This window comes from Giraffa tippelskirchi, chromosome 2 (genome assembly GCF_054371585.1).
Source record: "Giraffa tippelskirchi isolate mGirTip1 chromosome 2, T2T-mGirTip1v1.2.pri, whole genome shotgun sequence".
Classification (NCBI taxonomy): Eukaryota; Metazoa; Chordata; class Mammalia; order Artiodactyla; family Giraffidae; genus Giraffa; species Giraffa tippelskirchi.
Window position 1 is genome coordinate 180404094 of NC_137276.1, and position 60948 is coordinate 180465041.

At 37.9% G+C, this 60948-nt stretch overlaps 1 protein-coding gene and 1 long non-coding RNA gene across 2 annotated transcripts; both read right to left on the reverse strand.

Annotated features, from left to right (window-relative positions):
• Positions 1-3458: 3458 nt before the first annotated feature.
• Positions 3459-45219, reverse strand: TRAT1 (T cell receptor associated transmembrane adaptor 1). The gene is made up of 6 exons (XM_081572247.1): positions 45068-45219; positions 26808-26918; positions 19521-19557; positions 12520-12581; positions 10350-10435; positions 3459-6015 (listed from the first exon to the last, which is right to left on the reverse strand). Exons 1-6 carry the CDS (start codon positions 45072-45074, stop codon positions 5737-5739), a joined length of 582 nt encoding a protein of 193 aa, XP_081428373.1. The 5' UTR covers positions 45075-45219; the 3' UTR covers positions 3459-5736.
• Positions 45220-54223: 9004 nt separating this feature from the next.
• On the reverse strand, positions 54224-60520 carry LOC145539018 (uncharacterized). Its single transcript, XR_014077508.1, has 3 exons — positions 60345-60520; positions 58149-58219; positions 54224-54900 (listed from the first exon to the last, which is right to left on the reverse strand). It is a non-coding gene; the product is annotated as an uncharacterized LOC145539018 (long non-coding RNA).
• Between the last annotated feature and the right edge of the window lie 428 nt (positions 60521-60948).

Consider the following 60948-nt stretch of genomic DNA (forward strand, 5'->3'; position numbering starts at 1 on the left):
ATAGATGTTTCTTATTTCACTTTAAAGAAACTAAAACTGGGGCTATAGACATTATTTTATGGATAGTGAGATTTATATAAGAAAGATAGCATGAAACTCCCATCATAGACTTTCTTAAGAAATGGCCTTGGGCCTACATCAAAGGTTTAATAAAAGATGTTTATACATTTTAAGTTAAAATGCTAATGGTACATCTTTATTACTCAATACTTGGACCAGTTTTTTAAATTGATTTACTGTCTCAATCAGTTTAGATGAAAACCAAACCAAATGTCTAACTCTCAAGTTTAGTGATAGATACTGACTTGTTAAGAGAGTTAATTATATCAGAAGTGGCCAAAGATAGTACTGACTGAAACACTTATTCCATTCTTTCCATTTTGGTTTAAATAAAAATTTCTAAATGAGATGGCTTTCCACACCCATGTTCAATATTTGACAAAACTGGGCACAAAACCAGGTGCTACCTGTAACACTGAAAATTTTTTTGCAAGTTTGTTTTGGGTTTTGTCTTTTATAGGTGTGAACATGACTTTAGCATCCCAAGTCACTGAGTGATGACCTCTCTTTCCCCTAAAATTGGGACAGAAGACTGGTAAAGGCAAGGCATTTAAAAGCAAGTGGCATTAATAAAATACTTGCCTGTGAAAACACTTTAATATGAACCTGTTGTGGCAGATGTCTTGGTGTTTATTGAAAGAAAGCTGCAAACTCTCATTTACACGGATTTATATTTAGATTCATCCTAAATTAGAGACGTTCTTAGTATGTGAAAACTACAATAAATTTTTATTATTTTTCAACATTTCTAATACTTCTTCTTCAATTTGTCTTAGTTAACCTTTTTTATTTTTAAATATGAGAAACCCAGTATATTTAAAGTAGAGATGATTATGATTAAATAGGTAGGATGTAGGGACAATCCAAAACTTGGGCCTAAGGTGCTTTTAACCAGCTGAAGAGGTCAGCTTCTCAACTTATCCAGCTCTGCACTTGGACTGCTATTTAAACTTTGAATCTATAATATATTCATGAAATATTGGGCAAGTTAATCTTTATCAGCCTTGGTTTTCTCATATGTAAGATTATAATTATAATAGCCTCCATCTTTTAGGGTGTTACAAGATTAAATTAGGTGTGCAGGTAAGTACTTAGCCCAGTGTCTTGCACTTAGTAAGTTCTTAGCCCAGTGTCTTGCACTTAGTAAGTTCTTAATAAATAAGAGTTGTTATCATTTTCTGATTGATCAGAGTCTTGAATTCCATTCTCTAGCAATAATCTTCTTGTGTTTACTCTTAGTTTCTGCCCCCTTGCAATTGTGCCTTGTCTGCTGCTGCTAAGTTGCTTCAGTCGTGTCCAACTCTGTGCAACCCCATAGACGGCAGCCCACCAGGCTCCGCCATCCCTAGGATTCTCCATACAAGAATACTGGAGTAGTGAGTTGCCATTTCCTCCTTCTCCAGTGCATGAAAGGGAAAAGTGAAAGTGAAGTCTCTCAGTCATGTCTGACTCTTAGCAACCCCATGAACTGTATAGCCTACCAGGCTCCTGTGTCCATGGGATTTTCCAAGCAAGAGTACTGGAGTGGGGTGCCATTGCCTTCTCCATGTGCCTTGTTTACCAAGCACCATATTCTATTTAATAGCATCCTGTTGGCTTTGCCCGCACTGATAGTGCATCTTCTACACCAATCTATAGATTAAACAGCTATCTTGATTCAGGTACCCACTTCAGATACAGTCAGCCATAACTTAGTAGAAGCTATGAGTAGGCAGGGTGGCCTCTTGGAAGAGGTTAAAGGAACACAAGCATCATTACTAGTGCATCTGTTAAATTTGTCTTATTATCTTCTGTAAATTTTAATGTTCTTGTTTTTCACTGTCTTAATATAAATAATCAATTCTTTTCATCAAATGAAGGCAAAACCTCAGATTTAAGTATATGTCAAAACTAATCATACTGCCTTTAATCTGCTAGAAATAAGTCCTTTAATACCAAAGGAAAGTGAGTTACTGCTCCTACTCTTGAGATTTGAGTTGAACTTTTTGGAACCTTAAGACATTTTCAGTGAAAATCTTAAGACTGTGGAATTCATCTGTTTTTTTAATCAAAATGTTCTCTATTTTCTTTACATTTTTTTTAGCTGAAATGTGAAAGTTATAATGATACGTAATACTAAAATAACAGATTTATAACTAATAATCCAGCCATGAAAATAAAATGGAATCATAAAATGCTGATATAATCTAGAAGATATAACAATAAGAAAACAAAGAACAGATGGGACAAATAAACATATCAAAAGTGTTGTGTTGAACCCAACAATATCAATAACTGTACTAAACGAAAATAAACGCCCCAATTAAATGATAGATTTTCAGACTGGAGTTTTTAAAAAAGCAAAACTGTATGTGGCCCACAAAAAGTGCACTGTAAGTATAAAAGATAACTAGGTTGAAAAGATATATCATGCTAACAGTAATCAAAAGAGCTAGAATAACAATATTAATATTAGACACAGTAGATTGCAGAGAAAACAATACTACCAAGGATGAGGATGGTTATTTCATAATGATAAAGATTAAATTCATCTCAAAATAATGCTCTGAACATGTATGCCCTAATAATAATAGAGCTTTAAAAACCATGAAGTGATAACTGACAGAATGGTACAGAGGTAGAGACAAATGTACAAATACAGTCAGATTTCAACAATCTCCTCTCAATAATTGATAGAACACATCGGCAAAATCAGTGAGGATATGCATGTGTGTGCATGCTCATTCACTTCAGGTGTGTCCAGCTCTTTGCCACCCCACAGTCTGTAGCCCACCAGGCTCCTCTGTCCATGAGATTCTCCCAGCAAGTGTACTAGAGTGGGATGCCATGGCCTCCTCCAGGGGATCTTCCTGACCCAGGGATTGAACCCATGTCTCTTATGTCTTCTGCATTGGGAGGGGGATTCTTTACCACTAGTGCCACCTGGAAGACTTGAAAAACTCTATCAACCAAATTGACCTAATTGACACTTACAGAACACTCTATCAACAATAGAGTATGTATTTTTCAAGTGCACACCATCATCCACCAAGATAGACTATATTCTGACAGTAAAGCCTCAATAAATATAAAAAGATTCAAGTCATATATTCTATGACCACAATAGAATTAATTTAGGAGTCAACAACAGAAATATCTGGAAAATCCTCAAATATTAGGAAACAATAAAATACATTTATAAGTAACCCATTGGTTAAAGAAGAAATCAAAAGGGAAATTGAAAGTATTTGAAATGAATGAGTATGAAGACATATCAAAATTTGTGGGATATAGCAAAACAATATTTTAGAAAGGGGAAATTTATGAGACTGCCTACTTTAGATAAGAAAAGTTTTATATTAATGACCTCAGTTTCCACTTTAAAATGTTTTTTTAAAAAAGAAAAATGAAACACAAAATAGGCAGAAGAAAGGATATAATATAGATCAGAGTCGATGAAACAGAAAATGTAAAAATAATACAAAATTGAACAATAGCTTTTTCAGGGAATCAAAATTAACAAACCTCTAGATGGGTAAAAATAAGCAAATTATCAGTATAAAAGAAAAGTCACTACAAATTCTACAGATATTAGAAGAATAAGAGTATTTGAACAACTTAATGCTGATAAATCTTTCAAAAGACACATTCACCAAGATCACACAGTAAGAAATAGGTAACATAACCTTATATTTACTAAAGAATTTAAATTTTTAGCTTAAAATATTCCTAATGGGCATCAGATATATCTGGTACACAAAACTTGAAACTATTTTGGCATTCAAATGATATAAACCAGAGGCAAAAAATTGAAATATTTCCAGATGCCAGGTAAATAATACAAGTGAATCCTGTGAAATAGTTACAGGAAAAAATAGCTGCCGTAAACACAATCTAACTTTATTTTTATTGAACCATGGTAATATATAAACATGTAACAACATAAACATGATAGCAAAAATTTTATTTTAAATTAACATTAAACACAAAGTCAATGTGTATTATTAACTTTATTTTGGTTCTTTGGAATCAGAAACCTGACTGTTTCTAACCTTAGATATTAATATTTTTTTCCTTTTCTATGGCATTGTGGACAACTTGAAATATTTTGTAATCAGCATTTAATTTTCTACAGATTCTTAATGGAAAATAATTATTGATAGAAGTAGGCACTTCCAAATAGGGATAGAAGTTTTACACAAAATGTGTTCTTCCTTTCTCTCTTTATGTAGGTAGTTCCTTCTCATTGTTCAGTTCTCAGAATTAAGATTTCCTTCAGAGATGCCCTCTTGCTGTTATCATCTCTCATTCTCTTTTCTTAATAGTATTTTTTTTTTTTACTAGTAGCTACACTTTTCTTTAACCTATACTCATCTTCTATCCTAGCCTAGTTCAATGGGTGCAGAGCCTGTTTCCATCATCATTGTATAACTTACGACATCAACTGCCACAGGAGCTCCACAGATAATTGAAGAGTCACTAAAATCTTCTAAGCTCTGGTCAGAGGGCAGGAGGAATAGCTGTCATGTATAATATTTTTGTTCAGTGATTTCGACCCAATTGTCTACTCCAAATGGAGTGAGATAGAAAGCATTTTAGAAAAAAAAATTTTGGAGAGCAATTTAAGAGCACTTTTCAGCGTTTAAACAGGGCACACACTTTGACCTAACTCTTAACTTTTCAGAAATGTAATCTATAGAGACTTACACAATGTACACCTTTTAAAGCAGCAATTCTTTTCCTAGACATTTAGCCACAAGAAGTCAGATAAGTACCAAACATGTGCAAAGATGGTTTCTCATTAAAATGTTGTTTGTAAAAGCGAAAAACCAGAGATTGGAAATGAGCTAAATGTAATTCAAAATTATTTAAGTTTTGGTACAATCATCAATGAAATACTAGGTAGTCATTAAATTAAAATTATTAACTATATTTAGTTATAGTTAAAAATAACAGTGGAAAGAAATTTATGATACATTAAGTGAAAAAAGTTTAATATGTGTACAATCATTATTCCCCCTTTTTCTTTTTTTGGTTAAAAAAGAAAATTAGTGGGCCTATATATGGGTACGTGTATGGTCATGCCGAGAAAAATATCTAAAAGAATATGTAGAAAGTTGATCATGGCAATTATCTCTGGCTAGTGGAATGTCTAAATTATTTTTGATACTATTTATTGTTATAAGGAGTATGCATTAATTTTATAATTTCTAGAACTAAAATTTCCATTTGTGGAAAATATTAAGAAGCTTATCCCTCTACTCTTAGAAATAAGTTTAAATGCCTCCCATGCCTTTCAATCAGAAATTTCCTCCAATTATGGGGCATTTCACTTTCAGAAAGGAGAACTTTAAAAAAAAAAAATCGACTTCTTTCAACATGATCAAGAATACATGCTTAAAACCATTTTGGGGGGAGGTTTATGTCACTGAGCGTTGTTCTGAAGTTATGGCTTCTATCAGGATCAATCTGCAAACTTGATTTTATTTACATTTGACTACATAGGTATTTTTTAAGTGAATCCAAATAACTAAATAGCTAATTTGTATGGTATTCCATTTGGCGTGCATAACATAACCTCTGGATAAAAGGTAAGCGACCATCCCACCAACAGACCATCAGATCATCACCCTGACAAGTCATGCTGTGTCAAATGGGTCTTCATTTCTTTGACAAACATGTCCAGTAAGAGCCAGTTCACTGAGCTAGATCATAGTCCAGTGAGTGTAAACTTTCTTTCTGTGCACGGATCAATCCAAACAGCCTGATGGGATCATCATGAATGTTTTCCTCTATTGCCTCGCTTTCTGGTGGGAAACTGTCTACCAAAGTGGTCTTAGAAAGGCTGATATGCATTGCATGCATCTGCCCCTCTTCGTGCTTGTCTGACAAATGAGTTTTCTGTTTCTTGGGCTTTCTTCGCTTCCCCTCATTGTTGTGATCTAATGAGGCATAGCACTTCCTTACTTCAGTTTCCTAAAAGAGAAAGGCATGGTACATTTTCACTGTTAGCCATTCTTTAACTTTGACCTCTGGGAAACTCTAAAGCCTACCAAAAACACACAAGTTTGTTTTCTGGTCTTCACAGCCTTATTTGCCATATTTGTCAATTAGAGTGATAACTACAAATAGCAAATTCAAGATTTTGGAGTGGAAATGCTTAAAAGAAAACAGTTTTCTTTCTTATATTCAGAATACACATGAACTTTTTAGATGGATTTTTTTAACCAGTTTCTCCCCCTGCATTCACCTCAGGGAGTGCCTGCCCTGTATGTCACCTACCAAGTGACAATACTCTGATTTGTTAAACTGGGAACAAAGCATGACAGGAAGGAATATAACCAATCAAATATGCTTTACATATGCTCAATAATTGGTTTTTTGATACCCACAAATGTCTCTACTTTCTCTACATTTGAGACTCAGAAGTATAAGGTTAACAGGGTTTATTTGTATGACTGGGGCTTCCCTGATGGTTCAGTCAGTAAAGAAGATACTTGCAATGCAGGAGACCCAAGTTTGATCCCTGGGTTGGGAAGATCCCCTGGAGAAGGGAATGACAACCCACTCCAGTATTCTTGCCCGGGAAATCCCATAGACAGAGGAACCTGGCAGACCTACAGTACATGGGCTTGCAGTGGTTGGACATGGCTTGGCAACTAAACAACCACCAACAACCATGTATATGACCAGCATTTGGCAAGAGTTGCATTTCCCATTTTCCCCTATTACTTCCTTCCTGCCTACCTGTCCCAAGATCCTCTTTGAGCTCATTTAGGTTGGTCTTGGATTCATTTACATCCAAGAAAGCCTGGTGGTCCTCTGTGGCCTAAAGCTGGGTCAGTACTAGATTAAGAAGGTCAGGAGACTAGAGAAACTTGCAGAAAGCAATAAGCCTGAAGACAAGATCTTGAATTTGGTGTTTGAAAGTTTTAGGATTGAATTCCAGCTGTGACATTCTGATCATGGGACCTGGACAGTTTTTTTCTTTTTAAACTACCAATATTTTTAACCTCTTGCTATCAGATGAGGGTACCTATCTTAGAATGTTGGGTGGGAAGATCCCCTGGAGGAGGACAAGCAACCCATTCCAGTATTCTTGCCAGGAGAATTCCATGGATAGAGGAGCCTGGCGGGCTACAGTCCATAGGATTCCAATGAGTTGGACATGACTGCAGTGACTTAACACGCGTCTTACAATGTTATTAGCGAATGGAGGTAATTTACAGTTACCCTTGAACAATGTGGGAGTGAGGGATGCCAACCTCTTGAGCAGGTAAATATACATATAACTTATATGTAATTTAATATTACATATAATTTTATACTCTGCCCTCCATATCCACAGTTCTGCACCCACAAATTCAACTAACCCCTTGCTGTATAGCTCTGTAGTATGCATCTAGTGAAAAAACCCAATGTTTAAGTAGACTGCACAGTTCAAACCTAGTTTTTGAACCAAGATAAGGTCCAAGGTATGGTGGTATTATAATTATCAGAGCTGTAGGCTAAAACTTTAGAACAGCCATTGAATAAACAAAAATAAGGATTTACCATTCAGAGTAAGCCAAAGTTATATCAGTTTGTGGGGTTTGGGGTAAAGAAGCAACATTTGGATTAACAACCCCCCTGATGCATGGATTAGCTTCTCCCTGTTGGCACTTGTTTTCATGCTAAAAGTTAAAAGTCTTATCTCCTCTACCAGGCAGGGGAATGGTTCTATTTACAACCTCTCTGGTATCTTTGGTCTGACTTTATTTCTAAAATAATTTCTGGATAACTGTAGATAGGTGACTGGTATCATTGCCATCGCATCTCTATACTCTGCCAGTTAGCCCATATACTATTTTCAAATTATCTTCCTAAGGCATAACTTTTATATTTTACCATCCTGGCCCCGAAACTTTAGCCTAGAGTCTGAATTTTATAGCATAACATGCAAGGTTTCCTATGCTCATAATTCACACCTTCTATTTGATTCCCAGTACTCCCCTACATAAACTCTGTATTTCAAGCAAATTGGACATTTCACTGCTTTCTTAATACACTTCATGCTTTTAAGACCTGCTTTGCCTTTGCCTAGATAGATAATATGTCAGTGAAGTTAGCAAAATTCCCAAAAGGCATTCAGTAGTATAAAGGGTAACTTTTTTGACTGTCTAGCACTTTGTTCTATTCTTTTTCTTTAATAAATTCTCCACTTTGTTTTAGGAAATTTCTTTCCTCTAGCTGGTCCTGGAGAGCCTATCAATTGCAATGCTGTATCCTATCTCAGCACAGGAATAAGCATTTGACCCATGCTGGAACCAATTACACTACCCATCCTCCTGCCAACAGAAGCTGGGCCAAGAGTAGGCATATGACTTCAGCAGAGCCAGTTACATGGCCTTTTTGGGACTGAGGTACAGGTGCAGAAATAGAAAAGATATCTTTCCCTGGATTTGGGAGAAAGAAAATCTGGGTCTCCTGTGGCTTTCCCAGCCTCAATGGAAGAGCCTGTTGGTAATAGAAGAGAATAAAGTCAGTAACAAAGAAGTAGGGAGAAGAAATGGAGGAGCACTCATTTTCAGTCATTTCAAAAACAAAAGACACCCTCATATCTCAGTTATATGAGCCAATGATTTCCCTTTTATGATATAGCTTGAATTGGGTTTTTGTATTTATTACTGAAAGCATTCCAAATGTTTGTCTGGTCAACAACTGGTCAACGTTTATCAAGTCCTGCAGAGTTCAACGAATGTGAATCTTAAGAAAGGACCGCAAATTGTACATGTAATGGTCATTTGTGATTTACCAAGTATTGTTTCAGTTGAATAGATGGGTGGAAAATATACGTGCATTGTATGTCCATTTGTGTCTGACTCTTTGCAACCCCATGGACTGTAGTCCACCAGGCTCCCCTGTGCATGGAATTTTCCAGGCAAGAATACTGGAGTGAATTACCATTTCGTCCTCCAGGGGATCTTCCTGACCCAGGGATCAAAACTGTGTCTCCTGTCTCCTGCATTGGCAGACAAATTCTTTACCACTGAGTCACCTGGGAGGCCCAGAAAATATATAGACAGGGATAAAAAATATGTGTATCTATGAATATAAATGGAAACTGGAGAAAAGTAAAAACCAGTTTAGGAATTAGAGACAAAAACAGGTTGAAGTAAAAGTTTTGTTGTTTTGTGTTTTTAAATATTGCAGAGATTTGGGTATATTTGTAAGTCAATAGTACTTCATTCATTTAAAGAAATGGAGACAAATAATTGAAGGTGCAAGGTCTTGAAAGAAGTAGAAGAAATAGTCAAGAGCCCAAGTAGGACTATTGGCTTTGGAAAGGGGAGAGGATGCTTCTCACACGGAAGGAAAGGAGGGATGGGTGAGGTTTTGATGTGAGGATAACGGAAAAATAAGTTCACATTCGTACCCCTCAAATTTTTTAGGAAACTCTCATGAACCCATTTTGTCATGCTGCCTCCCTCATAGAAATCTAAAATGCTAACGCCTATAAAGCACGTAAGACAAGTCTGACGCATAACGACTACATAGGAAATGCTGGCCCTATGCCTGTTTCTAGGAAATGAGAGCACATAACAAAGGGGATGGGATAGGGAAGGAGAAGAAAGAACCATTATAACTGAAATTTATAACACTTCAACCACACATATACTAAGAATTGTGAGCAGTAGTGCTATGTCTGAGGAGGCTGAACTGATGTGGGTAGGAAAAGTATAAACTACCCATTTCTTCTTGTATTTTTCTATTTCTGCTTATGCTTTAGTCCTGCCTATCCCCCACAAGCCGCATGTAAATCTTGCCATAAGACAATAGCCATAGAGCTTGTATTAAATTTACACTCATTTTCCTTATAAAACAGAAGTATGTTCTTTTATAGTTAATTTCTTTTCACTAAGGTCTTTGTCTCCCATCCACCTTCCATTCCTGGCATCTAGGTCTTCTGAGCATTCTGTATGTGTCACTTTTCATAATTATTTCTATGATACATGTAACTTTTTTTTTTGCTCTGAAGGAAAAAAAGCTTAATTATTTAGGAAGAGAATCCACTTTTCCCTTGAAATCTACTGCCTTTGTAGTTGTACACAATTTTGACTCTCTAAGTGTAGCTCTGAAAACTATTTATTTGCCTTCTGAGTTTTTCATTAGAGCTTAGGCTCTAGAATTTGTCAGTGGTTCAGAATGCAAAATTTCTAACAGGCTGCTTCTGATGTTTATCAGAATGTGCTGCCTTTATGCTCTTGAAACTGGCAGCTGTGCTGTGACCTAGGCTGAATCTGGCCCTTGATACAGAAAACAAAACTTACCTGTGAAGGTGGGGCATCTTGCAGTTTGTTCACAGATCTGTCTGGTCGTGCTTTCATCTGTTCATAGCAGTTTTCATCCACTGGTTCTGGGGAGTTGAAAAGAGATTTACAATAGAAAAATAAAAAAATGCTGGCACAAATCATAATACATGACCCAAACAACACTTAGCTATAAATGTGAAACCCTCGGGGATCATTTGATTAGTCTATTTTTGTGGTGATGCAGAGGTAAGGAGGTACAAACTGCTCTCTGCAGATCAGACTGTGGAGAAGCCTGTTGCCCCACAGTATTAACAATTAGATCAAAGAAGTTCACTTGGATAAAGACGAGATCATATTACTCTTTTTATACCATCGCAGGACATGACAGTCTCAGCTCAAACTACCTTTTATATGTTACAGGGATCCCATGAGTTAAAGGCTTACCTGTGCCCTTCTATTTAAGTATGATTACAAATGGTGCAGGTGGTATAAAGCACAGAGCACATATACTGATGATCAAAATTTGGTAATTTTTTCCATAAGAAAGATATTTTACTCAGAGGCCTTTTTAACCCTATTTAATTTTTGAAAAAGAAGGTTTAGATTATGTTTGTTGTCCCACATTATCAGTGACAGGGCAGTTCATCCAGGCTGTTTTGAGGGGTATACAGTCGGGTATATAATGCTGATACTAAGTTGTCGGGGGATTTTGGCCATGTCCACCAGCCAGCAAGCATGAACCTATTTCCTTCTGTAGGGGATGCATGCTGAGTCATCCATACCTTTCTTTCCCCAGATATTCTATTTAAAAGGGAGAGGAAGGAGAGCTAATGACTTATAGGATAGAGAGTAACCTTGCAGAAACGTTGATTGCACCAATTTGACCCCATAGATGAAAAGATGTGTTTATAATACAAGGTACTTTGTAATCCTCCAACCCTCTCTGAAAAGCAATGTAGAGAACTGGCCCATAATGTTTCTCAAAGCATAAACCATGGGAAACATGCATTAGAATCACCCGGGAGGCTTGTTAAATAGGAGGTTCCTAAGCCCTACTGTGGAATTACTAAACCAGAACCTGTAAGAGAGGCACCGGTGCTCACTGCTAATGAAGACTGCAGATATGGTGGGCTTTGAGCTACCAGGATACAAAAGAAATTAAGTCCTCATATAGTATAAGTGGGCACCACAATTCTGCAAAGGGAAACAGGAAGGAAAATTCTTTAATAGTCTATTCCTGAAAAATAGTTTTGATTTCTCAGAGCACATTAAATGGTTGGAGGGGGAGACAAAGATTATTTAAATTCTTACTCCTATAAAATTCTCATGTGTATAACTTTAGGAGATTTCATACTGTCTTGATATATAGAGATTCAGATAAATTTAATTCATTGCTGGGAATCTGTGTTTGAGATGCCAATCAACAGGAGTTAACCCCACCTACCCACCCTCCACCAATCATGAATTAAGTGCTTACAGGGCAAGGATAGAGATAATTGGTAGCCCTTGTCTGACAGCTTCTCTCATCAGAGGGCTGAGATCAGATCATAGCTATTTGTTTTGAGACATTTAGGGGCTTTTTAGTTGTGGGGGAGTGGGACGTTTCAAGGAATAAAGGATGCTGGGAATTGAAGAGTACTTGTTACAAAAGAACAAAAAGTGTGTAACCCATCACTCAGTGATGGTTTGGCTCTTCTCTTTCCCTGCTTGTCATCAGTGTAACCCTAGATTCCCTACTTTAAAAGAACTAGCTAAAACAAAGGAAACCAGAGAATCTGTTCTTTGTTCCAAATTTTTCACTGTAGATATGCTTTTGTATACAGAGCATAAAGCACTGTTTCCCTGGGCAATCTTCTGTTCTAGAAATAGCTTTATTTCATAGAAATCTGTGTGTGTCAGAATTCATGGTAATTGAGTCTTCCGGTATTCTTACTACAAACTAGAGTGAAATAAAGAGAATATAGAAAAACAGGATGTTGATTCACACTGAATGTTGCAATACAACTTACAATATGCAGCTTTGAAAATACATAATAAATGGTATGCTAAATATACTCAAATGTATGTTACCATTGGAATATTTAAATATGATTGTGACAAAAAATAAGCTACCTCAAATTCTTTGTGGAATTATGTGGGGGTAATTGATTTATAGGTAAATTTAATTTTTGGAAAAAATAAAACTTACCTAAGGCCACATTATCTACGTTACCATAAATTGGTGTGTCTTCGAGATCATACTCATCTTCCCTATAAGAAGAAAATAATTTGCCTTGTTAGAATCTACATAGTTCATGTCTAATTTCTCAGCTATATTCAGTATTGGGTAAATTATTGCACATTCTTATCCAGCCTTGACCACCCAAAGTAGATACAAGTGAGTCAGTAAATACAAGTATGCATGCATGTGTGTGTATGAATTTGAAAAGTGTGTTCTGTATCTTCTTTTAGTGAATAATAGCAAATACTTATTTGGCATTTACTGTGTGTCAGGAGTTACTTGAAGTGCATTATATATATTCATTCCTTTTATATTTCTCACAATAGTTTAACCAGACAGGCACTATGGCATTCCCATCTTATAGATAAGGAACCTGAGACACAGATTGGTTATATAATTTGCTGAAGGTCACAGAAACAGGAAATGGCAGAGCTGGGATTAGAACCTCGATTATCTATGCATTAAACTATACACTGTACTTCCTGTTTGCTTGCCAAGAATATCACTCTGAACAGACCCCTAACACTGTTTATTAAATATTAGTTGACAGTGATTAAAAAATAAGAGGCCAAAGAAATATTGTAGACTCAGCTTGGTATATGCAATAAAATGATTGATTACCTATTACATCCAAATACTGTACTGTTTTACACACATTATATAAAAAACCCAGGGAAATTCTACAGAAATATTATTTCCCACTTTTCAGATAGATTAACATATTTTCTCTAACCTTATATGTAATATCAGCAATAAATAGCAAACATGAAAGCTTTTCTTTATATCAGTGCTCATTTGACCCTCAGGACAACCCTACAAGATTCGTTTTTCAAAAGTCCCCATTTGTGCACATAAGGAATTTGCAAGCTATAGAGGCAAATTGTCAAAAGACACATAGTAACTGACAGTGCTAGGATTGTAATGCATGTCTGGTCCTAAAGCTCTAAATATTGTTTGCTCTTGGTGTTTGATTAAATTTCCTTATTGCTTCATCTGAATAATCCTATTAGGATTACAGTAGACAACTACTATTGTCACAGGCAGTGACAATGGCCCTGGTGACCAGCTTTCGCAATAGCAGGCTGGGAACAGAAGAACATTTTAGGCAGTGAGTGGCATTTCATAAAATAGCAGCAGCTGCTTTGAATTTGAGATTATATATCACCAAGAGCTGGTGGGAATTGCATCAAAAGGAAAAACTCTTATCACAAGTCATAACACCTATATTAGTCCCATGCTTCTGAAAGAAGACAGTACACTTAAATATCAAGAATGTATCCTTAAAAAAAGATCAAATGATACCTGTATGAAATTATTTGAAAAGTCCAGTTGCTGGTATGTATTTGCCTTATTTGATAACAAAGAAACTCGTCCATACCCTTTCTGTCAATTGGTAATTCACTGCAGCTTAGTATTGGGATACAAAGTTAAGTCCCTGCTAATGGTTTTTCTCCGGCTATGCAGAGAATAGAATAGCAAGAGGTGAGGAATTTTTAATAAGACAATCCATCCATTTTCCCAGCACACATGAATAGCAGATACAACCTGCAAATGATAAATCATGTCCAAAAAATGAACATCATTTCATTCCCTATGAAGAAAATAGGACATGATTTATAATGCAGTGGCCTGTGTCTGCAGGGAGGTCTCAAATGATTAATCATCACAAATAATCTATGATAAAGAAGCAGTCTAACCAACAAATTAATAAGTATATTTTTACTTGGCAATGCCAAATAGCTCCAGCCTATTGCAAATATCTAATAAACTTCAAGCACAAATGTTTGGCAGTGTTTTATATTGAAGACATTACTATTTAGAGTAAATTAATAAATATGCCCAGAGGCTAGTGCACCTCTGAGTTTTGGGCCAGATCAGGTTCTCTATTGTTCTCAACATGTCTGAAATGATCCTCTAACCAATTAGCACATTTACTGACACTCCGAAATTTAAAATAATATTGTGATTGTGTTGTTCAGTCACTGAGTCATGCCCAGCTCTTTGTAACCCCATGGACTACAGCACGCCAGGCTTTCCTCTCCTTCACCGTCTCCCGGAGTTTGCTCAAACTCATGTCCATTGAGTCAGTGATGCCATCCAACCATCTCATCCTCTGCTGCCCTCTTCTTTTGCCTTCAATCTACATCTTTATGGTTCAGATTTTCCACTTTCACATAAATTTTCTCTAGTCTCTATTTTTAAAGTTCTTATTCATATTTTATCATTTTTATTGTGAAGTCCTTTTAAAGAAAATGCCTCATACTTTATTATTTAATCTTAAATAAGTGAATTCAATATTTAAAAAATCATTACTTTTGCCTGGGTGACTTTGAACATAAATTCCTGAAGCTTAAATTTCCTGATTTAAAAAACAGAAATACTAAATTATTCCCTATGTTGTTCTTTTCAGCTTCCAAATTCTAAGACATAAATGCGGGTTTTAACATCCAAATAAAAATGAAAAACATTACTGGAAAACTACATAAAACTATTTTAAGGGTCTGGAAAGTTGAAAGATTGAGGAAAGAGTAAGCTTAGGGGTCTGTCAGACATTGGTTTTAATTAACTTTATTTGTTTAATACATATTTGTTTGAAAGATTTCCCTGGTGGCTCAGATGGCGTCTGCCTACAATGCGGGAGACCAGGGTTCAATCCCTGGGTCAGAAAGATCCCCTGGAGAAGTAAATGGCAACCCACTCCAGTACTCTTGCCTGGAAAATCCCATGGATGGAGGATCCTGCTAGCCTACAGTCCATGGGGTCACAAAGAGTCAGACATGACTGAGCAACTTCATTTTCTCTGAATAGGCAGATAAAAGTTTGGGCTTTCCCCAGTGTATAAATATTACTTAAAGCCATTAGAGAGGATGAAATTACTAATGACATGAGTGTAGGTAGAGAAGAGGTTCACTAGATGAGCCCTGGGCACTCTGTCATCTATGGTTCAGGAGCCAGCAAAGAAGAAGGAGCTGCAGGTGACTGAGAAGGAAAGCTAAAATGGAGGTGGCCTCAGAGCCTGGATAAGCAAGTGTCTCAAAATTGGCACTGGTGGTAAACCCGTCTGTCAGTGCAGGAGACCTAAGAGACACAGGTTCAATCCCTGGGTCAGGAAGATCTCCTAGAGGAGGGCATGGCAACTCACTCCAGTTTTCTTGCCTGGAGAATCCCATGGACAGAGGAGCCTGGTGGGCTACAGTCCATAGAGTTGCAAAGAGTCAGACATGACTAAAGCAACTTAGCACACACACAAGAAGTAGAGAATGACAATGTGTCATGCTACAGATGGACCACATGTGAGACTAAGATTTGCCACACATATTTCACTGGTGACTCTGACAAGAGCTGAGTCAGTGGATTATTGAGGACAGAGAATTGAATAGAAGTAGTTTCAAGAAAGAAGAGGAAGAGAAGCCAGCAAATATGGACAGAATGTACATGGAACTTCCAAGTTTTCCTGTAAAAAGTGCAGAACAATGGAGAGGTGACTACCGGCAACCTGATATCAAGAGAGTTTTTCTTTTCTTAGAGCTGTAAAGTGTTACTGTCTGTTTATATACTAATGGGAATCAGACCAAAGAGACCAAAAAAAAGCAATAATGCAGGAGAGAAAAGGGGAAGTTGCTGCAGCAATGTGTTCCTGTGTATATGCTCAATAAATTTTTACTTTGATAGGGACTGCACCGTGAGTGTAGGTTTCCTGAACTTGGCGGGGAAGTGAAGCGGGGTCCTCAACCTGCAGAGCTCTAGAAATCCAAGAGATCATTTTTAGGTAGAAGAATAACTGAGATGAGATACGTTTTGTGATAAAAGCACCTTTCAGTGCCATGCAGGAGGAGACCATGCAAAAGTTGCTGGAAATTTGTCCTAAGTCCTTAAGAGAGACTGTGAAAACTGAGGAGCTATAATAAGCTTAATGTAAATCTGAACTGCTTTCCTGATTATCTGAACTGCTTTCCTTAATTAAGGGGTAAATATAATCCACATGGGTGGGTATTTGCTTAGACCTTAATTTATATCTATAAAGTAGTCAGCTTTTTTTTTTTTATCAGCTACTCTCTGTAAGTGTAGTGTTATGTTATAATTCAACTTCAGAAATGCTCATTTCCCCAAGATTACAAACCTAGTAATTGCAAGAGTTTGATTAAAATCTAGAACTATATGGATCTCAAACCCATGTTGTTCTTACTGCATTATCCTCTTAACACAGATCATAAGACAAGAATTGTGCAGAATTACGTTTAAAGAAAAAATAAAGTACCCTGAGATAAATACCAGGAAGCGGGTATTTAACTTTCTATTAGATGTAGACACTTTTGCTGTCCTTTAAGTGATCATGTTCCTGACTTACTAAGCAGGAAGAGCAGGGATTTGGGGAAAGCAGGAAGAGAAGATCAGAGAGGCAAATTTCTTTCCCCTCCAGCATAGCTTCCCACCTAAACCAGTGCTGAGAAGGAGCAGGGAGATAGGGCAGCTGGGAACCCGGGGTGGGGGAAGCTTGCCTCTCTTCTACTGGCCTTACTATGTAAGGAACTGTGGAAGCATCCACAATTCTAGCCCTACCTAAGAAAGATACCTACCTAAGTCTTACCTAAGAAAAGTCAGTACTACCTAGGAAAAGTCAGTCCTACCTAAGAGCCTCTTGATGAAAATCAAAGAGGAGAGTGAAAAAGTGGGCTTAAAATTCAACATTCAGAAAACTAGGATCATGGCATCCAGTCCCATCACCTCATGGAAAATAGATGGGGAAACAATGGGAATAGTGAGAGACTTGATTTTCTCGGGCTCCAAAATCACTGCAGATGGTGACTACAGCCATGAAATTAAGACACTTGCTCCTTGGAAGAAAAGCTATGACCGACCTAGACAGCATATTAAAAAGCAGAGACATTACTTTGCCAACAAAGGTCCGTCTAGTCAAAGCTATGGTTTTTCCAGTAGTCATGTATGGATGTCAGAGTTGGACTATAAAGAGAGCTGAGCACCGAAGAATTGATGCTTTTAACTGTGGTGTTGGAGAAGACTCTTGAGAGTCCCTTGGACTGCAAGGAGATCCAACCAGTCCATCCTAAAGGAAATCAGTCCTGAATATTCACTGGAAGGACTGATGCTGAAACTGAAACTCCAATCCTTTGGCCACCTGATGCGAAGAACTGACTCATTGGAGAAGACCCTGATGCTGGGAAAGATTGAAGGTGGGAGGAGAAGGGGATGACAGAGGATGAGGTGGTTGGATGGCATCACCAACTCAATGGACATGAGTTTGAACAAGCTCTGGGTATTGGTGATGGACAGGGAACCCTGGCGTGCTATAGTCCATGGGGTCACAAAGAGTCGGACACGACTGAGCTACTGAACTGAAAAAAAGATAGCCCTTATTTCCACTTGCTGTTTTAATATTAATGTCTTAATGGCAGAAGATAGTTCATTTGTTTTTTTGTTTTTTCCCTGAAGCCTCCATGCTCTCCTATAAAGGTGACTTTGGCTTCCAAACTACATAATCAGAGAAACAGACAAGCTGTGAAGTACATACATAAACTTGTGAATTAATAAGATAGCCTCTTTATAGATACAGTCTGCATTGTATATTCAAATTCTGCCTAAATAGAGATTTATTACAGTTGATAACAGATTATTAAATCCTTGAGGGAAGGATCCGCATCTTTTCATCTTTTTATCTCTATTGTCTAACAAATGCTTATTTGTTAAATGAATATTTATTGAAGGAATGAATGCTATAAAAGAACCAGCCTTTTTTTCTGAGTTTTCCCTGCAGCCAAGAACTTGCTTGCTTTGAGATGGGTATTTTACCAATTTTCCTTTCTGATTTCTTATCATCCTAATTCAAAACCCACCAGTCCCGTCTTTGGTAGAATGATTGTATCACATGACTTTCTATAACAATGCACCTTAACTACTTTTCAAGTGAAGAATATCAAATCAATTGTCAGATTAAGTTCTGCATGGCTATGTAGGATTCTTTTTGTCACATTTTTTTTGTTGTAACTGAATCAGCAAATCACTCTTGATATGAACTAATGGCTTAAATTATCTCATGTTGTAAAATATAATGTTAAAAATAATCATAAAATATAGATTTTCTTTATTGTGTGGGTCTGCCTGTAGCCCAGATCTGAATCTTCCAGAGACATTTCCACATTGGAGAAGAATTTTTTAAAGGGCGTTTTAGAGGACAATAAAAAGCTACCCTATACCAATGAGAAAGCTCTATGTTTTTGAAAGGCACTTTCAACCTTTCAGTTTACCATTTCAAAAAGGTCTTAAAGAATCCTCGAGAAAACTTTCTATATTTAGATTTTTTTTTTTTGTCCCAAAAGAGAAATTTCCAATTTAATGACACACTTGGGTCAGAATATACTGTCTACGAAAGTGAAACTTCTTTACTACGACATCATAAACCTTCTCTTAAAAAAGTATTTTACAAATTTATCTGCAACTTGCTTAATAAATATAAGAGATTCAGTTATGTTATATATATAACTGCATATTATTTAGAGTTATTTATTGGCAATACCCTTAAAATGGCACAGCACAAAGCATTCTTGTGTATGTGCATACATACCTTAAATTGTATTAGGTATTGCCAGATTTCCTTCCACCTTGAATTCTTAAGAGCCACACAATTCTATATTTAATTATACTACATTCTTACAGTCTGAACTGAATCATAATCTAGGATATCTTCTTCCAAAATTAACGAAGATTCTGTAGATACCAGATTACTTTCATTTTGTCCTTCATACAGCTCTCTCATTGACTCAGGGAGAGTAAATAACTAGGGTAGATAATGTTATAACTATTAATGTTCAGATGGAAGTAAAAGTAATTAAAACTCATTTTTTATTTTAACCCAAGTAAAACATTCCTAAGTCTAACCTATAAAGCAATATAACATTAATTACTTTCCATACTATTTGGGAATCATAATCCATGACTTATTTTCTACGTACCTGGGAAAGTAGTCGTCAGAGTATGTGCATATTTTTTCTGAAAGATATTCAAAACAGACAAATTAGGAGAAAATTTGACATGTGTTAAACCTTTTAGAGCATGTTCTGAGAGGAGCTTAGTCTCACTGTCAGTTAACATCTTTAATCAAGCCACTTAACTATCACTTAGGGGTAAAGATATTCTCTGATTTGGGGAATGCAAACATAGTACAGCTTGGAAATGACGCAGAGCCCAGGTGAGTGGCCACTTTATGCAGGGAATCACCAAGCTGAGACCAGGGGAACCCTGTGCCTGCCTTTTCTGTGATTCCAGTCTGCTGTGGGGCACAGCTGTACTTTTCTGCCTTCAGATTCCATGAAACACCTCTGCTTCTTACTGACAAATTGCCCTTTTTGCCCTTGCAGATTTGAATAGGCTTTTCTTCCTTATCAAAAAAAAAAAAAAAAAAAAAAGTCCCTAGAAGACACTTCTACTTATCTAATTTGGGGGTGCTTGTTAACTTTTCTTGGTGTGTTACAATCACATAAAAATGGTGTTCAGGAACTTCCTCTGGTTATGATTCCATTTCATCCACATGGTACAAATAGAGAGGTAAAAAGATAAAAGGGTTCTAGGAGAGGAAATTCAGAAAAGGTTGACAATGCAGTCTCTAAAATTAATCAAAACAGTAGAATAGCTTTTAAACAAAACAGTATGCTGGTCTGAAAAACCAAGATAAACCAGAGATTTGACGTAAGATTATAAATTCAAGAAAAAATTATGTGTGACATCTCAAGGTATCCACTGTTGAAAATCAGATGTGGTGGTTCAAAGGCAAATAAAAAGCAGTATTTTTAATTTAAATTAGATACATTCAAAAATGGTAAAAGTTTCAAGGAATTTTTAGAAAGGCAATAACTGGAAGAAATTAAGAGAAATTCAGAGTTCAATTTTAATAATTAAGATAAAAATAAGTCTGTATTATCTGATCATCAATAAAATTTCTTTGAACTGGACAGATATATATAGTGTGATATTTATTATATGTTGCTTGCATGTTAATAATCTGGCATTAAATCAAAACCAAAATCTTGCAAAGGCTATCATATGAAAGTGAAGCCCAGTATTATCTATCTGACAGTGACTCAGAGACAACTGTGTGTTGGTAATAAACTAACAAACACTTCCAAATAACTGAATAAGTCACCAAACAACTACAAAAATTATTTTTAGTTAGATTTATATATGACAGTTATTATCCAGAGAAGTCATTAAATGTTAGAGAAATATTATTCAATAATGTTTCAAATTATTAAAATCACCATATTGGAGGGTAAAATAGACATGCCACATGTCAATGTATTTGGAAGAATTCTGTTAAGGACCAAACGTGGGAATTTTTTGCAAATCACAAACATCAAGCAGCTATGGGATCACAAGTGGAAGTTCAATAAGCATAGGAATAAAAATTAGTTAATATAGACTAGAAAATTGTTAACTGGAAAATATAAAGTCTGTATTGATTTCTTTTTATATGAAGTACATGTTTATACTCAGGTCATTGTTATTCAAATTTTCCTGAAATTAAAGTGCATATACAAGAATTTAGTCAAACTGTAGCTTGATGTATCATGGAACAGATTCGGGGTTAGGAATCAGAACTGAATTTTGGTACCAGCTCTTCAATGTATTTCATTGCATATGAACAAGCAAATCATCGTAGAACTCATTCTTGGTGTATCAGTAGGGTTAATAATGCCTATATCATGGAGTAGGTGTGGGAGACAAATGAAGTAATTTATATAAAAACATTTTAGAAAATAACAAATTTGGTTACCAATATTATACATTCTAAGTCCACATCCTGTAACAAGCCACATTTAATCGTGCTAACTTGAATTTGGGAAGTTTTCAGATTAAATGGATTAGCTGAAAAGTAGCTGGTAGAATATAATTTAAATGCTATTTTGAAGACTTATAAATAAATCTTGATTTGAGATGAAATCTTCTTTTGGGAAGAAGATTGTCATCAACTGAGTAGTAAATTCAAAGAAAAGATTAAAACTAAACAAAAATAGTGACAGTACTTAAATAGAATAACAAAAAGAAATAGGTGGGAGTAACAATGTTTCTCCAAACTGACTAATACTTCTTAAAAGATGATGTGGGTTTTCCAACTGGAGGTGCTTAGAGTATAAATGATGGTGCCTGGAAAATACACTGCTGTAATATGTAGAAGGATAGGTCTCTAGAAGGAAAATGTAGTTCAATGTATTAGCAGCAGAGAAAAGCAAAACAAAGATTTAGACCAAAAAGTTTTGTGTGGAAAAGGAAAGAGAAAGGGAACTAAAACAATGTGAAGAAGAAAATAACTAACGGGTAAAGAACTTGTGCATCAGAACGAATCATACTGAAGAAGCACCCTGAAAGGAAACATTAAAATTCAAGGTCACCATATCATACTACTCTTAAAAGTTAAATGTATAATCGGAAGCGAGACCATCAGTACTTATGTCCTTTTAGTCTTACAATGCTTATCATAAGAAGTGTGACACAATATGATCTCTTTAAATAGGAATACTACAATCAAAGGTTTAGAGGTTACAGCAAAGGAAAAAGATCAGTAAGTTCAGACTCCTGAAAAGAGCTTGCCCTGTCATGAGTGCTTATAGGTTTATTTAAAAATAAATGACATGATTTAAAAGCTACTTAAACATTTCAGTTATATTTAATAAAACACAGTTTTTATTTTATTATAAAGCAGGTATGTTTGCAAGACTCAGTTTGAGAAAAGCTGGGTGAGTTTTCATAATCCTCTCCTGTGATTCAGATATAAACGCTGTGGTCAGGTTCATGGTTGAAAGGGTGCAAGCTGACATTTGCTTTTGTTTTCCCCTTTATGGTGTTCACCCTTCCACATGAAATACAGAACAATAAGAAACAAGTGTACGTGGCTTAACTTCCATAATACAAATTTTATGATACGTCTTTAGTGTGAAATATGTGCCATAATTTTCTAGCAAATAGGAGATACACTGATAGGACTTTGATGTATGAGCAAACCATACAGTTGTTTATCCTTCTCAAAACAGAGAAAAAAGGTTAAAGAATATATTTTAGGCTTAAAGGAAGAAAAAGTGGATGCATTCCTATTAGAAAGAGAGATAAATGTGATCCTCCTAAAGAACATATTTGGACAAAGAATCATATAAAAATGAAAGATATATTTGGGGGGAAGGGAGAACTCCATTTCAAAGCTTCTACCGAGCCCTGCCTGCTACAGAAAACATCAAGGAGAGGCTTATCTTGTCTATCTGATTGAATGTGTAGATACTGCATTGTTGCTGGAATAGAGATTTTCTCTTGCAAGCTGTTTAATACAACCAGCAAAACTATTCACTGACTGTTCGCCAAGGTGGAGTCATATCTTGCAAGTTTCTTAGCCACAAAGAATGGCACAAGGATGTAGAAACAAAAGTTACATAAGGACAGATGTAGGAGCATTGTGTACACAGACCAAGGGACAGAAAAGCTGGCTAAATAGTATAGACTCTCTGGTAGTCTGTCTGTCCAGGAGAAACAAGGCAGGAAGGAGTCCTCAGCATGACTGCCAAGGAATCAAACAGTGTGAAGAACTAATCCCAAATCCACTTGGAATCTCTGGATAAGAACGAAAGACAGTGTTCTTTGCTCATGTGAAGTAGAAAGGATGGTGATCATTAGTAATACTGCAGTGGTTGGGAATGGGTTACAGAGAGAAAAGGTGGAGATGGGATGAGAACATCCACAAACACTGTTCCAAGGTTAATGTTAGATTTGCCCACTAGTAAAGTGCAAGACCCAGGGTAATGTACTCCTCCTAAAGAGTGAAGATCGAGTAAAGTCAAAACAAAAAGAGTCTTTTGTTTTTCCTGGATTCATGAGCTCAGGGATGAGCCCATCCATGACTCAACCTAAGCCCTGGTGGAAGAGGGTGGTACCATAATTTCTAACAGATTGCAGGTCTAAGGGATTGTGGAGCGGGTGTGGGAGCAAGAGGGTATCTAAGAATGGGAAGGTGCACATGATGGTGTGAGGTAACACCCATGTGTAAACTTGACCCTGTGCTGAAACTTGGGATTCCCCTCCCCTCCTGAACATCTCATCCTGCCTGGAGTAGTCAGACAGTCTGGACCTGGCTCAGACCTCGGGAGGGTGCAGAGTCCTTGGCTGGACACGATGGGGCTCTGCTGCATTGAGGAGCCCGAGCGTCAGGGGCCTGGGGCAGGATTGGGGTACTCTGGCCACTCCCCTCCCTCTAGGTGTCTGTTTCTCCCCATCCCCAGGGTCTCTCTTTCTCACCATCCTTAGAAAGGAAGATACAGGGTCTGCAGTGGGGCAGCCCACTGGGCTCATACACCTGCAAGGCATAAAATCACCATGAAGGAATTGGTGTGGATACAGAAGAGGGACACATTCCAGAAGTCTTTAGCTCTTTTCTGCTAAAGTAAATTAATTTGAGGCAGGTTGATATTTAGAAGCAATTCTAAGAAGCCTACAGAAAATTCTCTAAAATGAACCTGTATGTGATTTGAACAAACTGTTATCACTAAAACTCAGGTTATTGTACAGACATGTTAAATAAGAGACAGGGAAGGAATTGGGATGAGAGCTGGAGAGTTTGGGGACGGTGGGAGGGGTGACAAAGCCAGAGAAACTAATGTTCACGGAACAGAGGAGTGGATAAAGGAGATGTGGTACATATATGCAATGGAATATTACTCAGTCATAAAAAGGAATGAAATTAAGTCATTTGTAGAGATGTAGATGGACCTAGTCTGTCATACAGAATGAAGTAAGTCAGAAAGAGAAAAATATCATATTAACATGTAATGTGGAAACTACAAAAATGGTACAGAAGAACCTATTTATAGGGCAGGAATAGATATGCAGATAGAATGGATTTGTGAGCACAGGAGGGGAAACTGAGGGTAGGAAGAACTGACAGAGTAGCATTGACATATATGCACTACCGTGTGTAAAACAGATAGCTAGTGGGAAGCTGCTTATAGCACAGGGAGCTCAGCTCAGCGCTCTGTGTTGAACTTGAGGGATGGAAGGTCCAAGAGGGAGGGGATATATATACACAGATAAATGATTCTCATTCAGCTGGTAAAGAATCCGTCTGCAATGAGGGAGACCTGGCTTTGATCCCTGGGTTGGGAAGATCCCCTGGAGGAGGGCATGGCAACCCACTCCAGTATTCTTGCCTGGGGAATCCTTATGGACAGAGGAGCCTGGCGGGCTATAATCCATGAGGTTGCAGAGTCAGACACGATTGAGCGACTAAGCACAGCACAGCACATAGCCAATTCACTTCATTGCACAGTAGAAACCAACACAACTTTGTAAAGCAACTATACCCAAATAAAACATGGGGTAACATGAAGCCATAGTAAAACTTTAGCAAACATTTGTGGAAGGAAGGACCAGAGCTACAGAACGGTAGCGTGGGCTGTGCCTTGTCCAGAACCCACCTACTAAATCCCCAGCACTGTGCTAAGGTGACTACATACTTCTCACAGAACCCCATGGTCTAGATAGTATTTCCTACACTTTGGAGATAAAAAATCTGAAACTCAGAAGTTACATTACTCCAATAAGATCTCTCAGGTAAACAGTAGCAGCGTTCTAATACAGGTCACCTTGATTTTAAAAGTCATGATTTCAAAAACAATTGAGGGAACCAAAATTGATTTTTTTAAGTACATTAATGTAATTTACAATTCTGTTTTTTTTTTGAGTGTTCTTTCCCACTCTGCTGATTTTAGGCAAGAGTCATTTATAGCATGCCTGAAGTGGTAAGGGATTGTGCAATTGTAAGGGGGGAAAAGTCTGTCTTTTAAAAAACCTGCTGTTTTTTTTTTTTAAGTTTAGGCAACTGTCTTTTAACCGTGGCCAACTAATCATCATAAACAACTCCTGAAAAAAAGTTTGTATGGTAGGAAAATGGTATGAATATGGATTAACAAATTTCAACGCACAATCAAAAATGAGAACTGGAAAGCCTATTCACATCGTGTTGTAAAAGACTAGCACAGCCAAATACTTTTGGGGCAGCAGGAATAGGTCAGTAAAATTAGACCAGTCCTGATCTTATCATGTTGATGAAAAGTGATTCTACACACTAATATTCACCACAATTCAGTGAAGTCATAGGGCTGAAATAAGGGACTACAAACAAGGGTTGAAAGTGGGCTTCCCAGGTAGCTCTAGTGGTAGAGAACCTGCCTGCCAATGCAGGAGACTCCCTGGAAACTGACCATGGTTCCAAACTAGCTTCATGTACTTTTTCTTGAACACATGTGTCTAACTCAATTTTGTCAACTTTGCTTTATTTATTTTCATCTATTTAAAGAATCTGTATTTACATTTTCTGTTTATCACTTAAATGCCCCACTTCCAAGAGTTTTTTTGGTTCTAGAATATTAAGAGCACTTAGAAATAGCTGAACTTTCATTCCTCTCTCCACCCATCCTTGTTTTCAACATATATACATATGTTGAGTGCCTACTGTGTGCAAATACTGTGCCACTTACTGGGCATCACCCTAATTCAATCATGGCACAAGAGGGTGAAAGCCACACCGTTAAAACTTCTGCCCCTTTTATTGAAAAGAGAAGCTGTCAGCGGCTGACCCTAGGAGTGTTTGATAACAAACCTGTGGTTCAATCTACTGCTTTTCCATTCCTTTCTGATCCTCCAGCCAAGCCTGCTGCACTTTAGAGGCCCTAAATAATACTGAGAAGCTTAAGTAGACTTGAGTGGAAACTGAAAGAGCTAAAACTGGGACTCTGTTTACGTTTTTGGGAGAAGGCAATGGCACCCCACTCCAGTACTCTTGCCTAGAAAATCCCATGGACAGAGGAGCCTGGTAGGCTGCAGCCCATGGGGTCGAGAAGAGTCGGACACGACTGAGCGACTTCACTTTCACTTTTCACTTTCGTGCATTGGAGAAGGAAATGGCAACCCACTCCAGTATTCTTGCCTGGAGAATCCCAAGGACAGAGGAGCCTGGTGGGCTGCCATCTATGGGGTCGCACAGAGTCGGACACGACTGAAGCGACTTAGCAGTAGCAGTTTACATTTCTAACATGAATATATGCTTAAGCAAACCCTCAGGGTGAAAAAAAATGTATCAAATAGATTTTCTATAGATAAAAACGTATTATGAATAAGATTTCATAAAGTTATCTTATTCTACAGGTTTTCCAGTGACTCCATCTCCATTTAAGCAGGTATCATATGGCTATTTCTCAATGTCTTACCTTGTCGCTGCTTTTCCACATAGTGGAAAATGTTGAAGATCAGCGATATAGTCAGAGCTAAGCCCAAGAAGGCTAGAATTGCCCAGACAGAAAAGTGGCATTCAGGGTTTCCTGCAAACAAAAGCAAACACATGCTTAGTAATACTTGCTTACTCATTTTTTTGGAACTAGGTATTCCCAAAATCAAAATCACTATATTTATTCAGAACGAAGGACAAATCCGTCAAGAAATAAGCTAGCATTTGTTAGTCTAGCTACTAAAGATTTGGTTCTGAATCAAGAACTTCAAATTATGTAGAATCATAATTGGCTACACTTATCCCCTTTTTAAAATCCTCTGTGTGTAGTCATACATGCTTTCATTACTGTGGAGAATCACTTATTACCTTCTATTAATCCCAGTACTACAGGACGCTGTGTGTTGAGATATAATACTGGAATCTGAGTAACGAGTTTTGTCAAGACTAGTCATAAGGAGTTTTCTCACACTATTTGGAGCCCCAAGAAGAGAAAATGATGTGCTGATTATGGTTCTCCTTCAGCTCTGTGAAGGTCTTTCTTTGTTCCTGAGCTATAAAAGGGGGTTTTGTGAGATACTGACTATCAGCTGCCCTGGGTTATTTATGCCAATCTTGACACACAGATGAGTGACTACTAAGATAATTAGCCTAATTACAAATATGTTATAAAATATAAATGAGATATATTTACATACATATATAAACTTCAACCAGTTATCTTAGTAGTCATATACCCATGTGAATGCTGACCCCAGAAAAATAGCATGTAATTCTATAATACTACATATTTGTGTATTCATTCAGTATCAGTTAGACATTTCTTCATGCCAAGAACTATGCCCTATATTATGGAATCAAAGGTAAAGAAAACAGAATGTTTGTCCTCAAGGAACTCAGTTTAGCTGGGGACATGATTGTGTAAACACATAATTAGAAATGCCGAGTGAAAAAACAATCGCAATAGAGATTATGTTCCTTCATAGTCCCCACTCTCTTTCTCTCTGTGACTCCCTAGAACATTTTAAGCCCTTTCAGAGAAATCCAAATACCACAATGTTAAACACAATAAACAGTAGAGGCAAAAACTTAATAGGAGGAAAATTAGTTCTACGCCCTAAACCTGCCTTTAACCCATCAAATAAAGACTCCCAAGCACAAATGTCCATTGTGTTACTCTATTTCACTTATTTTTTGTATCTCAGATTTGACATTTGAATAGTTTAATTTCCTTTAAATTATTGACCTTGTAATGGTTGTTGAACTGCCTTCTGTGTATTTGAGTTGCTTTATTTATTTATCAGAATCATTTATTTTTAAATGAGCATAGTTAGACATGCTGCTGCTGCTGCTGCTAGGTCACTTCAGTCGTGTCCTACTCTGTGCAACCCCATAGATGGCAGCCCAGCAGGCTCCTCCGTCCATGGGATGCTCCAGGCAAGAACACTGGAGTGGGTTGCCATTTCCTTCTCCAATGCATGCATGCATGCTAAGTCACTTCAGTCGTGTCTGACTCTGTGCGACCCCATGGACAGCAGCCCACCAGGCTCCTCTGTCCACGGGATTCTCCAGGCAAGAACGCTGGAGTAGGTTGCCATTTCCTTCTCCAATAGTTAGGCATAGAGGTGACTAAATATATAAAATATATATTTCTGATATAGATGTACATATACATATAATTTGCGTATCACTTATTCATCTATACATTGCTTTTGTTTGAACTAGTCTCTGGGTCTTTTAGCACACCAGAAACTCTGTCTACTAATGTCTGTTATCTCTTTAATTTTGTATTATGTAATTAGATGCTCAAAATATTACAAGTCTCACAAAAAAGGGCCATTTCTGTCTTCTGTTCTGCTGTGCCAGACATATAGTATATATAGGATTTATAAAATCCTTTCAAGAATTAATAAATGGGAAAAGTTAACTGATAATGGTAGTGAAATGTGTGGTTTCATTTTCTTTATGAAAATTTTTATATTTCATAAAGTATAAGAAAACTGAGAAGACTTAAAGTCTTCTGCAATAGTTTAATAGACTTAAATAGTCTTCTGCAAGTTAATTTGGTTAAAAACACTGAGATTTGGAGGAGTCTAATTTACTCATCATTCACATAATCCCACAAATATTTATAGAATTCTATAATATACTAAATTATCTTAAATATATTAGAAATTCTAGTTATTTCATGATACTGCATATATTTTTTAGAAGTTTTTGATTTTTATGTCTAATTGTTTAAAAAAACAAGGGCTTATAGAGTACAAATTTTAAAAAGTCTGACTATCAAAATATGTAATAACATTCAAGGCCCTCTTTTAAAACATAATGGAGAAGGAAATGGCAACACACTCCAATATTCTTACCTGAGAAATCTCATCGACAGAGAAGCCTGGCAGGCTACAGTCCAGGAGGTCACAAAGAGCTGGACACGACTAAGCAAATGAACAGCTTTAAAACATAAATAGTGGGCTTCCAAGGTGGCTCTAGTTGTAAAGAACCTGCCCACAAATGAAGGAGATATGAGATGTGGGTTCAATCCCTGAGTCAGGAAGATCCCCTGGAGTAGTAAATGGTAACCCACTCCAGTATTCTTGCCTGGAAAATTCCATGGATAGAGGAGCCTGGTGGGCTACTGTCCATGGGGCTGCCAACAGTTAGACGTGGCTGAGCACACATGCATGCAGGACACTAATATTATACTTAGTAGCCTTTTAAAAAACCTACCAGTGTGTTTGGCAGATTTTTACCATGTTAGTATGTTACTTTTAGTGGTTACATAGAATTTCGTAGTGTATAGGCAATGGCACCCCACTCCAGTACTCTTGCCTGGAAAATCCCATGGACGGAGGAGCCTAGTAGGCTACAGTCCATGGGGTCGCTAAGAGTCGGACACGACTGAACGACTTCACTTTCACTTTTCCCTTTCATGCACTGGAGAAGCAAATGGCAACCCACTCCAGTATTCTTCCTGGAGAATCCCAGGAATGGTGGAGCCTGGTGAGCTGCCATCTATGGGGTCGCACAGAGTCAGACACGACTGAAGCGACTTAGGAGCAGCAGCAGCAGCAGCAGCAGCAGCAGTAGCAGCAGTAATATAATTTACATACCCAATTCTCTAAAACAGACATTCTGATTTTTTAAAAACATTTTTCTGTTATAAACAATAATGCAAGAAACTCTATTGGATGGACATTTTCCACATATATGGGCTTATCTGGAGAAAGGTTCCTGGCAGTAGAATTGCTGGGTTAAAGCAAATTTCTAAGGCAAACTTTCAGAGCTTGATTGTTCTCCACCTCCTTTTGATAACAGCCCCTTTCAGGTGGTTGATTTAACTGTAGTGAATAATGGAACCAGCCAGCTCTCTCACTTGCCAGATGGCTCTCAGTTTCTTTCTTCTCTGTCACAACTTGTGTGTGTGTGTGTGTGTGTGCTGAGTTGTGTCCGACTCTTTGCAACCCCATAGACTGTAGCCCACCAGGCTCCTCTGTCCATGGGACTTCCCAGCCAAGAATACTGGAGTGGGTTGCCATCTTCCCAACCCGGGATCGAAACCATGTCTCCTGCATCGGCAAGTGGATTCTTTACCACTGCACCACCTAGGAAGCCCATGCTTTATTTACCGCTGTCACAATACAGGGTTATTAATTTCTGATTTCTGTTATTAAAATAATGATTAAACTGATGATTTTTATTATTAAAGATTTTTCTTCTTTTCTTTTCCTTGTATATGTCCCTTTATGACCACAGTCTAGATACAGTCTAGATTCTTCCACATTTTAAAGCAATTTGAGTGCACACAGTCTTTTCTACTGAGGTATGTCACAACTATCATTTAGGTTGTTCACTCAACCAAATGTAGACTCTCATCATCACCCTCTACACTCACTGTGTCTGGTGACACTTAAATAAATGAACTTTAATTACTACAAAAATCCAGACTTATACAATCATCCATGTTCAAAGCTAAAAACAATTAGTAAACTCAGATAAGCAAAAAAAGGATAAGAATCAACTATAATCCTACTATCAAGAGACAGTCACTTGAACACTTTGGTTAATGTGCTTTCAAACTTATTTTCTGTGTAGAAGCTGTTTTGGTCATGAGGCATATGATTTAATTATACTGACTATACTGTTATCTGCTTCCCCCTGATAATTATACAGCATGCTTCTTTTCCTATAAGCTAAATATTCTTTCATTTTTTTTAGCTGCCCTATATTCCATTGTATGGATTTTCCATAATTTAATCAATCCCTTATTGTTAAGACATTAAAATTGCTTCTAATTTTTAGTTATGTAAGAAATTTTGTGATGATTATCTTTAACCAAAACTATACAACCAATCTTAATTTATTTTAAGGTAAAAATTCCTGAAACTGAATTATTGGATCAAAGAATGTTGCCGTCTTGATGGCCAGTGTTTGAAAACAGAGTACTAAGCAGACCCTTCTCAGGTCAGTTTGGCCTCTGTTCCTATTAGTTCAGTTGGCCCTGACTTTATGGCTCTTTGTGTTAATCCTTGCTCCATCAATCACTGCTCTTAACCCAACTACTATCTTTACGCGTACTGTTCCCATACACTCCTCTATTCTAGAGTTTCTGGAGAAAGTTGTCCCTTTATTTTTTCTCTGGAGCCTGTAACATAGGTCCTTCAGGAGAAGGTGGCTGCTCCTACCTCTGCCCTAAACATTGAGAACATCACACTTTTCTTTGCATATTGTGTGCTCGTGTGTGTCCAACTCTTTGTGATTCCATGGACTGTAGCATGCCAGGCTCCCCTGTCAATGGAATTTTCCAGGCAAGAATACTGAGGTGAGTTGCCATTTCTTTCTCTGGGGGATCTTCATGACCCAGGGATTGAACTCGAGTCTCTTGCATTGCAGGCGAATTCTTTACCACTGGGCCTCCTGGGAATCCCTTTTCTTTCTTTACCGTGAGTTTTGTCATTGTTGTTGTTCAGTCACTAGTCATGTCCGACTCTTTGCAACGTCACGGACTGAAGCATGACAGACCTGCCAGCCCATCACTATCTCCTGGGGTTTGCCCAAGTTCATGTCCATTGATTTGGTGATGCTATCCAACCATCTCATCATTTGTCACGCCTTCTCCTTTTGCCTTCAATCTTTCCCAGCATCAGGGCCTTTTCCAATGAGCTGGCTTCTTCCCATTAGGTGGCCAAAATACTGGAGCTTCAGCTTCAGCATCAGTCCTTCCAATGAACATTCAGGAATGATTTCCTTAAGGATTGACTGATTTGATCTCCTTGCTGTGCAAGGGGACTCTCAAGAGTCTTCTCCCAACTCCACAATTTGAAAGCATCAATTCTTCAGCGCTCAGCCTTCTTTATAGTCCAACTCTCACAACCATACACGACTACTAGAAAAACTATCGCTTTGATTATACAGACCTCTGTCGGCAAAGTTATTTCCACAAAATATTACTTTTAAGTTTTCTGGCTGTCTTTCAGGACTTATCCTCTATACACACCCAATAATAGACCATGTTCCAGTCATTCTGAAGCACTTTCAATTTTCAAGAGAGATCATACTTTATGTCTGGACATAAAGTCCTTTTTGCCCTTTTTGCCCTTTTTCCTGAAATATCTTTCTCCTTGGCCATCTGACAAATTCCTAATCATTCTTCTAAAGTGCCTTCTCTCTGGAGCACTCACGCAATACTGCCTGTCCCTCACCAAATGACATCTGATATATCCCTTTACACTTCAACAAACGTCAAAGTACTCATTTATGTATAAAAACTCCTCCCTGCTAGACTGCACTTCCCAAAGGAGAGAAAGAATGTCTTATTGATCTTTTATCTTCACACTTCAATTTCCTCAATGCACCTATTGTTAATAGGACTCATTGAGTGAAGACCTATAAAGAGATTTGTGTAATGATGTTTCTCACTTATAAAATGCTCAATAAATGGTAGCTATTGCTATTGTTATTATCTTATTACTTTGGTCACCTGATGTGAAGAGCTGACTCATTTAAAAAGACCCTGATGATGGGAAAGATTGAAGGCAAAAGGAGAAGGGGGCAACAGAGGATGAGATGTTGGATGGTATCACCAACTCAATGGACAGGATTGGGCAAGCTCCAGGATACAGTGAGGGACGGGGGGCCTGGTGTGCTGCAGTCCACAGGGTCACAAAGAGTTGGACATGACTTAGCAACTGAACACACATAATAGTAAGACTCCTACTGTTATTTCTATATCCTATTCAGCACAAAGTAGGTGCTCACTAATTATGTGTCAACTGACTAAATGAAGAGTGAAGTGAAGAGGGTAACTTAATAACCAGGGCCAACAGAAGGGTTCTGCTCATGTATGAAATCTAGACACATCCACAACCCAGGAAAAGACAGACTGAAGATTCTGTTACATTTGTCTCCAGTACTATTGAGAAGAAGACCTATTTCCCAGCAGCTAGGAAACAGACCCCTGAGAGAGGAGTAACTCATTGTCACTTTGGTGAAGCTACTCATCAGTTTACCATCCTAATTCTCTTTGCCCTGAGCCTGTATTTGCCAAAAAATCTACCTATAAGTTGTATCCTAGGAAACTTGATACAAGGAAGCTGGTGCTAACAGCTGGCTATCTGATTAGATTTATGGGTGGTCACAACTATAAAGGCAAAATTTTATTTTCTTGTTTAAAAAATCAGTCTTTGAGGAGTTTGAGTAGTGTCCATTAAAATCTCCTGAAAAAAAGGAATTTGGAAAATACCATTAGCTGAGCTAAGCTGTGAACTCTATTGCAACCCAGGATACATATGCTTGCATAAAACTGGGATGCTTGCATAAAACACGAGAGTCAGGGTGAGCAGAAACAATCATCACAGACCACATAATCATTTTGAGAAGCATGAAATGGGGATGTGCTTTCATTCTCTTCTCTTCAACCTTTACCTTAAAAACCTCATATGTTTATTTTTATGTATATGTACACTTTCCTACTATGAGAACAGAAAAATGGATGTCTTTCTATAAGCTGACAACAAGGTTCTATCTACGTAAACCAAGAGTTGCCTCATGAAATAGTTGTTTTGTCTATTCTTTGTCAGAGAATAATGGAAGACTAACTCCTGCATTTAAAACTCAAATAAGTTTTTGGCAGATGTTCTTTATGATTTCTTTTTATTTTTGGCCTAGAAAATAATATAGTGTAGTATAGTATAACTTATCTAAGAATATAGCATATTAACCAAAAAGCTGCACTGCCTAAAATTAAGAATTTAATAGATGTTTTAATAATTTACCTTAGGCCAAATTAAGGTGACTTGTAGCCTTGCTTGGGCTTCCCCAGTGGATCTGTGGTAAAGAATCTGACTGCAGTGCAGGAGTCTCAGAAGTTGCGGGTTCAATCCCTGGGTAAAGAAGATCCCCTGGAAGAGGGCATGGCAACCCACTCCAGTATTCTGGCCTGGAGAATCCCCTGGACAGAGGATTCTGGCAGGCTACAGTCCACAGAGCTGCAAAGAGTCAGACAGGACTGAAATGACTTAGCACAGCATAGCCTTGCTTTAAAAATAGTCCATCTAGAATTCACTTCAGTTCAGTCATTCAGTCATGTCCAACGCTTTGCAGTCCCGTGGACTGCAGCATGCCAGGCTTCCCTGTCCATCACCAACTCCTGGAGCTTACTCAAACTAATGTTCATCGAGTTGGTGATGCCATCCAACAATCTCATACTCTGTCGTCCTCTTCTCCTCCTGCCTTCAATCTTTCCCAGCATCAGGGTCTTTTCCAAGGAGTCAGTTCTTCTCATCAGGTGGCCAAAGTATTGGAGTTTCAGCTTTAGCATCAGTCCGTCCAATGAATATTCAGGACTGATTTCCTTTAGTATGGACTGGTTGGATCTCCAACACCACAGTTCAAAGGCTTCAATTCTCTGGCACTCAACTTTCTTTATAGTCCAACTCTCACATCCATACGTGACTACTGGAAAAACCATAGCTTTGACTAGATGGACCTTTGTTGGCAAAGTAATGTCTCTGCTTTTTAATATCTGACTAGGTTGGTCATAGCTTTTCTTCCAAGGGCCAAACATCTTTTAATTTCACAGCTGCAGTCACCATCTGCAGTGATTTTGGAGCCTAAGAAAATCTCTCACTGTTTCCACTGTTTCCCCATCTATGTGCCATGAAGTTATGGGACTGGGTGCCATGATCTTAGTTTTCTGAATGTTGAGTTTTAAGCTAACTTTTTCACTCTCTGCTTTCACTTTCATCAAGCGGTTCTGTAGTTATTCTTCACTTTCTGCCATAAGGGTGGTATCATCTGTATATCTGAGGTTATTGATATTTTTCCTGGCAATCTTGACTCCAGCTTGTGCTTCATCCAGTATGGCATTTCTTATGATGTACTCTCATATAAGTTAAATAAGCAGGGTGACAATATACAGCCTTGACATACTCCTTCCCCAATTTGGAACCAGTATGTTGTTCCATGTCTAGTTCTAACTGTTGCTTCTTGACCTGCATACAGATTTCTCAGGAAGCAGGTCAGGTGGTCTGGTATTCCTATCTCTTTCATAATTTTCCACAGTTTGTTGTGATCCACACAGTCAAAGGCTTTGGCATAGTCAATACAGCAGAAGTAGATGTTTCTCTAGAATTCTCTTGCTTTTTTGATGATCCATCGGATGTTGGCAATTTGATCTCTGGTTCCTCTGCTTTTTCTAAAACCAGCTTGAACATCTGGAAGTTCACGGTTCAGATACTGTTGAAGCCTGTCTTGAAGAATTTTGAGCATTGCTTTGCTAGCATGTGAGTTGAGTGCAATTGTGCAGCAGCTTGGAACATTCTTTGGCATTGCTTTTCTTTGGGATTGGAATGAAAACTGACCTTTTCCAGTCCTGTGGTCATTGCTGAGTTTTCCAAATTTGTTGGCATATTGAATGCAGCACTTTCACAGCATTATCTTTTAGGATTTGAAATAGCTCAACTGGAATTCCTTCACCTCCACTAGCTTTGTTCGTAGTGATGCTTCCTAAGGCCCACTTGACTTCACATTCCAGGATGTCTGGCTCTAGGTGAGTGATCACACCATTGTGGTTATCTGGGTCATGAAGGTCTTTTTTGTATAGTTCTTCTGTGTATTCTTGCCACCTCTTCTTAATATCTTCTGCTTCTGTTAGGTCCATACCATTTCTGTCCTTTATTGTGCCTATCTTTGTATGAAACGTTCCCTTGGTATCTCTAATTTTCTTGAAGAGATCTCTAGTCTTTCCCATTCTGTTATTTTCCTCTGTTTCTTTGCATTGATCACACTGACCATCTAAAATTACTGCATATAATCATCATGTCATAAATTTTAGGGATTTGTCATTCATTTATACATGTGGTTAAATGGTACAAAACAGATTTTGGAAGATTTTTTGACTCTCCCTGCAGATTTTCCCTAGGTCAACCTCTGAATGGAGGCTTTGATTATTTCTACACCAAGACATGTCCTAGTTAAGTTCCCAAGATTTCTTAATAGAATATAGAACTTGCTTCCATCTCAGCTGATGACCTGTGTTAAATAGCAACGGAGCTAAACTTGAGGCTGTAGTCAGAAAATAAAAGTTAACTCTTTATTGCTCTTTTTATTCTCTTCCATTTCCTACATTTTCTGCTTTTGTTATCAGGACAAATAAAACTTATTTTAAGAAAAAGAACCAACTGTATGAAACTTGCTGTTGAATTTATTAATTATAGAGGTGTTATGGATTAGAATATATTGTTTAATACACCACTGGTATCCAAAATGTCATGAAATACAAAGCTTCTGAGTGAAAATCTTCCTACTTATAACTCAGACCACGTTACGAAAGGTATAAGAAGCTGAGGATCTCCTCAAAAAAGGACAAGTTTTTACTCTAATAACCATGTGAATATTGTCACTGGTCATCTGTCTAACCTCGTGTATCATTTGACACACAATAGGATTATATGCTACTCACTTTTGTGGATTAATTGTACCCCTTGCTCCTTTTCTCTTTGTGCTGATTTCTTTGGTTATCCTTTATGTGTACTATTCTATCTACTATTTATATGTACTGTTCTATGTACTAATACTTCTCGTTCTGGGGGAACGGTAAGAGAGCAAATAAATACATAGAAAATATAATAACTCTCTAGAATTTATCATCCTTGGGAGAACTAATAAAATCATCCTTGGGAGAGCTAACAAAATCAGTCTCCTTTGTACTTACCTTTTTTTCCCTTTCCATTTCCCACAGAATCTGGTATTTAGTATATACTCAATAAATAGTTGTGCTTTGTGTAGATAAAACACAGCAGAGTAGAAAAAAGGTGTACTTCAAAGCAGCAAGCAGAAAATCCTAATTTCATTTTAAAATTACACTGACTCTAGCTATAAATTCTTATCATTCACAAAAATATATTTCACCTATGAAGTTTCCTTAGTCCATTAATTGTTACAAGAAGATAATTTTGCTCTGAGCAGCAAAGAAATAACCAAAGCAATATCACCAGAGTACACTTATACTAAAGGCTTTCAGTTCAGTTCAGTTGCTCAGTCGTGTCCAACTCTTTGCAACCCCATGAATCACAGCACACCAGGCCTCCCTGTTCATCACCAACTCCCGGAGTTGACCCAAACTCATGTCTGAGTCAGTGATGCCATCCAGCCATCTCATCCTCTGTCGTCCCCTTCTCCTCCTGCCCCCAATCCTTCCTAGCATTAAGATCTTTTCCAATGAATCAACTATTTGCATGAGGTGGCCAAAGTATTGGAGTTTCAGCTTCAACATCAGTCCTTCCAGTGAACACCCAGGACTGATCTACTTTAGGATGGACTGGTTGGATCTCCTTGCAGTCCAAGGGACTCTCAAGAGTCTTCTCCAACACCACAGTTCAAAAGCATCAATTCTTTGTCACTCAGCTTTCTTCACTGTCCAACTCTCACATCCATACATGACCACTGGAAAAACCATAGCCTTGACTAGATGGACCTTTGTTGGCAAAGTAATGGCTCTACTTTTAAATATGCTATCTAGGTTGGTCATAACCTTCCTTCCAAGGAGTAAGCGTCTTTTAATTTCATGGCTGCAATCACCATCAGCAGTGATTTTGGAGCCCAAAAAAATAAAGTCTGACACTGTTTCCACTGTTTCCCCATCTATTAGAATTTAGCCTGTTTTAAAATGTCCGCAACTGATCAAAGCAAAATTACTGTTCTAGCAAACAAACCCAGCCCTAAAGGGATGTACAGTGTGGTCCAAGTTCTTTCCTTGGAGTTGCTGATGTATTTCATGAAAATTATTAGGGCTTTCCTAAAGAATTGGACCTCCGGTACCCTTGCCTGGAGAATCCCATGCACTGAGGAGCCTGGTGGGCTGCAGTCCATGGGGTCGCTACGAGTTGGACACGACTGAGCGACTTCACTTTCACTTTCCACTTTCATGCATTGGAGAAGGAAATGGCAACCCACTCCAGTGTTCTTGCCTGGAAAATCCCAGGGACGGGGGAGCCTGGTGGGCTGCCGTCTATGGGGTCGCACAGAGTCGGACACGACTGAAGCGGCTTAGTAGCAGCAGCAAAGAGTTGGACTATGAAGAAAGCTGAGTGCCGAAGAATATATCCTTTTGAACTGTGGTGTTGGGGAAGACTCTTGAGAGTCCCTTGGACTGCAAGGAGATCCAACCAGTCCATCCTAAAGTAGATCAGTCCTGGGTATTCATTGGAAGGACTGATGTTGAAGCTGAAACTCCAATACTTTGGCCACCACATTTGAGGAGTTGACTCACTGGAAAAGACCCTGATGCTAGGAAGGATTGGGGGCCGGAGGAGAAGGGGACGACAGAGGATGAGATGGCTGGGTGGTATCACTGACTCGATGGACACGGGTTTGGGTAAACTCCGGGAGTTAGTGATGAACAGGGAAGCCTGGCGTGCTGCAATTCATGGATTCGCAAAGAGTCAGACACAACTAAGCGACTGAACTGAACTGAAATTCTAATATGTAGGGATTTGTTTCACATGGTCTCTAGTTTTCCCCTGATTTTAGGAGTCGATGATTCTTATCTAACCTTTCTATTTCCCAAGATATTTTTCTTTTGTAATGTGATCCAAGTTAAAAGTAGGAAGATTTTTATTTGGAAGCTTTGTATTTCATGACACTCTTGATATCTTTCAAAATTTTTGATTGCCAACAATAAATGTCCTATTTTGAAAAGCAAAACAAAAAACACATAGATGAGAAGATATTGAATAGCTAAATGGTGGAGATTTTCAACTTGAATTGTAGTTTTGTGTAAATGTTCACATACAAAGACTCACACACATACTTCGTACCTCCTCTTACTGAGTTACTTTCCATATGCAGTATACCAATGTGGGTATCTATTCAATACTAACAGTGCCTCTTATAATGGTGGATGTGCAAAGTACCTAAAAACTCTTGCCTGACAAATGCAATCTTTAGTATCATCATTCATTAATTGTAATTACTTTCATACAGGTTTTAAAGAGTACTCTTACACAATTTTAATTTAGCTATCTACACTGTTAAAAAACTGAAAGTTTTGGGACGTTACTAGTGAGGCAGTGTCAGGTAAGAAAACTATGACCAAAGTTTCTAACTAGCTTTCAACTACCAGGGGCTAATGTGTGTGTGTGAGTCGCTCGGTGATGTCTGACTCTTTGTGATCCCATGGACTATAGCCCACCAGCCTCCTCAATCCATGGAATTCTCCAGGCAAGAATACTGGAGTGGGTTGTGATTTCCTTCTCCAAGGGATCTTCCTGATACAGGGGTCAAACCTGGGTCTCCACATTGCAGGCAGATTCTTTACCAGCTGAGCCACCAGGAAAACCCACCAGGCGCTAATAGTAGTAGTTTAAATATAAGCTGGCTTAAAACTCAACATTCAAAACACTAAGATCATGGCATCCAGTCCTTTTACTTCATGGCAAATAGATGGGGAAACAATGGAAACAGTGAGAGACCTTATTTTCTTGGGCTCCAAAATCACTGCAGATGACTGCAGCCATGAAATTAAAAGGTGCTTGCTCCTTGGAAGAAAAGCTATGACCAACCTAGACAGCACATTAAAAAACAGAGACATTACTTTGCCAACAAAAGTCCGTCTAGTCAAAGCTATAGTTTTTCCAGTAGTCATGTATGGATATGAGAGTTGGACTCTAAAGAATGCTGAGCACCGAAGAATTGATGCTTTTGAACTGTGGTGTTGGAGAAGACTCTTTAGACTCACTTGGACTGCAAGGAGATCCAACCAGTGCATTCTAAAGGAATTCAGTCCTGAATATTCATTGGAAGGACTGATGTTGAAGCTGAAACTCCAATATTTTGGCCACCTGATGCGAAGAACTGACTCCTTGGAAAAGACTCTGATGCTGGGAAAGATTGAAGGCAGGAGGAGAAGAGGACGACAGAGGATGAGATGGTTGGATGGCATCACCGACTCAATGAACATGAGCTTGAGCATGCTCTAGGAGTTGGTGATGAACAGGGAAGCCTAGCATGCTGCAGTGCATGGGTTCACAAAGAGTTGGATGTGACTGAGTGACTGAAATGAACTGATAGTTCAACATAAAAGTTCTGATATTACAGTCCCCATAGATTCTACTCATGATCATTTCTTATTGTGGTGATTATCTGGTTGCAAACTAAGCACATTCTTGATGACTCTTTGTTGCACACCATCACTGTCTACGCAGCCTCTACCACTACTGTCCGTATGCATTATCCCATCAATAAAAGGCATTAGAGTCATGGACTGGATCACTGGAACAGATTCTCAAATCTAGTCCCAGGCTTTCAAGTAAATAAGAAACTTTTTAATGCAAAAATTGAAAACTGCCAAACTTAAATGTGTCTATTATGAATAGGTTATTTGAAAAGTGAATCATACATGTTAGGAAGGGTCCATCATGGGAAGAGGGACATTAGCAATATTAAGCTTGGAACATCTGTTTTGGAACAGTGTATAGGGAAAGGGTCAAAAGGTGTGATTTTCTGCATGTCACTGACCCTCACCATAAAGTAAAAGTGAAAAATTGCTCAGTTGTGTCCGACTCTTTGCAATCCCATGGACTATACAGTCCATGGAATTCTCCAGGCCAGAATACTGGAGTGGGTAGCTATTCCCTTCTCCAGGGAATCTTCCCAACCCAGGGATCAAATCCAGGTCTCCTGCACTGCAGGCAGATTCTTCACCAGCTGAGCCACAAGGGAAGCCCGACTGCCACACTAAGCCAATTATAAATCTGGTGTTCAGAAACCATCTATGTGACACAAAGGTCCCCTCTTTCTAGTACATCATGATTCCTTTTAACCAATACTTACTGATTTTACCTGAGGAAAGTGTACATAGGGGAGTGAGACAGAGGGTAGACTTTAAGACTGTATGTTAAGATTCCTCTAGTATTCAGTTCAGTTCATTCGCTCAGTTGTGTCCGACTCTTTGCGACCCCATGAATTGCAGCACCCGAGGCCCCTCTAGTATTAGACTCGTCATTTCTTTCATAATTGAACTCAGAATTGGTAAACTTGGGAAGACCTATTGGGATTTTGAAGTCCGCCAAAATCCCTACTGCAGATGACTCTCTGTTTTTCTGTACTTTTAGCTGCTCCATTTTGTATATGTACTTACTGTCTCCTGTGGGAGAACCACCTTGGTAAGAGCCTCTGAAGATGGCATAGGTGTGCACAACTTCATCCAACAAAATACTGTAACTACTACATTTCTTTAATGTTTTAAGAAGGCCTGTTAATTGTTTCTTTCCTTTTAAAGTCAGGAATGCTGAGAAAATTAAATGAAAAAAAAATGTCTGGAAAAGAGTTCAATATTTATTTATTAGTAACTAGCCATTTGTAGGTTTCTTAGAGTTGTGAGCTTTACGTGACAATCATTGCTGGGTTAACTGTTCTTAATATCACTGTCAATTATTACCTAATTAGATGATTGTGTTGGACCTACTTTTAAAGAACATCTGCATTCTCTAAAAGACAAGCTTTCATTGCTCTCAAAAGATGACTGAGGCTCAAGGAAAAAGAAACTGAGTAAAGACAATGAAAATCTTTTTTTTTTCCTTCAAAAAAAACAGTAATGTGTATCTGGAGTGAATCATTGTTTAAATTAAATTAACAGCAGCCCAAAGGAGTTGTTTTTGCCATTTGATTCAGCTAATCCTGATTATGTGAATACAGAAGCACAGTAGGAACTGGGATGCTGGCACATTTACTGATGCAGGGACTACAAGCCATGTGTGCTGTGCTGTACTTAGTGGCTCAGTCATGTCCGACTCTTTGTGACCTCATAGACTGTAGCCCGCTAGGCTCCTCTGTCCCTGGGAATTCTCCAGGCAAGAATAATGGAGTGGGTTACCATGACCTCCTCCAGGGGATCTTCTAGACCCAGCAATCGAACTGGAGTCTCCTGCATTGCAGGCAGATTCTTTACCAACAAGCCATATAGGAAGGAGAGAAGGAAAATTTTGGAGTTTACTTTTCATACGTTGTTTTTACTCAACTAGGAATAATCTCACTTTTCCATTGTGTTCACATTTATTTTCTCCTTTGCTTCACCTATCTAATTTAAAAAATACTGTAATCTGAGTCTCTCCTTTCACATTAAGCATGTTTCATTTTGTTTCTTGGCTTTTAAGATCTATGAGGCTTTAATGGCAAATACTGTACATATTTTATCTTCTGTGGAATTTTAGGTCTTAATTGTCAATGGAGGAGCTCCTGCATTACACTGGTAAAATCTAAATATAAATTATGGAATCCTAAGGAGAAAATTTTATCATCTCCTCCAAATTTAAAATTAATTAATGGGAAATAGTTGAATGTCATATTCACTGCCCTCATCCTTCCCACCCTTGCCAAGTTCCCCATGACTGTCAGCTCATAGCAATTATTCATAGTATTGCTATGTTCATTTCTGCAGGGCACTAGCAAAACTGATAAAATTGTCTTTGTTATTTGCTAATATATGTACATGTAACTGGGAAAGATAAAGAAAATTGTGAAAACCATACATCAGTTTATGTTCCCTGTGGAATAATCCAATCAATCGATTTTAAAATCCATAGACCAAAACACTAGGAAGCAAATTCACAGATATTATAATATCTATTATCTTCTACAAATGGCTCATATATATTAAAAAATACTATTAGCACAATTAAAAGCAAAAGATGTAATCAGATAATTCACAAATGATATAATTATAAACAATTTAAAAAACCATGCAAAAATGTTCATTTTCATTATAATCAGAGTAATACATATTAAACAATGGCTTAGCATATTGTGCTTATCAAATTAGTAAAGATTTATAAAAATGAGACCAGCTTGTTAAGGAGAAACACTTCTAGGATGAGAGTGAATTGACAACAACCTTGGAAAAGCAATTTGACAATAATGATACTTAAAATGTTCATAACTTCTTATTTAGTAATTCTATTCCTAGGAAGCTTTCCTAAGAAAATATCCTTATTATAGAAAAAGCTACAGAGTTGTTCATCCCTCTATCATTTAAAATATAAAAAGATTGGATGCAACATAAATGTTTAACAATAAACAAATGACTAAGTAAACTGTAGCTCAATTGATGTCACTGTGCATTCATATAAAACAGCTAAGCAGAAGTTACCATGAAGATGGAGATGGTGATAATGTTAGTGAAAAACACTGAACATATGATTTTATAAACATTATTATTTTAGTTATGAAAAGCAAACCAAGCAGAACACATAGAAGAAAAAGTTGGAAGGAAATACAACATAATATTTTCTAAAGTGATGAAAACTAAATTTCTTCATTTATATTCCATACTTCTCCCACTTTATATATTATACATATCTTCTCTTATAATAGGGCTTCCCTGATAGCTCAGTTGGTAAAGAATTTGTCTGCAACGCAGGAGACCTCGGTTCGATTCCAGGGTCAGGAAGATCTGCTGGAAAAGGGATAGGCTACCCAATCCAGTATTCTGGGGCTTCCCTTGTGGCTCAGCTGGTAAAGAATCTTCCCCTCAATGCGGGAGACCTGGGTTCGATCCCTGGGTTGGGAAGATCCTCTGGAGAAGGGAAAGGCTAGTATTCTGTATTCTGTGTTCTCTAGTATTCTGGCCTGGAGAATTCCACGGAATCGCAGAGTTGGACGGGACTGAGCGACTTTCACTTTTCTCTTGTAACATTTATTTAAAGAAATTAAAAGTACATTAAAGAATAAAGGAGGAATGATAGTCAACGTGGAGCAGAAATTAGGCTAATAAATGTGGATTCAACCCTCATAGTGCATTCCAAAGGTGACAATATTTTCACTGGCCTTTGCAAATTGTCATCTCTGGAAGTTGATTATTGAATTGATTTCTGGGAGGATAATATAATGCCTAAAGTGTAAGGAATCAGAATGTTGTTACTTCTAACCTGCTCTATTTTTTTAACTTTATTTTATATTGGAGTATAGTTGATTAACAATGTTATTAATAGTTTCAAGTGTACAACAAGGTGATTCAGGTATATGTATACGTATCTCTGTTCTTTTTCAAATTCCTTTCTTGATTAGGCTGTTATATAATACTGAGCAGAGTCCCCTGTGCTATATAGTGGGTCCTTGTTGGTTATTCATTTTAAATATAGCAGTGCATAAATGTCAATCCCAGAATGCTTTTCTTGCTTTATAATTAAACTATAAAAAGGAATATGCAAGATCAAGGAAAGATCCTCTAAAAATAACAAGTACTTTAAATGGGATGATTATCAAGGAACGGGGGCTTCCCCAGGGGCTCAGCAATAAAGAATCTGCCTGCAATGCAGGAGACCAGGTTCTATCCCCGGGTCAGGAAGATCCCCTGGAGAAGGGAATGGCCACCCACTCTTGCCTGGAGTATTCTTGCCTGGAGAATCCCATGGACAAAGGAGTCTGGCGGGCTACAGTCTATAGGATCACAAAGAGTTGGACATGAGTGACGCGACTTAGCATGCATCAGGGAACACATATCCAATAGCTACAATGAGCTTTATGTTATAAAATACTGTCCAATTTTTTAAGACAAAGTAGGCAACTTATGCTCATTGATATATTTCAAATACTTTCTAATTATTATAAAGTTCATCTCACACTTTTAAAATAATTGTGTAAACCTAACTACTTTCCAAATCTTTGTTAAGTATCTTTATGCTAGAGGCTTAGACATTATTATGTAAATTCTTAGGCATATGAATTGAGCAAATTTAAAATGCCACTTACCTGTCATGCTTTTTTTCTTTGAGAAATCCTTATGTAGCCATAGGCAAATGTATGAATTAAAAATACTCCCGCAAGCTTTTTTTTTCTAAGTAATGTTGCTCTGTTATGTTAGAAGGTGTCAGTAAACTTGATCTGTACCTCAGTTTTCTCTCTCTTCTTAAAATCTTCTGCGTGTACTTTGTTCAGTTACAAACAGGAAATGTGGTGATGGAGGCTTCTAGAGTTTTGATCTGAAACCAGAAGGCTGTTAAATTTTTTTGTGAAACGTGAGAAGTAAAATCCCACAAGCCTCTGTACCCTGGTATTTGAACTTTTATCAGTACCTAAAACTAACGTTAAAACAAATAATAAAATCAATGTGTAAATTAGACTAGGCAGGATGAGATGGTTGGATGGCATCACTGACTCAGTGGACGTGAGTTTGAGCAAACTCCAAGAGATAGTGAAGGACAGGGAAGCCTGGCGTGCTGCAGTCCATGGGGTCGCAACTTCGCGACTGAACGACAAGGATTTCCCATCTCTCAGGAGAAAATCTAGGGATCTCCTCCCAAGTGAGGTCATATGAAGACAAAATAAAATACACTGAACTGAGGAGGAAACGGTAAGAAGCCCCCAGGCCTGCTCAGCTGTTGATTGTGTTATATTTGAGGTGTGTCAGAGGAAAGGAAATTAACACTCTTGGAACACTTACTTATCAGTACCTTCTGTACCTAACTCCACTGGGAGATTGGGTGCCTGCCTTCTTTCCTGCCAACCTTGCCCCTGCAACATGAGTCTCTCTACCCAATCTAGGGCCACATGGTGACAAGCTCCAGCTCTCTCCCATCCTGGAATCTCAGTATCAGAAGTCCTTAAATGTTAGTGTGCATAAGTATGTTATGTAGCATTAGTTTAACATGCGTATTCCTTAACCCTGCTGAATCAGAATATTTGGAGTGCAAATCTGCATTTTCACAATTACCCTTGCTTATTTTAATATAAGTGTTCTGGATAATTCTCTTCGAACTCCATATATATATATATATATGTCAATAATAGCATTTTAATTCTCATATTAGATAAAAAATTCTCATATATATATGTCAATAATAGCATTTTAATTCTTATGTTAAAAAAATTCTCATGTTAGATATTCTCTTGGTCATATCTATGTATACAGTTTATAAGTATTTCTGTGTATATATACCTGCTGCATATTTGCTTATGTGCTTATGTTTATTTGCTTACGTACTTTGACACTTTTCTTTAACTATAAAGGAATGACAAACCTGAATCCAGTTTATTACAAAAAGAGATGTACTTAAAGCTTTAAGAACTCAAACTTAATAAAACTAAAAATGAGACTTTTGATGCACAAACTCAAAGCGAAGATATTAGGTGGCTTGCTTTAGCTTCTCTAAGATTCCTGAGGGCAGGGAGAGCACTGATTTTATCTGTCCTTAACACTCCAGCATCTAGAATAATGACTAGCACATTGTAGTCTCAATAAATATTTTCACAATGATTGAATAAATAAAAGAATGTTAGTTTTCTGCTTCCTCCCTGCTCCATCACAGAAAAGAACTTCCTAGTAAATAAAATACAGTGCTTCTCTATTCCTTGGACAGAGTTAACTAAGCACTAACAAATATTTCTACCTTGATCACTTTTCTTCAAAACACTGAATTGGCCAAAAAGTTCTTAATGAATCTTTGAATCAGAATCTATAAAACTTAAAGAAGTCATAGGGAATCCCTAGCCTAATCTTCTAAAAAAATTTTTCAAAATACATTTCATAGAACACATTTTGCTCTAGGTTTTAAAGAAATCCCTGGAAAAAAATACTCCTTTAACAAATATATTTGGAAAAATTGTATGTTTGCATCTCCACGGATACGTATTAGTATATTAAAGTCTTAGATATAATCCTACAAAAAAGGAAACCTGAAAAACATTTTTAGCAGAGCTTTTTCTAAACTTCTTTGTCCAGAGAACTTTTTGTTTAGCTGCCATCCATTAGTCGGGCGGCAGATTGTATGAAATGGGCCTGGATGCCCACAAAGATCTCAAGGAAACAGAAGTCTCAGGTACATGTAGGGACAAAAGGACAACAAAAATCATAAGAATCCATCCAAGATTAGATAGAACTTAGGAGTGGAGACTGAAGAGCTGACTCCCAGATTTCCAGGGAGGTTTGGACACCTGCAACATCAGTTCGAGAGGAGAAGGCCAGCTCAGGTGGCCATGAGGGGTTACCCTTTGGTCCTAAAACAGGATGATAGGAAAGAAGGGTAGAAGACCCAGGTTCAAAAAGGAACTGTATAGATTTCCCCAAGCAGGACCTTAGCTTGGGGGCAGAGTATTGCTAGATTCCCATTTATACCAACTGGGGCAGGCAGAGGACATGGCAGAAAGAGAGAGTTTCAAAACTGGACATTGAGGTACGAGCATCCCCTTGTTAGAACAAGAACAGTGCTGAGGATGGGAATGAAGGTGCGAAGATGCCCTCATCCTGACTGATCCATAAAGCACAATTCTAGAAATGAGAAGGGTGTTCAGTAGTTGGCTTTGGATGCAGAGAAAGTCAGACTCAGCGATAATGACTCAGGTCAAAATGTAGGAATTCCATGGTGTAGCTCAAGAGGTTTAACTCTCAGTACAGCCCAACAGGGAAGGAGACAAACACTTGCGGGACAGTGCCTGAAGATGGCTAAGGCTCACCTGTCTCAAGTTTGCAGCCTCACATAAACACAAGTGGGCAAAGATCTGGAAAAGACAAGGGCAGAGGAGACAGGCAGAGACTGAGCAAGGGTATACCCCCCACTTTGGGTCAGTAAGGCAGTCTGTGGTACCTGCTGAGTGATTGCCTACTGGCTTAAAAGAGTTAATGTACATGACTGTACATAATCTGCATGACTAGCATTTCCAAAATTGTCAAACTTTGGCTGATAAATCTGAACCACTTCACAATTTCTAATTATTGAAATGTTCCTGAAAAATGATCTGCATTACAATGTTCCCCAAGTCATAGACTTACATACTCAGGAGATAGAACAAGATCGTCCAAGGTCATACGGAAAGTCCGTGTCTGTGCATTAGCTAGCTCCACAGATGTTTGAAATCTGCTAGGGAAAAATGATAGCTTTTCATCAAATATAGATGGCTGAGCACATGAAGACATTATCAGAATATAAACACCTACAGATATGCTTGTTATGAAATATATTAGTGAATTCAGAGATTTAAATCATGCCTTCATGAGTCTTGTACAAATAATAAATAAACATGAGGCTTCTGTACTACTGTTTAATGAGAAGGGTGATCAAAATGAAGTATAGAAAATAGCTAGACAAAGAAGAAATGTCCTGACAAGATTGAAGCAATTAGATATGTTGTAGAAAATTTAGGGGAAAGGTGTGGTTTTGATGGGCACCTGTCAAGAAATAAGGATTTTAAGGCCAACAAAATTGAGGTTTTGTTGCCAAAAGAAACTAAAAAACATGTCAAAATGGCAAGAGGTTCCATATTCAGAAAAAAAGGGTCACGGAGTGTAAAAAGAGGCCCAGTTTCCAATCTGTATTTTATGGTTATCTATTAGTTTTTTAATTACTTTCTATCACTGTAATGTGTTTATTTATATCTGCATATACACATGCATATATTATACACACACATATTTAAGGTGTTACAAAATGTTTTGTTTTTCTCAAGGAGTTCCAAAATGTTAAGAGTAGCTATTAGCAGGGGATTATCAGGGACTTTGACTTTACATTTTACATAGTGATCTATTGTTTAAAATTACTTACAATAACTTGTACTACTTTTATAGTTGGAATAAAAAATGCTTCCTTATTTTAAAGGCTCATTGAAATACCTTGTTTTATAAAATTAGAATTTCTCTCTCTCTGATTTTTTCCCCTTATTCTGGTAAATAATTCTTTAGTAAGACTGAAGCTAGTACAAAGTAAGCAAACAATTTTATGAAAGACAAAAAATGGAAAGGGCCCCTGTGCTTCCAATTATGCTGTTTTAAAATATGAAATTATTTAGAATTAATTAGAAATTAATTAGAATGTTACCATTGTATCTGATTAAACCATGCTGATGATTCATATTTTCATCAAGTTTATACTATAAGATCCTCCAGAAAACATAATTACTCAGATGGAAAAAAAAAAAGCTAAAAGCAATAGAATGCTGCATAGATTTGGCCTAAGATTCTTAGATCTTTTTATGACACTTATAATAGCCTTGTAGAACCAAAAATCAAACACTGGAAAATCAAACACTGAAATAAAAGTAGATAACAAAAATTCAGAAATGAAAGAAATTTTCATTTGCCTACATGTAAAAGGCTTAAGCACCTATATTTTCTGGAAGAAAACAATTTGCCCCATTGCAGAAATTTCTATGTGATGTCTTTTAACAAAGTTAAAGCATTCTGAGAAATGTTGTTCTTATTTGAAACACAACTGGCTCAAACAAAGCAAACCAGTTTATCATAAAACTTCTTATAATTTTAGTGAGCTAATATGCAATTTCACTTCTCAGGAGGATATATTATGTAGCATTTCCAAAACTTATTACATAAGAGACGCATTCCCTTTTTTTTTTTTTTTTTTTTTAACATTTTGCAGAACTACTGCTCTGAGGTATGTATTTTAGCAACTTTTTCTTCCTGTTGAACTGGGTCTTACTTTCTGCCCTCGTTCCACATTTGGGGTCTGGTTTACTTGAGGAGTACCATGGAGAGTATCAATTTTACCATCTTTATAGAGATTTCCATCTTGAGATGTTTTGCATAAGATTATAAAAGAATAGGCCCTTAAAATTCAAATGCCCCTGGACAGGTAGCAAAATTAGAATCCTCAGAATAGCTTGCACAGTGAGACCAGTTCTAGTGGATCTTCCTTCAAGCAAGACATACATTACATTAAATTTTGATCAAAATAAGATTTAGGACTCGGACCTTTCTAGGGGAAGGTAAGCTCTAGTTGGAGGACCCTAGGGAGTAGGAACATAGAGGAGAAATAGGAACAACAAGAAGTGATCGGCAGTCAGGGTCCTGGCTGACAGCACATGTACCTTCAAAAGGAGGAGTTGAATGACTTTAATGAAGTGACTATTGACAGAGGTGCGGTCAGGGCTAAGAACGGGACATGGAAAGAACAGGACATGGTGAAGCACTTGCCAGGTAACAACAGAGGGAGCCTGTGACAACTCCTAGGCTGAAAGGTGTTAGAGGAGTATCAGTTACTGGAATCATGTGAGATATATAGCTGTAAGAAAGGGCTGCCAGGCAGGTTCTAGGGCTTTGTTAACGCACCCCAATCCCACCCCCACCAAGAAAAACAACCAGTGCCAGTTACAACCAGGCAAAGGGAAATCTGTGGAAAAACACCCCAATTTTGTTCTCTGCCCTCCAATCACAGTGTCCCACCCATTTTCCTCATTAAACCCAGTCAACCCAGGGAAGGCAGCCTGCGAGAAACAGTCTATAGAGGTCAGCCTTACATGGTCTGAGAAAGGTGAAGAACAGAGAATAAGTCTGGAGAGAAAATGTGTGAGTAAGTGGCTGAAGATGAATTTAATTACGATAGGGACTATCTCTCCTGATGGGGCTTCCCTAGCGTCTTAGACAGTAAAGAATCAGCCTGTGCTGCAGGGGACTTGGGTTCAGTCTCTGGGTCAGGAAGATCCCCTGGAGAATGGAATGTTTCCCTACTCCAGTATTCTTGCCTGAAGAATCCCATGGGCAGAGGACCCTGGTGGGCTACAGTCTATGGGTCGCAAAGAGTCAGATACAACTGAGCAACTAAGTACACACAAATATCTCGCTTGACACACATAGACTTTACAATTTTGTAAGTAGACTTATTCTCCAGAGCACAGAAGAATAAATAAGAGCAATCAATTTTGAAATTTTTAACTAGTTTCATCGAGGCAGTTTTATTGACATTATAATAACCTGAGTGAGTGAGTGATATCATGTCAAATGTAAAAGTTAATAAATACATGTAAATTACTTAGAAGAGCATACGCTACATATGAAAGAGTAAGTATAGCATATGCTGCATATGATACAGTAAGCATAGATGTTGATGCTGTCAGTATTAACGTGATTGCAAAATCAGATAAAGACATTAAAAGAAAAGAAAATGATAGAAAAGTTATTCTTCATAAACATACATAGGAATATTCTTAAATTTTTAGCAAAACTAATCCAGCATTATATTAAAAGGATAATATATTGTGGCTATGTGGGGTTTATTCCAGCAACAAAAGATGGTTTAACCTTAGAAAATCAATGCAAATTGTTAGGTTAACAACTAAAAAACTCAAAAAACAAAACAACCATGTGATCATTTAGTAGAGGCAGAAAGACTACTTGAAAAAAATCTCAACATGCTTTCCTGACTTAAAAAATAAAACTCTCAGGAAAATAGGAATAGAAGGGAGCTTCCTTAACAGAATTAAAATACTTTTAAAAAAGCCTGCAACTTACATCATCCTTAATCATTAAGTAGGGGCTTCCCTGGTGCCTCAGACAGTAAGAATCTGCCTGCAATGTGGGAGACCTAGATTCAATCCCTGGACTGGGAAGATACCCTGGAGAAGGGAATGGCTACCAACTCCAGTATTCTTGCCTGAAGAATTCCATGGACAAAGGAGCCAGTGGGATATAGTCCATGGGATCACAAAGAGTTGGATACAACTGAGCGACTAACACTTAATCATTTAGGAGGTCATCCTTTTCAGTTACTGAATGTTTTCCCTCTAATATGAACATAAGGCAAGGATATATACTCTCACCACTTTAATTCAACATTGTACTAGAGGTTCTAGTCCAAGCAATAAGCAAAATAAATGCATCTGGATTGGAAAGCAAGAAGTAAAGAAAGAGGTCCCACCATTGACAACGATTTTATGAAAATTACAAAAACAGTTTGTTACAATTAATTAGAAAGTGTAGCATGGTTTAATAATATAAAATTAATATATAAAAATTTATATTTGTAACAAAAAATCAGGAATTAAAATAAGAACAGAAATGAGATTAGTATGTTTGGGACTAGAAGTTGAAAGAGGGATTGACTGCAAAAGGACAACAGGGAACTCTTTTGGGAAAATTTAAAGAGATCTATTTTGACTCATGAGAATAAATCATGATGTATGCAGAGTACATCATGAGAAATGCTGGGCTGGATGAAGCACAAGCTGGAATTAAGATTGCCAGGAGAAATATCAATAACCTCAGATACGCAGATGACACCACCATCACGGCAGAAAGCAAAGAAGAACTAAAGGGCCTCTTGATTAAAGTGAAAGAAGAGAGTGAAAAAGTTGACTTAAAGTTCAACATTCAGAAAACTATGATCATGGCATCTGGTCCTATCACTTCATGGCAAATAGATGGGAAATAGTGGACACAGTGAGAGACTTTATTTTGGGGGGCTCCAGAATCACTGCAGATGGTGACTGCAGCCATGAAATTAAAAGATACTTACTCCTTGGAAGAAAAGTTATGACCAGCCTAGACAGCATATTAAAAAGCAGAGACATTACTTTGCCAACAAAGGTCCATCTAGTCAAGGCTATGGTTTTTCCAGTAGTCATGTATGGATGTGAGAGTTGGACTGTAAAGAAAGCTGAGCACCAAAGAATTGATGTTTTTGAACTGTGGTGTCAAAGGAACTGTGGTGTCAAGGGACTCCTGAGAGTCCCTCAGACTGCAAGAAGATCCAACCGGTCCATCCTAAGGGAAATCAGTCCTGAATATTCATTGGAAGGACTGATGTTGAAGCTGAAACTCCAATACTTTGGCCACCTGATGGGAAGGGCTGACTCATTTGAAAAGACCCTGATGCTGGGAAAGATTGAAGGCGGGAGTAGAAGGGGATGACAGAGGATGAGATGGTTGGATGGCATCACTGATTCAATGGACATGAGTTTGAGTAAACTCTGGGAGTTGGTGATGGACAGGGAGGCCTGGAGTGCTGCAGTCCATGGGGTCGCAAATAGTCAGACACAACTGAGCAACTGAACTGAACTGATTTTGACTCTATGTAAAATTATACTTTGATAAAGCTAACTTCAAAAATTTGGAGACAGGAAAGAAAAGAATCTATGAATCCATGTTGATAAGTAAAATAAATAAATGATGAATAAGTAGTAAGGGGGGTTTGTTTCTTAAAATAGAGTGGAAGGAATAATGATGGTAGAACATCCAACATTTTGAAACTATCAACTTAGTAACTGATTCACAAAAGATGGTCAATATGTCCTAAACTAGTAAGTAAATGACCAAATTTTAAGAAATTACAAACTTTGACAAAAGCTCTACAAAGTATTTACTAATTTAAAAGGAAAAACTATTAATTTATTGATAGAGAAATCTAGCAGATAAAATCTTAAGTAAGTATTAAAGTTAATGTTATCAATAATGAAACAAACTAAAATCATGTATCTACTGATAATGGTACACCAAGGTAGACTTGAGAACTGACTGCAACTTTGAAGGTGTTCTTCACACACATAACCTCAATTGGCAACATCTGGGGAAGTCTTGGAGAATTAAGGTGTCTGCTCAAATCATTGACTGACCACTAAATTATGTAGACAGAACAGCCCCCAAAAAGAAACATGAAAAGAAAATGGCCAGATACATTCAGTTTCAGAAGATATTCTGTGGTTTAAGTCCAGGCAAGTTACCAAAATAAACAACAGAAACCCACAATACAATGAGCCTTAGAAAAATAGAATACACAGCTGCTACAGTTTTATCTAAAATTCACAGTTATCTGCCCTATTAACCACAACACATCAGTCTCAAAATTCACACAATCATGACAAGACATGTTAAGAAACAGAAGAGTGTGACCCATATTCAGCGGGTGGGGGAGGGGGATGCAGTCAACAGAAATTGACTCTTAAGAACCCAGATGAAATAACCAAATGGAAATTCTAGATTTGAAAAGTACAATAACTGAAATAAAAAATTCACTAGGTAGATTCAACAGCAGATTTGAAATAGCAAAAGTGAAAGATTTTTAAAAAAGTAATAGTCTCAAAGATCTGTAGAACAATTTCAAGAATATATGTATTGGGAGTCATAAAAGGAGGAGTGATAGGGAGACAAGACATTATATTAAAAATATAATGGCTATACACTTCCCATTTTAATGAAAAACATTTATTTCCTGACCCAATGAACACTAAGAAGCTCAATGAACACAGGCAGATATACAAATAAAACACAACTAGACACATCATGGCGGAGAAGGCAATGGCACCCCACTCCGGTACTCTAGCCTGGACAATCCCGTGGACGGAGGAGCCTGGTACGCTGCAGTCCATGGGGTCGCGAAGAGTCGGACACGACTGAGCGACTTCACTTTCACTTTTCACTTTCATGCACTGGAGAAGGAAATGGCAACCCACTCCACTGTTCTTGCCTGGAGAATCCCAGGGACGGGCGAGCCTGGTGGGCTGCCGTCTATGGGGTCGCACAGAGTCGGAAACGACTGAAGCAACTTAGCAGCAGCAGACACATCATGGAGAAGGCAATGGCACCCCACTCCAGTACTCTTGCCTGGAAATCCCGTGGACAGAGGAGCCTGGTAGGATACAGTCTATGGGATCGCTGAGAGTCGGACGTGACTGAGCGACTTCACTTTCACTTTTCCCTTTCATGCACTGGAGAAGGAAATGGCAACCCGCTCGAGTATTCTTGCCTGGAGAATCCCAGGGACGGCGGAGCCTGGTGGGCTGCCATCTAGGGGGTCGCACAGAGTCGGACACGACTGACGCGACTTAGCAGCAGCAGCAGCAGCAGACACGTCATATTCAGATTCCTGAAATCCAAAAAAAAAAAGTCTTGAATGCAGCAAGAGAAAAGCAACTCATAAAAAGGGACTATAATATGATTAATACTTAACTTCTCATAAGAAACAATAGAGGCCACAAGAAAAGAAATGACATACTCAAAAGTGCTGAAAGAAAAAAGATGCCACCAAGTAGCCTACTAAAATTAGCCTTAAAGCAAAATATATTTCTAGATTTAACAAAAATTAATAGTATTTATTGCTAGGAGACCGAAAACAAAAGGGAAGTTCTTTAGGTTGAAGGAAATGACCCCAGACAGTAATTCAGATCCACAGGAAAAAAATGGAGGTCACCAGAAATATGTAAGTAAATAAAAACTATATACACGTATGTATAATGTTTTCCTTCCTTAACTTCTTTAAAGTTAGAGATTGTTTAAAATCTTAATTCTAACACAGTCTTAGATTTACAATATATATATGAAGGTTTTATATATATATGTCAACACAAAAAAATAAAGAGAAATGACATAGACCTTTACTAATATGCTACATTTTAATTATGTCAGTGCTAACTTTAAGTGAATTGTGAAAGCTAAAAATGAATATTTTAACTATTCAGCTAACCACAACAGCTAACCAGCAGCTAAGCTAACCATAACACAAAATCCCAAATAATACAGCAAAAATAATGAACAGGGGGATTTAAATGGTATCAAAAAGTTTTTGCTTAACATAAAAGAAATTGAGCAATAGAAGAACAAAAGGAAGTGAGATATTAATAAAACAATAGCAAAAAGGCAGATATAAATCCAACTATATCAATACTTACATTAAATATGAATTAGATGAACACTCTACTCTAAATTTAACACTTAGATAAAATGGATAAATTCCTAGAAAGTCACAAAGTACTAAAAACTGACTTGAGAACTAATAGAAAATCTGGATATACCTATGCAAAATAATTAAATAGCAATTAAAAATGAGGTAAGAGGGGGAATGCAGGGAAGGAGTTTATGAAGCTCTGTATTAGTTGAATCTTTTATAGTAAGAATAGAGTTCCGGATTATCTGTGTGATAATAGAAACGTCAGTTTCTATTGAGTTATTTAGAGTTCAGTTTAACAATTAAACTCATAGGACACATCAGACTTCACCCAGCACCAGTGATTATTTAGTTTTAAGAAAACAAACAGGAAATAACCCAGCATACAACAAAGCTGTGGTCTTGGACCCCCAATCACAGCTTGCAATGTGCCAGCCATGCTGTTTACAGAACACACATGGTCATAGAAATGAAGCTGAAAATACACAGCTCCAACAGCTCAGGGAATCATCAGCTCTGGGGACCTGTAAGCTTTTAGTCCTCGTCTCTTTGTTCTCATGTGTATGGCATTAGCCCCACGTCTCTGCAGCTTCATCTCAAATACCAGTTATTCATCACTCATTCTCAGTGATGAGGTATGGTTTGGTCCTCTAGTCCTTGTCCAGATCCTCTTTAAGCATAGAACTGCTCAAGTCCTCTTTCTACAACTTCTTTCAGTTAAGGAAGGAAGGAAGACTGAACATGGATCAAGTCTTCAGTCATAAGACTGAACAACCCTATATGAGAGACAGAATAAGAGACTCAGATGCATAGAACAGTCTTATGGACTCTGAGGGAGAAGGTGAGGGTGGGACGTTCTGGGAGAATAGCACTGAAACATGTATATTATCATATGTGAAACAGAACACCATTCCAGGTTCGATGCATGAGACAAATGCTCAGGGCCGGGGCAATGGGATGACCCAGAGGGATGGGATGGGGAGGGAGGTGGGAGGGGGGTTCAGGATGGGGAACACATGTAAACCCATGGCTGATTCATGTCAATGTATGGCAAAAACCACAATATTGTAAAGTAATTAGCCCCCAACTAAAATAAATAAATTTATTAAAAAAAAAAAAAAAGACTGAACAAAAGTCAAAGAAACAACTGTTAGCTCCTTTTAAAAGGTCTGGACAGATATCACTCAAAAGATTAATAACATATATGTGTTAAGATTACAGGCATTTTTTTTCTTTCTTATTTAAACTTTCACCTCTTTTGTAATTTTACAACAAGCACCAATTAATTCAGAAAAATGAAGCTATTTTCCAAAAAAATTTTTAAGGAATATGTATACTTATGGCTGATGCATGTTGATATATGGCAGAAAGCAACATAAAATTGTAAAGCAACTAGCCTTCAATTAAAAATAAATTTTAAAAAATTTATAAGCAATCAAGGGTTTGCTCAGTTGAGGAAATGAATAGTTGGTACAGATGGCAAATATTCTCACACTTGCCAATGTTGGAGTGACCGTGAATGTCAGTGCTGTGTGGCATCCTTAAAAATTACATTTTAATTTTAACTAATTATTTTTAAAAAAATTCAAGCTTCCAAACAAACTTTAAAGCTGGAGAAAGGAACCTATTTTGAGTATATCTAATTTCTATTTTTGTAGCAGTTTGGGTTTTCAGGAAGGTGGCTCTGAGATAGACAGGTTTACCAGAAGTGCACTAGGCATCCAGTGAATCTGGAGAAGACAAGAGACTAAATAAAGCAGGGCAAAGGAAAAGGTCAAGGGGCAATACAGCCTCAAGCTTCAGGATCCCCAGCTCTGAAGATGATAGGATGACCTTTCAGAGCTGTTCTGAGAATGGAGAGGGCTGGGAGGGGTAAGCGAAGGGAAAGCGGAGGGCTGGGGCCATGACAAGCCTGTGTTGATGAAGATGGCCTTGAAGGGGTATATCCTTGCTAAGGTGACTCTTCACATGCAGAGATACCGGAAGGGAGCTGATAGCTTGAGGCCTTTTTTTCCTTCCAGCAAACCTCCCAGAAGCTGGGTAATCAGTCCTTAATTCCTGAGCAGGAAGCTGGGCAGTCCATTATAATGTTCACCACAATTTGAAAATGACAAATGAGTTAAGCTGAGTTTGTCTGGTAACACATCTGTGCAGCAGACATTATTAGTTGCCCGGTGAAGATCCAGCTTCTCCTTGTGTCTAATCTGTTTGAAGCAGGATATGCTTAAGTCAGGTGACATAAGAGTGGTGTCTAAATCAATTATGAGAATCCTGTTCCCTGCTTCCCGGAGCCTCCCCCTACCCTCGCAGCCTCCGCAGCGGTTGCCTGTGGTCAGGGGGCCTGATGGTAATAAGATAATGAGACTCAGGGAAATGTCCACAATAGGAATTTTGAAAAATATTTTGTTTTCTTTATTAAAAAGGAACAGATGAAGCTAGCATCCTCTTACCTCTTCCTAATTCCTTCTTCCTTTTCTTGTACACAGCTGTGGTACTTACAGCTACAGGAGTTATTTTACAACTGAGAGGAAAAGAAAGGTCAAGAGAATTTTTGAGTTTGTTCTGACATTCATGAGGCATTCAATAAAGCCACAAACCCATCTCTTTGTTTCTTACTCTTTGAAGAAAATAACCCCTAATTACTTCAGTAGCTAAAACTGGATATTTTGCCACTGACAGCAAAGCATAACCCAAACTGACCCAAGTTATATGCTAGGATGATGACTCTTGAAAATATATAGTTAATATACATGTGTGCATGTTTATCAAATTATGATATATTTTCAATAAGTTGGAAAACACCAAATACTGTATCATCCTCTGAGACTTCATACTGCATATTAGCATGGATGATATTAATTATATGCATTAAGTATTCTGCCAGGGATAAACCTACTTCAACAAAGTTTCTGCTACTTAAAAATATTTGACCAAAAAGTACCTTTTGAAACTTCACCTACTACTATGGAATGGGTTGGGAAACATTATTTAGTATGGGTTCTGATCCATCATGATCCATTAACTTGCTCCCTATTTCTAAGGTTATTTTCTGCAGTAGTATTCCTTGGAATATCCAGTTGAAGTTGAATTAATCAAAAACAGTAAAGCATGGTCATATTTTTTCTTATGCTTATGACTAGATTACTTAAGTAAGCAAACTGGCTCAGAAAATCCATATGCTGAACTGTGTTTTAGGATGTGGTCAAAGCCGAAAAGATAAACATGTGTAGCAGCACATTTGCAGGTAACAATTAACTTGCAAACTTTGTTTGCTGGTCACAATTAGCATCCTGTGTCTCTCTACCACGGTTATTTTTATCTGCCTGCAATCAGCCCCCTTTCACTGCTGGGCTGGCTTGCTCATTGACAGTACAGAAAGAGAAGTACAGCTTCCCACGCTGGAGAAGGAGGTTGCCCTCTATTTTGAGACAGAAAGTAATGATTGTTGTGGCCACTTTAACAAAGGTCCGGAGTAACTTCACAGCCAGGCATCTGTATGTGTGTAGTGTACATATATCATGAAGGGCTTTGGTACACTCCCTCCAAAGCCATTCTAATGTGAATGACTGTATACTGGCCTTGCCTTTCTCCTTGACCTGCATCAGCAATGGGTCGTTTTCCCTCAATTGTTGTTTATTCAGGTATTCTTCTGTAGGATGACTCAGAGTGTCTCACAGACATGTCAAACTAAAACTGTCTGAACCTGAACTTCTGATTTCTTATCCATCTTCCATATTTTGAGAACAGCACTATCACCACCGAGAAACGTAAAGCAAATCAGAAACCTATAACTCATCCTTGCTTCCTTGACATGTCTCTTACCCTCACATCTCATCCATTTTTCACATCCCGATTTGAAGGCTATGGACTCATGCACACCTGCATGAGTGCCTCCTGGAGGCCGAGCATCTCCATCTCTTGCCCAGACCACCACAAAATACCTCCCTACTTCTACACTGATGCTTTTATGATCATCTGTTCCCTATACAGCATCTAGAATATTTTAAAAACTAAATCAGGCAAAGTCACTCCTTTGCTTAGTGGGAACTTTCAATTGCTTTACATCGCACTAATGATAAAATTCCAACTTCTTACTATGCCCTCGGCCCCACACAATCTGGACTCCGCAGTGTTCTAATTTCAACACATTTCTTTTGCTCTATAGTCCAGACCACAGCAGGCTTCCCTCATAGCTCAGTCAGTAAAGAATCTGCCTGCCATGCAGGAGACCTGGGTTCGATTCCTTGGTCGGAAATATCCCCTGGAGAAGGAAATGGCAACCCACTCCAGTATTCTTGCCTGGAGAATCCCATGGACACACGGTCCTTGGGGTCACAAGAGTCAGACACAACTTAGCGACTAAACCACCACCACCTCCAGGCCACAGCAAACTACAGCCCATGGGCCAAATTTACCCCATTGCCCGTTCTTGCAAAGTTTTATTGGAACACAGCCACACTCACTCATGAACATCTATGGCTACTTTTGTGTTGTAAAATAGAGTTGAATTTTAACAGACAACACATGTCCTGAAAAGCCTAAAATATTTACTTCCAGACCCTTTAGAGAAAAAATGTGCCTACTCTTTCTCTAGAGTCTCATTAGCTCCCTTCCCCTCCCCTTGATCAAGATAAACTTTTAATTACCTCGAGCCTTGAACTCATCCTCCTTTCTGCTTGGAGAGAGTAAAGTGTTTCTTTACAAAGTTTCTTCCATCTTTTCCTCAATGACTCATCTCAAAACTTAAATATTCAGAAGAGCTTTCCTTTATAACTCTAACTAAAGTAGGGCACCCATCTCCCCAGGTACACTCTACACTATCATATCCTGTTTCCTGCATTACGCATTAAAAGAGAAATTGTCTTGCTCGTGTTTTTTGTTTGCCTACTTTCTTCCACAAGACACTAAGCTCCAGGAAGTCAGGTCCCATGTCTGTCTTCCTCAGAACTGCTTCCCCACTGCCTAGAAAGTGACTGCACTTAGAATGTACTCGGCAAATATTTGTTGATTAAAAAAAGAAAAGTAACTAGTATAGCTACCTTTGCTAAATGGCATTCAGTCATTTAATTTCACATCTAATATAAATTTTCCACAAGAAATACTATGTTTCCTCTCCCCTCAAAACAGCCTAGAATACAAGAGAAGATAACAACAAACACTGTGATTATAGCTGGAGCAGTTGTCTATTTGCTCTTTGTATTTATTCACACATTTATTAATCCAGTGAGGCTTCCCTGGTGGCTCAGTGGT

Excerpts from the sequence above, each read along its gene's own strand:
- TRAT1 (XM_081572247.1), bottom strand. Across the intron at positions 19,558-26,807 it reads TGTGGAAAAGCAGCGACAAG|AAAAAATATGCACATACTCT; the intron begins GTAAGACATTGA and ends AATATCTTTCAG. Across the intron at positions 10,436-12,519 it reads CGTAGATAATGTGGCCTTAG|AACCAGTGGATGAAAACTGC; the intron begins GTAAGTTTTATT and ends TCAACTCCCCAG.